Source organism: Magnolia sinica, chromosome 3 (genome assembly GCF_029962835.1).
Source record: "Magnolia sinica isolate HGM2019 chromosome 3, MsV1, whole genome shotgun sequence".
NCBI classification, from domain to species: domain Eukaryota; kingdom Viridiplantae; phylum Streptophyta; class Magnoliopsida; order Magnoliales; family Magnoliaceae; genus Magnolia; species Magnolia sinica.
Genome location: NC_080575.1, coordinates 9,968,997 through 10,041,085, shown reverse-complemented (window position 1 = coordinate 10,041,085; position 72,089 = coordinate 9,968,997). Strand labels below are relative to the sequence as shown.

At 39.2% G+C, this 72,089-nt stretch overlaps 2 protein-coding genes and 1 pseudogene across 3 annotated transcripts; 1 reads left to right on the top strand and 2 right to left on the bottom strand.

Annotated features, from left to right (window-relative positions):
- The first annotated feature begins 22,381 nt into the window (after positions 1–22,381).
- Positions 22,382–52,192, top strand: LOC131239478 (uncharacterized; annotated as a pseudogene).
- On the bottom strand, positions 29,345–35,653 carry LOC131239477 (uncharacterized). 2 transcript variants are annotated; one of them, XM_058237199.1, is made up of 2 exons: positions 34,750–35,653; positions 29,345–30,725 (listed from the first exon to the last, which is right to left on the bottom strand). In XM_058237199.1, exon 2 carries the CDS (start codon positions 30,709–30,711, stop codon positions 29,626–29,628), a length of 1,086 nt encoding a protein of 361 aa, XP_058093182.1. In that variant the 5' UTR covers positions 30,712–30,725; positions 34,750–35,653; the 3' UTR covers positions 29,345–29,625. The 2 variants fall into 2 exon arrangements, with proteins under 2 accessions (XP_058093182.1, XP_058093181.1); XM_058237198.1 differs by having other exon boundaries at positions 29,345–30,731; positions 34,750–35,651.
- Positions 45,614–58,448, bottom strand: LOC131239479 (probable small nuclear ribonucleoprotein G). The gene is made up of 4 exons (XM_058237200.1): positions 58,284–58,448; positions 58,160–58,182; positions 47,183–47,304; positions 45,614–45,897 (listed from the first exon to the last, which is right to left on the bottom strand). Exons 1-4 carry the CDS (start codon positions 58,316–58,318, stop codon positions 45,835–45,837), a joined length of 243 nt encoding a protein of 80 aa, XP_058093183.1. The 5' UTR covers positions 58,319–58,448; the 3' UTR covers positions 45,614–45,834.
- Between the last annotated feature and the right edge of the window lie 13,641 nt (positions 58,449–72,089).

Below are 72,089 nucleotides of genomic sequence, written 5' to 3'. Positions count from 1 at the left end.
GCTCCCACTAGATGAGAGGAGAATGTATAACATACACTAGAAGTGGGCCATGCTGCTGGAATACAAGCCTAGCAATAGCCCAAGGTAGGGATGTCCCATGGTGGTTAGTCCTACGGGCTTGGGTATTTGGCCCAAAACTGACCTAAATTGCAGGCCGCACCACGGTCAGTACAGGGGTCCATTGGGCTTGAAAATTTGCAGGGTGGTCTTTCCATGGATGGGCCACACTTTCACAAAATTTCATGATTTTTGGATAACTAAAAATATTTTAATTAATTTAAATAAGACAGTCTGTCAAGAAAATCGGACAGACCTAGACGTCCCAACGTGGTGGGCCAGTCTGGCCCTTTCCACGATGTGCACAAGGGTTCATTGACCCTGAAATTTGAACCCAAGGTCCCTCATCAAGCCTAAAATAAGGTAGGACCCAGAAATATGGCCCACCTTCTTAGAAAGTATTTTTAAAACTTCATTTTTCATGGGACTATGCTGCTGGACTGCACAGCAGAAATTTCTGGCAGTCCAGTATATTGGCCTACCCTTTTGGATGCCCAAATGGGGTCCATTGGCTTTAAAATTTTGCAGGTAAGTCCTAACATGGGTGTGACACTCTCTTGAAAAATTTTAGAATTTTTAGGATAGTAAAAATATTTTATTTAACTCTTGCAATTTGTGGACAGATAGGTATTCCTGAAGAAATCTACTACTAAAAAAATGTTGCTGGAAATGTGACTATCCCTATGTTTGGGACCACATAGGGTGGGCTTGGACCCACCCAAACCCTTGAAAAATTGAAAAAAAGGTGGCCCTACATCTGGAAAACAAGTGGGGTCCACTGGGGTGGCCCACTTATTCTAGAAACTCAGGTAAAAATGCTCATTTCCAACTTATGGTGTTGCTGAACTGTCTAGAAATTTCTGGACAGTTAGCCCACTTTGGCCCATCCCATGGGTCTCAATCATGGGGGAAATGGTATGGGCCCCATTCCACATCAAAGTGGGGTCCATACACTGCAAAATCCCCAACAAAATTTTGAGAGAAAAGGGCATGCAAACATATCTAAACATTAGCTCAAAAGTCATGTTCCAACTGGGTCTGAATTATGGACAGCAACATATGTTGTCCATATTTTGGCCCATATAAATAAATCCAAGGGTTTAATACCCTCATCCATCGAGTGGGGTCCACCTTGATGAGTTAACAAAATTTCAAATCCATTAGTGCATTAAAATATCCATGAAAAATCAGTCATACTCTGAAACATCAATCGGGGATGTTTCAGAGTATGACTTTGAGTTCGGTCTGCAATCTTCCATTGTACAGCTTTCGAGCTTGTCAATTCAACCCTCTTTGGTAGCTAGGGTGATCGAAGCTCAGTAGATGGACGAGTCACTTCAGGAGTACCAAGCAGAGGCCACATCTGTGGAGCAGTCAGATTGGCAGATTGGTTCTTATGGTGGGCTGCGCTTCAGAGGCCGATTGTGTGTCCCGGACCTGACAGAGTTGCGTCATGATCTGATGTCTGAGGCACACCGATCAAGACTTACTATTCACCCGGGCTCCACGAAGATGTATCGTGAAATGAGGAGGCAATACTTCTGACAAGGGATGAAGCGTCAGATTGCGAGTTTTGTGGCCGAGTGTGACACATGCCAGCGTGTCAAGGCCAATCATCAGAGACCCCCTGGTCCCTTTCAGTTGTTGAGCGTTCCAAAGTAGAAGTGGGAGTACGTATCAATAGACTTCATCGCAAGTTTGCCAAGGACTCAGCGCGGTCACGATACCATCTGGGTTATCGTTGATCGTCTGATCAAGTCGGCTCATTTCATTCCAGTGCGTGCTTCCTGGTCGATGGACCAGCTTGCAAAGGTGTTCATTGAGGAGATTGTGAGACTACATAACGTTCTAGTTTTGATCGTTTCAGACCGAGACTCCAAATTTACGTCTCAGTTTTGGAGGAGTTTCCAGCAGGCGCTGGGGGTCACTTTGCGTCTCAGCACCGCTTATCATCCGCAGACGGATGGGCAGACTAAAAGGGTCAACCAAATCCTTGAAGATATGCTCAGGGCTTGTGTGATCGACTTTGCGGGCAGTTAGGATAAGCATATGCACCTCGCCTAGTTCCCGTACAACAACAGTTATCAGGCGACTATCGGCATGGCTCCTTTTGAGGCACTGTATGATAGACCGTGCAGATCTCTTAGTTGTTGGACCGAGGTAGGAGAGCGTCGTCTCTTAGGTCTCGAGCTTGTGCAGTAGACGTCAGAGGCTGTTGATGTTATTAAGCAGAGGATGCGTACAGCTCAGAGCCGGTAAAAGAGTTTTGTTGATCGTCGGCGTCGACCCCTCGAGTTCGTAGTCAGGGACATGGTATATCTCAAGGTCTCGCCTATGAAGGGCATAGTTCGTTTTGGTGTGAAGGGCAAGCTCGCCCTGAGATTTATTGGACCTTTTGAGATTACCGAGCGCGTAGGCACTGTGGCCTATAGGCTTGCCTTATCTCCTAAGTTGTCCGTGATCCACGATGTGTTCCATGTTTCCATATTGCGGAAATGTGAGTCAGACATTATTCCTGTGATTGATTGGTAGCCACTTGAGGTCTGTGGGGATGCTTCCTACATTAAGCAGTCGATTCATATTCTTGATCGGAAGGGGCAGGTCGTCAGGACCAAAATCATTCCCTTGGTAAAGGTTCAATGGGGTCATTATTCGGAGGCCGAGGTATCTTGGGAACATGAGGCTGAGATTAGAGAGCGTTATCCCCATTTGCTTGTTGATTGATATATGCAGATTGTATTGCCTTCTCTTGTGATTGATAATGATTGATATATATATGATGTTTATGCATTATTGATTACTCCAATTTTATCAATTTTGAGGATAAAATTTTTTTGAAGGGGAGAATTGTAGACGTGACCCAAGTTCGCATATGTGTATGTGTGTGTGTGAGTATGCATTTCATTTCTTGTGGTCTCGCGGTCCTACCAGTCGAATTTCGGTGACCCACGACGCTCGGATTGTGTTTGCGGTCATCCTTGAGTTCGGTCACGTAAACCCGACTCGGATCGAGCCGAGACCTATGCCATCTTGTTCGCTTCGTCGTTGCGGTTCCAACGCTGCATCTTGTATGTCCATCCGATGTGTAGATCATAATATGTAGGCTTTTCATTTCTAGCCCTGATCATGATCGTGTGGCCCACCTAGTATGGAGGGCACATTTTTCAAGATGGCCACCCTAGTTCTATGATGGATTTGCCTATCCTAGGAAAGAAAACTCATGATGACTCTCTCTCTCTCTCTCTCTCTTTTCTAGCAATTTCTCTTCTCTCCCTCTCATTTCTCTCTACTCTCTTCTCTCTCTTCTCCTAGCAACACCTCCACATGTTCCCACCGTCTCCTTCTATCCAGCCCCATCTCCCTCTAATCCCTTTTCATCTAACCTTCAACAATCCATCTCACCCATTGAAATATGTCCATTTGAGCATAAAAAGTATATTGATGTAAGCTTGTAAAAGTTTAAATTCTTAGTGGATTTTGTGATGTGTATCCTTTGTTATTCCAAAATTACTTGTCATGCTCTTGGGTATACTCATATTGGAATGATTATACTGTTATGAAAATCCTCCTTATAGGATACCATGATCGAAACCTGCCTCAAAAGCCGAGAATGGGGTACCACGATGGCTGTTGCGGCCAGAACCGGCCATCGGGTTCCTTGTGAGTCCGGTTACCGAGTCTGGGGCGTGACAACGTCAACTGCACAGCTGCACTTTTGTGCACAGTACGTCAACACAACTGTGTAGACACGTGTCGTGCAAAGATGAGCAGAGAGCACCTCAAGCTCCGAGTTGTACGAACGACTCAAATGAGATCAAAATTACATGGGCCCCACAATGATGTATTTATTATATCCATACCATTTATCCATTTTCTGGAATGGAAGCTATTCGCCTTCTAAGGTCATTAGGAAAATTAAATGCAATGTTTTGGGTTGGGCTTCTTATGTAAAGGCAGTTGAATCAAATAATCTCTCCTCTATTTTTGAGTTATATAGTTGAGTTGTATTCTTTCGCACTTTTGGCATGCTTTTAATAAAATTCAGTTGGAAAAAAAAAGTGTGTAATGATTTTTTTTAAACATCTCCTAAAGTTTCTTTAAAAAATTCAACCAATTTCCCAATGTTTCTAAAAACAGTAATTCTTTTTTACGCAACACTTCCCCCCCCCCCTCCCTAAAAAAAAAAAAAAGTTTTGCACCTTAGCCAAAGCCTTTTCAACCTTTTGTTGCATATTATAACCAAACCATTCAATATACTTTCTATCATTCTTAATCTTATTAGGACTAAACCTAAATTGGTTCCTATAGCCTCATTATTAATTCCATCCTTCCTAGTCTTCCCGCACATCAATCTCAACATTCTCATCTTTACAATACTCAATCTCTGCTTATGTTGCCTTCTAACTATACTCTGCACATAAAATTTTTCCTTATTAAGATTCATAAGCATGCTACGATCACATAACACTATGAAGAGACATCTCCACTTCATCACTCAGCTCCAATTCTACAGTAAATATCCTCATCAATCTCCCCATATGAATAGTAGAACCAAGGTAATGAAACATATTGCTTTGAGGAATCTCCTCACTACAGAATTTAACTAACATCTCACTGATGAAATTATTTAAATGATTGAAAAATCTGATTCATCCAATCAGTGGACCTTTTCTCATTCAATACCGGCCTTAACCAATATTCTCTTTGACTCTCGACTTCTACATCATCAACCAGACAATTACAACCATCCGACCATTGGGTCTTCCTAGTTCCTACAGAAGCTGCTAGGTGATGGGGCCCACCTGATGAACATTCTAATTCATAGATCGCTATGCCACACGAGTGCAATGAACTGGAGGATAAAGTGGTGTATATGCTTGGGATATATGAATCCATAATAGTTCACTTGTACATATGCAGATAACCATGCAATAAAATAACAGCAGAAGAAAACACTTATGACCTAAATACACTGGTTTCACGATACATTACATACAAAGTTAATGAATACAAACGGTAAAAAGGATCATGATACAATGAAGGGCCCCTTGAGTGAGAGATCCAGGCAGACTGCACACGTGCAAAAGATCTATGTCATTCATCCGGTAGGGTATCCTGTACATGCATGGACTAAAAAAGTCCAACTATCCAGAGTCAACACACGTGTGGCTCACCTAATGAGTGTACTACCCTTATTTTTTAAAGATATCATGTTGACCGTGTGCATTACCTAATCAATGGCCCAGATCTCTAACATGTGTAGACAATATAAATATAGCATTCTCAACAATCGAAATTTCATCAGGCAGATTTCTGAAAAAAATCATGCATTTCAGAGGTCGTAACTTACTTTGAAGCTTCTTGTCCATGTATCTGTTTACAAAAAAATAAAAATAAAATAAAATAAAAAATTATTGATTATAAATATAATAGTTAACATTGTAATAAATGTTGGAGTGTGTGCGCTACAACTGTTTTAGACGAATAGTGTAAGCCCCGTATCCTAAACCGTACCATTCCATAGGCTTCCAGGGTCCTCCCGGTCGAATTCCGGCAACCTTCGACCCTTAACGGGTATTTGCGCGCGACCTTGATTCTCATGCCGTCAACCCGAGTCGGCTCAACCCAGGACTTGTACCTTAGTGACCGCATCGTCGCCGCGGTTCAGATGCCGCGACTTGTGCTCCGAGGCGATACCCTGGTTGGGAGATGTGGGCCAGCGTTCGGTGCGAGGAAAACGCCCGCGTGCAAATTCTGAGGGAATCTCTACAAGGTGTCACATCAATCAATCAATCCATCAATCCCATCATGTCAAGTACACACCACCTTTCACTTTTTCCCAAGCAAGCCCCAAAGTCAAAAAGTTCTTACACAACCCATACCCTCTCTTACAAATTTTGCCAAAAAAGTCAAAAAGAGCCTCTTACACCCATCACCACCACATCCATCACTCCATCACCCATCATTCTCTCTCTCTCTCTCTCTCTCTCTCTCTCTCTCTCTCTCTCCCCCTTACAAGTCTCTCTCATCTTCAAACTCTCCCATAAGCAAGAAAAATCCTTTACGTATGAGCCTCTCCCCATATCTCCCAAGCTATATGTGTGGGCTACCTTTCCATCCTTAGATCTCTCATCTCAACCATCCATTTCTCATCTTCCTCCATCAAAGAGAAGCACAAGGAGCTAAGGAAGCCAAGGGAGCAAGAAGATCAAGCGGTGGGTGCCTTGATAGGGTAGTTTTTTATGTTTTTAAGATGGGCCGAGTGAGGCCAACCGATCAATGGTTTGGATCTCACTTTGGATCCTAAGATGTGGCCAATGGCCCACTTGGATCATCATGATCATTCCATGATGGGGCCATTCTCTATGGACCCCATCATGATGTTTATTTTTCTTGCATTCTTAGGGTCATGTAGACCGTCTATTTTCGTGGAGAAGGGATCTCCACCGTGGGATTTCGATTTCATGGACCCACACGTAATGGGACCCACTTGATGTATGATTTAGTGCAAGGGAGGGCCCATAGTGCCAAGGTCCCTCCATCACGCGGGTCTCACTCTCTATCTCTCTTCATTTTATTTTATTTTTATTTATTTATTTTTTTTGTTATGATAACGAGGTTGTGTGGCCCACTTGAATGGACCCCACCACAAGGTATGTATCCCATCCAAATCACCTACAAGTGGGGCCCACTTTGCGTGTCTTATACCCACACCATCCATCAGTGGTGGCCCACATGAGCAGGCCCACCTTGCACAGCCAACAGTCCAGCGTCCACGGACGCTGGACGTTTTGTAGAAAAACACAAATATTGGTTTGGTTCCAAGCCAATGGAGGAGGCCCACTCATTTTGGCCCCACCTTGATGTATGTCTTCAATCCACGCCGTCCATTCCCCTCTCAATCTCATTTTAGGCGTTGAACCAAAAAATGGTATCAACCCGAGGTTCTCGCGGGCCATATCATAGCAAATGGTGGTCTTCACCATTAAAACCTTCCCTATTGCTTTTATACGCCGAAACATGCCCAATATTGGGCTTGTTTTGCTTGTCTGGAGCCATGGAGGGCTGTTGGAGGGAGTAGATTGTTTAGATGTGGACCCCACCTGCAAAAACCACAGCTAAACAGAAAAAAATAAATAAATAAAATACCAACACAGCAGCTGTTGCTGCTGTGTCAGACGGTAGCAAGCGCTGCCTGCGCACAGCGTCCAGCGGACGGACGGTCGGGCAGCCACCCACGGCTGTAGCCGTGGGCCCCACCTTGATGTTTATCTACCATCTAATCCGTTCATAGGGTGGGCCACTACCTGACGTGGGCCCACCCCAAAAATCAACCTGATCCAAGACTCAGGTGGCCCACACCGTAGGAAACAGTGGGATTGAACCTTTACCTTTGAAACCCTTTTTGGGCCCACAGAAGTTTTGGATCAGGGTGAAATTTGTGTTCACCCTTCATCTAGGCCTACGTGGCCTTATCAACGGGTTGGATGGAATATAAACATTATGGTGGGCCCCACATGGAGCCCACAGTGATGTAAGTGTTTTATTGCCACCGTCCGCCTGGACGGTGGAGGCCACTGTGACGTTTGTGTTATATCCCGCCTGTGGTGCGCGTGCGTGTGTGGTGTGTGCGTGTGTGTTTATATATTTATATATATATATATATAATATTATAATTTATATAATGTTATATGTACTATATATATATATTATATACTATATTATATATATTTTACTGGTGGTGGGAGGCCCACCTCAGTTACTTGTGGCCCATGATTGAGGCCCACTTTGATATATATGTAAGGCCCATGGGTCGAGGCCCATTGATGTATTAGGGGCCTATGGGTTATGGCCCATTAAAAATGATTTTGGGGCCTATGGGTTGAGGCCCATTTGATGTACATTTGGGGCCCCATTGGGGTGGCCCATTTGTTACACATAAGGCCCATAAGATTAGGCCCATTTGATGCATTCTAAGGCCCACGGGTCATGGTCCATTGCAATGCACATAAGGCCCATTGGTGCGGCCCAATGATGTGGCCCACTTGATGAATATAAGGCCCATATGATATGGCCCATTTGACGTATTTAAGGCCCAATAGGATGTACATAAGGTCTATTGCAATGTACGATCCCAACATGGGTTATGTAATGATGTTTACATCGGGCTGTACCTTGGGAGCAATGGCGGTTTGACGTCCCCATTGCAAGTATAGTGTTGGTTAAATGTCCGCATTATGACTTTCCCTAGGGCCCATTGTTAGGCTCGTACGTGTTATGTGTAGGCCATCTAGGCCCATCTTCGTTATGCACATCATCCATCCTATATAACATGTTTAGTTCTATGATTCATGATCATATGCATCACACGTATGCTTGATATGAGAAATGACTGATCATAGCATATGCCTTCGGGCAGATTGTTTAGGGGCTCCCGTACAGGGGGTGTTACCCTACATGAGCGCACGATACGCGCAGGATTGCTGCATGACTGAATAGTGTGATTCATGCATTCGCATTGTGTGATATGGTTACTGTACGCCCTAGCGACATCAGGGCCGTAGCCTCCACAGACGTATCGTGGTTGGCAGGATTGGATACCGGAAATACTGTTCTACATGGGGTGCGATAGATATCCCCGGGTGAAAGTCCCTAAACCCTTATGATACCAAGAGGTTGCTCCAACGTCTAAACCGAGTGGGTGCATGAGCGCCGAGTGCCGATTACCAGACGGTTGCGCTTTTCACTGTGTCGTGGTCGATTGGAAGGGGGTGCGGCCTTACCCGTCCGAGAGTAGGGGGCAATGCTAGGCTGAGTCTGACCAGCTCGAGGAATGGGTCCACTATTGATGAGCCGAGCCCGATATTGGCAGGCGGATAGTGAGGTCTTTTTCACTCACCTTATTGAGCGCAATGGGGCGACAATCTGGCTTGGAGTGTACTAGACCCCGGTGATATTCCAGATTTGAGCCGTATTAACATGTGGACTTAGATGAGGGTTTGTATACTTGAGTTGCATTTCGCATTGCATGGCCTTGGTAGGGCCGACATCATTCATGCTTTGCACCGTATGGCCTTGGTACGGCTATGATATTCTTGGCATTTATCAGCATGTTCCGCATTACTCTGATACTGCATAACTGCATTACCACCTTAAGCATACACTTTCACCACCCTCTAAGCTTTCTATAAGCTTATGCACGACCGTTGCGTGCAGGTGACGTTGGATCGCAGCAGCGCTGAGGCTTGAGCACGTAGCAGATCTTTTTGGAGCTTTTGGTCTATCATCATTGTATTTCCCTTTATGCTCAATGTACTTGTAAAGTTTTTGATCATAGTGAAAATATGATGGAGTTTTTGGTTGTTGTTTGTGGGTTATGCCTTTGGTTATGCTTATTACGAATCAAACTGATGTTGAAAATCCTCCTTCTAGCATCCCAGGATCGGAACCTGGCGAATGGGCGCTAGGAGCCGAGAATGGGGTTCTACGGAGGCTGTCGGCGCCGGATTCGGCGATCGAAAATTTTGTGAGCCCGATTTCCGAGTTTGGGGCGTGACAAATAGTGTTCCAGTCGGATTTAAATTTGTATGGAGCTACCTAGTGAGAGGAGTTTCAATGGTTCCAAACTTCTCGACCCTTTAAACTATATAACAAAACTGAGTCCCTAAGCTTACATACTACTGAATCTTTCCATCCTATCATGGTATTTCTCAAATGTAAGGTGGGAAAGATTTTTTCCGTCTCCTACCAATTTTTATATTATATTATATATAGTATATATTGATTTCTCTTATATAAAATTTTGATAGTAGTGTATATAATATATTTTATTATATAATAATTTAAAATCCTTTATTGTTAACATTATAAGGTAAGCCTTATTGATTTTAATTGTTATAAATATTAATTTGTTTTTAATTGATAATATTTCAAATTATATCAGATAACATATGTTATAATATATACTCACAATATGCAATAAAAATTTTCAACTCATTTTATGGCATGGACTTAGAAATGAAGCACATATATATTAGCTAATAATAAAACGTATGTACTTGATATGTAATTTAATTCATTAAAATATATGTAATTATATATAATATTATTTTTAAGAAATTAATGTTTGTTATATTTTAAAAAATGTAACAAAATAATATTATAATGTAAAAACATTTAATACATTATAACAATTTAATATATTATAAACTTCCTTTGTAAAATTACATTGTAATATGTTACATTTAATTGTTAATTATCTATATATTAATATGTATATTAATAAATGTATAGAATTATAAAATTATAAGATATATATATTAATGGGCCAGATATCTTTAATTCTTTAAAATTTTATACATTAGTTTTTTATATAAACGTTTATTAGGTTTATCATAGATTAGTTGAAAATATTAATTAAGAATATCTATACCATTTAATATCATTTTATAATAAAGATATTATGAAATATATATTATAATATTTCTTTATAATATATATGTATTATTTAAGAAAATAAATTATTAATTTTTTAATAAATTATCAAATTGAAAACATTATCAAGTCCAATTTATATAATGTGAATATAAATAGATATGTATATACCACTTCGAAGTGAATTTTTTTCATCATTGAATTACATACATAAATAGTTATAATGTAACAATCACCCCCTTTATTATAAATGTAAAAATATTTAAAATATTTATATTGTCTTTAATTTTCTATAATATATATTATATATTATCATAATATATATAACAGTGTAAAAAATTTTGGATATAAAAATTATATTATATATTACATTGATATATATTAAAAATGTTACATATGATGTTTAAAATATAACACATTCGTCATATTAGTATTAAAATTTTAATTATTACATATTGTATAAATAACATTTATAAAATCACATGTCTTATAATAAATATCACATGTTATATATTTATCACATTATATAAATTATATGTGTTAAAATTATTAATAAAATATAGTATGTTATTTTAAATTTATTATATATATTATTTAAATATGTATATCATAAAAGTTTTTTAAATATTGATATATAATTTAAAAATATTAATTAAATAATTTAAATTTTATATATAACATTAAAAATGGGTTCAGTATATAATATATAAACATTATATATTTTATAATATATAAAATAAATTGTAAAATAACATACTATATTTTAAGAATTAGTTTTTACTATATTAATACATTATAACATCTTATTTATATATAATTATATAAATAATATATAACAAAGTAATATATTATATAACATATGTGAGTATTATATAATATAAAATATGTTTTTAATGTTTATTATTAAAATTTGACAGGTTGTTTGACTGTGTAAGATAATTTAAATTATATTACATTGGAATGTTATAACTATATATAATAATTTAAATTGTTGTTAATTTGTATATTATTGTAAATTTAAGTATTTAATATATATGATATTATATATATAATAGTTTATTATAAACTATTTTATATGTTTATAACTTAATATAATGTATATATATTTTTATATATTATCAATATATATAAATTTATATTAATTTATAGATATCATAATTTATAATGATATCTATAAATTTATAAAAACACATATTATATAAGATGTCATCCAGTGGTCTTTGTTTTCATCGAAATAAAGCTTCGATGCCATCGAAAGAGACCTTGATGTAATCGAGAAAATCAGATAAAATGTTAATTTATTTCTTGATATATTTGATTATCTGTTCGATGCCATCGAGTGGTCGTCGATATTATTAAAGTAAGTTTTAATGCCATCAAAGGAGACCTCAATGTCATCGAGAAAATTAAATAGAATGTGAATTTCTTGATGGACATATCTGACTTTCCTTCGATAATTAAAAAAATGTGTTATTTAATTATATGAAAATGATTAAGTAATTGATTATATAATTAAATGTAATAGTACAATTACTATTACAGTAAATTATTTTATATAAATATATAACTGTTATAATAAATTATATTTTTAAGTTATTTATTAAAATTAATTATAATGATTTTAATAAAATTTGATATTCACATTATATAGATATTATAAATATATTTATCACATTTTGTTATAATATGTAATTTGAAATATAGCCTATAAATTGTATCTATATAATTGTATATATAGCCTACAAATTGTATATATATATGGGCATTAAAAAAATTTATATAAGGATACCCTAACACATAATTATTTCAATCCAAATTTAGCCATAATTTGATTTTCATAAGTCAAATTACTTTAATATTATTCATGATATATATTATTAATTGTTTTTAAATATTTATAATTATGGTTTATAAAGTTATATTTAAATATAATTTATTTTTATATTTAATACCTTATAATATTTTATATTACTTTTCTATTAATATAATGTATTAATAAATGTTATTTAACATCTTACATTGTAATATATCATCTAGATATATTTTATAACATGATTTTATATTCATTATTTAATTTGCAATATACGGTATATTATAAAAATTTAATGTTATTGTATACATTATATATAATTATATATAATCTGTTATATAAATCATATATAATTATTTACAGATATTTATATTTATACATATATTTTTATTATCAATTCATGTATATAAATTTTATATATACAATAATGTAAATATTATACTGTATATTTTATCACATTTTGTTATAATATGTAATTTAATTTTATAATATTAATTTATTTTGTATGATATACAATCTCAATAACCTTATATATTGATTAGTTACAGATTACTGAATACACATTTAATTATCACGTATGTTATAATTATAATTATACAAAATCTCTCCACACATCCTGCTAATCCATTAAGGCTTGTTTATAAAAATAAAAATATTATATATTTTAAAAATATAGCTTTATAACAACTGATTTACATATATAAAGTATAAATAACATTATAATAATTTACATATAAATTTAAGATTATAATTTATCATTAATATAGTTATAATGGACCTCAATGTATATTACATGTAAATACTTTATAACATTTTATAAAAACCTCTTGTTAACAATTAAAACATAGAGAAATATGTATTATTTAATAAATGTTAAGCTTTATTAAGTAATATCTTATGATATATATTTTAAGAAATATATTTATTATCTACTTAAAATATATGTAATTATATATAAATAATATATATATATATATATATATATATATATATATATATATATATATATATATATATGTATATTATATGTTTTAGAGAAAAATGTATAAAATTATATATATATCTATAATAATATATATATTATAAATATATTATAATATGATATATGCCCATAAAATCCTTTATGGATTAAGGAATCGATCATAAAAATGTCCGACTCAAATAACTCCTGTTGTTAATATATGATGGTAGGTTCATCCACAAAATTTTGGCATTATATACCTAACTATATTTCACATAATACTTAAGAGGTCAGGCAAGTAAAAATAAAAAGGTTCGTAACTTTGTTTTAAATAATTTTATATAGTATTATATTTTGGTATATAATATTGTATTATATATCACCACATGATATATATTATTATAGTGTAAATTAATAATGATTTAAATTAAGTTGCGGTTATAAATCATATATTATAATATAATTTATATATTAGTTTTATATAAAAATTGTATAATCATTATATTATATAAATATAATGTTTTATATCTTACATTATAAATAAAATTGGTAAACGACATGTTATATATTGATCCCATTATAACTATTACAAATATCATGTAAACATTATATAAATTTATAAATATTTTTAAATTGATAAATATAACATATGGTATAAACATAATTTAATTTATATAACATCCAAAGTTATAATTACTTTATAATATTATATATCATATATGTGAAAACTATGTATAGGTCAGCTATATTAATAATTTTTCGTTATAAATTTTCTAATATATATATTAATAACATTTAATATATAATTTTGTATTATATAAATTGTTATATATACAAATATATAATCGATGTAGTATAATCAATTCTTATAATATCAGATATATTTGTATTTTTAGTTATGAAATTGATATGTTTTTGCATTTAATGTAATACATATCCTTTATATAATGTATGTTAGATAGATATAGGTCATATAAAGATTATATAATATCATATAAATATTATAACTGTAATTATGATTGAAATATATACCTATTATATTCTATACATATAAAAATGAATTGAGGATTTATATCATTTACTTATAAAATTACTTACAATAATATTATAAGTTATAATGAGATATAAAACATTATAATATTTCAATAAACATTGTAATTACTATAAAATCTATATTTTATGTTGTATATTTATATTTTTAATATCTTAAAATTACCATTTTAATGATTATCATAAAATAATGTATAATATATATTACATAGATATTAATAATATATCTGTAATTATTAATAAAATATATATTAATTTATTATAATCATAAAAGGTATAGATAACATACTTTAAAGTTTTATTGTCTATTATCTTATAATTAGTTTATTAAAATATTAAAATATAATATTTGTTATATTTTAATATTGGACTTGATATACCATTATCTTAATCACATTATAATGTTATATAATTTTTATTATTTAAAAATGTTAATATATAATTTATAAATTGATAGTATGTAGTATCGCAGGCTATGGAGTCCATCATAAGGGACTTCTATCCAAACCAATCACATACCTAAATTTAAATAGATAGACTCAATGTGGTAAATCCTGATCTCAGGTTAGTCGTGCGCCCCGACCGAAATCGTAGTCATTGCGAAGGTACATGTAATAAACAGTTGTGCACCACCAACCCGACTGGATAGTAAATGAATGAATGAATTTGCAACTCCTGCACAATAAGTCCACATATAAGTATTGTACATTTCTGGAATCATATTATAATAATGTATAATATGATATTTTAAAACTAATATGCAAACTGAATTTTCAACTAATAGATAATGTGAACGTTATTGCAAACTAGGAGTTATAATTAATTTAAGTATATATTTTTATAACTAGCTATTACAACATAGTTTTCAACATGATAACTAAATACGACACTCTGATCTATATCTATCATTAACCTCAAAGGCGTGCCCTAACACAATGTAATGACAATTCAAAATATCTTGTTATCTTACTTAGGTGATTTGATTTGCTAAAGATAAGACACATTGATAACACCAGCTTCGTCCATCCGTTGCACATCAACGTGATCTCATACATTTCCCACCATGGCCTCATGTCCTCTATATACTTACGCATCTCTGCCACTTCATCATTTATGTAAGGGCCTAAAATCTCATGTGGCGCAAGAGGCTTCACATCTATGCCCACACACTTCATGAATCATATTCTTGAAGTGTGATTTTGCAGCTGCATGAGCTGGCACATGGCTATAAATAGACCACTTAGAAGTGAATTTTTTTCATCATCTCTCTCACATTCCTCTTGCTCCAAATATACTTTAGCCGCTTTTGCGTCCCTTTATTTCATATAATGCCTGATTTGCAGGTGCATCCGACAGTCTGACACAATGTGCAGTGTACGCTGGGCTCCCCTCACCTCTCATATGACCCCCATTACCTCTAATGGACTCACCCATCTACTACTGCTATCCTGCCCCATTGTCGTAACCAACCTCTCGTGTAAATTGCTTGAAAGTATGCTTAGACAACTCCCACTGTCTTATCTGATTGTCATCTCACTCCTTCAAGAACTTGTAAACTATCCCTTTGTACCCGAGGTCATTACCGACATCCTACTGAATTGTCCCAAGACCATAGTATGTCAATGGTTACGTAACAGCTGTTACGTGATGGTAACAGTTATATAACCATTACATGTTGAACAGCCATAACGGCTGTTACAGAAAAAATGTCCCATAATAGTCCTGAAACAGATTGTTTTTTTTTTCCATTAAAAAAGAGAGAAAAAAAGACAGTAATGGCTGTTACGGCTCGTATTGTAACGGTAATGGCGGTTATAGCCACCGCTACCATTATGGAACACCTTGTCCATGAGCCAGTATTGGACACTCCGTCCTCCCTAAACTCCTTACGTGTAGCCCACTTGATGCAGGACAACTAACCACTTGCTCTAAAATCTCAAACTGATAGAGCGTGGCGAATCAATCCCTTTATTTCAAAGCTCAGGCCCCACTTCCCATGGGTTATGACGCAGGGGAGGACGTGAGGTCGAGCACTGTCTTCCTCAAGAGGATAACTATTCTGAATCCATGGAACTTCTCTGGACTCCTCACAGAGACTTCTCGAATCCACGAGGAAAGAAAGCAGAAAATAGAAATAAATTCTAATAAATTCAAAATTGATTAATGAATGAATAAAAATGAGTTCACAACCCTTTAAATAGGGGTACCAAGCAATGAGAAAGAAATTAGAATTAAACTACAACTAAAACTCCTAGAATTCGCGACTTACTATAAATAGTAAACTTACTATTTATAGATGGTCGTGATGTCTACTAGTGCGCAAGGTTTTCGGCCAAAAATAGTAAGTGTCCTATTTGGCTTCACCAAACCGTTCTCCTAATTATTCTAAGTTCTTTTCACATTGGGCGCAACTCCTAAAGCCCGACGGATGAAGAGTTATAATCAAACTAAAACTTACTATTTATAGTAAAAACGAAATTAAAATAGGGAAACGATCGTCGATCCAGGGGTTTTTCGCAAATCTGGCTTTCGTAACCCAGTATAGCGGGGTTGGTTGGCTAAAGTAGCTCGTTCTACCCCAAATCATATATTTTACGTCAGATAACTCATTCCGGATTGTGAGATACGCCCGATCTAAGGTCCGACGGTCCGGATCACTTCTGTCGTCGACCGGGCCTTTTATGATCCATCTTGGCCATGAAACTGTCCACGACCCACTCTACATCAGTCCCCTCCACTTCAAAAGAACTCGTCCTTGAGTTCTCATCTGCGCTGGTTCATGATACTCGGTCAGGTCCGCGACGTTGAAAGTCCGTGAGATCGCCATGTCATCTGGAAGATCAACAATATAAGCATTGTCATTGATCTTTCGGATGATTGGTACCGGTCCAATCTTTTTATTCTTCAACTTATTGTACGTTCCGGTTGGAAATCGTTCTTTGGGCAGATGGACCATTACTTGGTTACCCACCTCGAACACTTTTTGTTGCCGATGCTTGTTCGCTTGTTCCTTGTACTTTTCGTTTGAGGCATGTAGCTTGGCTTGTACCTCCGCATGAATGCCCATGATCTTGTCATCCATATGTTCTGCTGCAATGCACATGCCTGGGAGCTTGGGCAGAGGGACCAAGTCTAGTGTGTGGCGAGGTAGTCGTCCGTAAATAACCTGGAACGGGGATTTCCCTGTTGAGCGATTCACCATGTTGTTGAATGCAAACTTCGCTTGAGACAAATTCAAATCCCACTGCTTCGGTTTTTCTCCTGAAATACATCGAAGGAGGTTTCCCAACGTAGGATTCACAACCTTAGTTTGACCATCAGTCTGTGGGTGGTAGGCGCTGCTGAACTGAAGTCATGTATCGAATCGAGTCCACAAAGTCTGCAAAAAGTGGCTTATGAACTTCGTGTCACGGTCAGAAGTAATAGTCTTGGGAACCTCGTGTAGCCGCACAACTTCTCTGAAGAATAGATTCGCCACGTGCATTGTATCGAGAGTCTTCTTGCATGGAATAAAGTGCGTCATCTTAGAGAAACGATCTACTACCACGAATACCGAATCCATGTCGTGTTGTGTTCGTGGGAGACCAAGCACGAAGTCCATAGATAAATCCTCCCAAGGGCCGTCAGGCATGGGTAACGGAGTGTAGAGGCCCGTATTATAAGATTGCCTCTTGGAGATCTAACAAATACAACAACGTTGGACTGCCTTTCCCACATCACGTACCAATTGCAGCCAGTAATACCATTCTTCCACAAGAGCTCGCGTCTTGTCTCGCCCAAGGTGTCTACTAAAGCCACCTCCATGTAGCTCTTAGATTATTTGTTCCCTTAACGAATTGTTCGAGATGCACAGTCGATTTCCCTTGAAAAGAAATCCGTCTTGCATATGTAAGTCACCGGGGTGACCTTCTTGACATCTAACCCATGCGTCCTTGAAATCGTCGTCATTGGCATATATGTCTTTGAGGCGCTCGAACCTGACAACCTCATTGTTGATAGTGACTAACAAAGTTGCACGACAACTCAATGCATCAGCTACTTTGTTCTGTTGCCCTGACTTGTGTTTGAATGCGAACGTGAATTCTTGCAAAAACGAGATCCATCTAGCATGCACACAGTTAATGTTAGCTTGACTATTAATGAATTTGAGAGCTTGATGGTCCGTGTAAAGTATGAATTCCCTTTAAATCAAATAATGTCGCCAGTGTCGTAGTGCCTGGACCACCGCGTATAACTCGATCTCATATGTAGACCACTTCTTACGTGCATCGCTAAGTTTCTCACTATAGAAGGCTATCGGTCTACCTTCTTGAACAAAACTCCTCAAATTCTAACATATGAGGCATCACATTTGACTTCAAACAGTTTGTCGAAGTTGGGAAGTACAAGAACCAGGGTCGTAGATAATCTGCGCTTGATTTCAGCAAAGTTCCTGTCGGCTTTGTCAGTCCACTGAAACTGCCCTTTCTTCATGCAATTTGTGATTGGTGACATAGTGGTACTGATATTTTTCATGAACCGACGATAGAATGTCGCCAGTCCATGAAAACTTCGCACTTCGTGAATATTTGTGGGAATCGGTCATTCTCTGATTGCCTTTACCTTTTTCTCATCCACCCGAATGCCCGTGGATGTTACGATAAAACCCAGAAACAACAGGCTATCAGTCATGAAGTTGCACTTTTTTAAATTGAGATACAGTTTATTTTTAGTGAGCACTTGAAGGACCTTCTTGAGGTGTTCCATATAAGTGGTTTCGTCTTGACTGTATATCAGAATATCATCGAAATAAACCATATCGAACCGCCCAATGAAAGATTTCAGAACTTAGTTCATCAATCTCATAAATGTGCTAGGCACATTTGAAAGACCAAAGGGCAAGACCATCTATTCGTATAATCATTCCTTGGTCTTAAAGGCCGTTTTCCACTCATCACCCTGCCGTATTCGAATCTGACGATAGCCGCTCCTTAGGTCCAATTTAAAGAATATTTTTGCACCCTCTAGCATGTCCAGCATATCGTCCAACCATGGTATAGAAAACCTGTATTTTATGGTGATTTTGTTGATGGATCGGCTATCGACATACATGCACCAACTCCCATCTTTCTTTAGAGTTAATAGAGCTAGTACAACACATGGACTCATGCTTTCTCGAATAAGACCCTTACGGATCAACTCTACTTGTCCCTGCAGAATCTCACACTCATTCGGACTCATTCGATAATGAGGATGATTAGGTAAAATGGACTCAGGGACAAAGTCGATATGGTGTTGGATATCCCACATGGGGGGTAACTCATCAGAAAGGTCATCGGGCCAGATTTCTTTGAATTCATGTAGCAGGGGCCTTAGTCCTTCAAAGATGATGGCAGGCTCGAGTTCTTCCCCTTTTACAATTAATGTATAAGTCTGTCCTGTTTCTTTGGATTCTTCCACGAATTCCCGTATGGTTAAGAGAAAACGGCCCTCCACTTTAGAAGTTTCAGGTGGTCCCTCTGGATCCATAGGGGCCAATATGGTCTTCCGGCTATCCTTGACGAAGATATATATGTTATCTCGCCCTTTATGAGTGGCGTCACGGTCAGATTGTCAGGGCCGACCGCGTAGTATGTGACATGCTTCCATGTCAACCACATCGCATACTACTTCATCCTTATAATGTTTGTTAAGTGAAAATGATATGGTGCACCGTTCAGTTACCTTTGTTTCGCTAACCTTCTTAATCCAACCGATTGTATATGGAGAGGGATGACGCTCCGTTTTCAATTATAATTTTTCCACCATGACTTTGGAGACGATGTTCTCGCTGCTCCTACTGTCAATGATCACGTCACAAACCTTTCAATTTACCGTACACCTAGTGCGGAAGATGTTATGCCGTTGTGGATGCACTTCCTTTCTTGGTGCATATAATAGTCGTCTCACGACGAGCGACTCGCCGTGATCTTGCTAAACCTAATCTAAATCATCTGCCTCATCCTCAGTGGTATGATCCTGTTCTTCAATATCTGGATCTTCATAAGCGTTATCAGCATTACCATCATTGATGGCGAGGTTTGTCACTTTTTACTGGGGATAAGTATTTGATAGGTGGCCACAACGATAACAATTGTCAGGCCTTGGCCGAGCATAGGGGTTTGGGATTCTACTTGGACCAACAGCAGTCGATACGCCCCTTTGGGGTCTAGCTTGCCCACTTCCCTGATCTCGGTTCTCAGATGTAGGAGGTTGAGTGCATGCTCCTACGGGCTCTTTCCCCTTGGGCTGTGCAGTTCCCTAGGGCAGACCTGCCACAGGGATTCTTGCAGTAGGATAGGTCCGTATGTTAGGACGTTCAAGTTGCGCTTCTGCCCGAGTAGCCAATTTGATCGCATCATTCATTGTCTAGACAGACTGTATCTGGACCCGATCCTGGATAGCCATACACAATCCACAGTTGAATCGGGCGACTTGCTGCAATTCAGTCTCGATCAAATCGTTATGTGCTAGCAGGCAGTAAAATTCTTCTGCGTATTCTCTCACTGATCGACTACCCTGTCGACAATTTTGGTATTGTTGGAATAATACCTGATCGTAATTGCTAGGGAGGAATCGGGTATGTAGTAGCTGCTTCATCCGCTGCCAAGTGTGGATTGGTGCTTTCATCTGCCTGGTTCGCGCGAGTTGCAGTTGTTCCCACCAAGCTGAAGCTCCTTCTTTCAACTTTTAAGCCACAAGCTTGATCTTCTTTGCTTCAGGGATGTTACTCGAAAAATCGCTCAACTTCAGAAAGGCAATCGAGAAAATCCTCAATGTGTAGTTGGTCATTAAAGCTAGGAATATCAACCCGCATCTTGAATTCTCGATCCGTTCGATCTACTCGATTGCCGCCATGTCTAGGGTGTTGGAAGATTATGTCGTCGATTTCCTCCTCACTGGAGCCCCCTTCCTCAGGAATGACCCTTGGATGTACTGCCGGTACTATCCTGCGATCAGGGCGATTACGAGTTTTAACAATTGGCGGTGGAGGATTACCACCAGGAACACGGAGTTGCCTTAGGGTCTGTTTGGATGCCTATAAGTTGGGTAAGTGGGAAGTGACTTACAGGGAAGTCACTTACAGGTGGTGTTTGGGGGAGAAAAATCACCTGTAAGTAACTTACAACCTGTAAGTCACTTATAGGCAAATCTACCAAAAAACTGCAGGGGGATGGGGGTGGGAAGTCACTTCCCTGTAAGTCACTTACAGGCTCAACGTCAGATTTTTAAAAAGAGGGGAAGAGGGAGAAACGCACCAACCCACCAAATCTCTCTGTCTCTGCAATCTCTCGCTGCAGTTACTGCCTTCCGTCTCTTCTCCTCCTAAAACGGTAGGGTTTCATCTACCCTTTTTTTCTCCTTTGAAAACGGGAGTGGTTTGACGTTACTCTATAAGGCACCTGCGTATTTTTTCACGTGTCATGGGCCTCTAATCCCAACAGACCATGTGATGCGGCATCCCATGAAACTGTCAGGGACTGTGGCCTGTGGTTGGTGATCCTGTAGATCGTTTATCTGGTTGGTCTCACTGTGGCATGTGGTTGATGATCCTGTGATGTAGTCGCAGTGTTGGTGAATCTCTTAGATTGCACAGTTAGAATGCAAGTAATTTAACAATCTACATCAGTGTTGGTGAATATCTTAGATCCTGAGCATCAAACTCCTCATTAGAGAATGAGAAAAACTTTGATGATAGAGTGGGATTGATGATGTGCTGGCCCTTGGAAATTACATCAGATTGCACAGTTGGAATGCAAGTAATTTAATTATTAGATTTTCTATTAATGTTTTTAAGTTTATTCTCAATGCTTCAATTTAGTTATTACTCCATATTATAGATTTTTTGAATTCATGGGCCCACTTTTATAGCCCACTTGATGATTGGTTTAGCTTAATAATTATCTCAAATATTCATCTTGATGGGCTTAACAAAATAACATATTTGATCCCATGTTTTTTTATATGATTATAACAATTTAGAACGATTCCCCAATCTAAGCTATGCTCAATATGAATATATAGCTTTCTACCTGTAAGTAACTTACAGGTTATCCAAACAGAAAAAGTAACTTACCTGTAAGTGATTTACAACTTACATCCAAACAGGTTACCTGTAAGTAACTTTCACCTGTAAGTCACTTACAGGTAAGTCACTTACAACTTAAAAGAACTTATAGGCATCCAAACAGGCCCTTAGGTTTTCTGCCAAGAGATCCGCTATGCAATCGATGGAAGCTTGTAGCCCTTGTATGGCTTGCTGATTCTCTCATTGCGCTACTTCGAAAGCTGCCGCCATTAAAGGTAAATTCCTTGGAGCACCGCCCATGGGATTGTTGCCCGACCCGTCGTTAGAAGCCATCGATCCGAGGAGAAACCTCGCTCTGATACCAAACTGACGCAGGGGAGGACGTGAGGTCGAGCACCGTCTTCCTCAAGAGGATAACTATTCCAAATCTACGGAACTTCTCTGGACTCCTCACAAAGACTTCTCGAATCCACGAGAAAAGAAAGCAGAAAATAGAAATAAATTCTAATAAATTTGAAATTGATTAATGAATGAATAAAAACGAGTTCACAACCCTTTAAATAGGGGTACCAAGCAATGGGAAAGAAATCAGAATCAAACTACAACCAAAACTCCTAGAATTCGCGACTTACTATAAATAGTAAACTTACTATTTATAGACGGTCGTGATGTCTACTAGTGCGCAAGGTTTTCGGCCAAAAATAGTAAGTGTCCTATTTGGCTTCACCAAACCGTTCTCCTAATTATTCTAAGCTCTTTTCACGTTGGGCGCAACTCCTAAAGCCCAACGGATGAAGAGTTATAATCAAACTAAAACTTACTATTTATAGTAAAAATGAAAGTAAAATAGGGAAACGACCGTCGATCCAGCGGTTTTTCGCAAATCCGGCTTGCGTAACCTGGCATAGCAGGGTTGGTTGGCTAAAGTAGCTCGTTCTACCCCAAAATCATACATTTTACGTCAGATAACTCATTCCGGATTGCGAGATATGCCCGATCTAAGGTCCGACGGTTCAGATCACCTCTGTCGTCGACCGGGCCTTTTCTGATTCATCTTGGCCATGAAACTGTCCGCGACCCGCTCTACATCAGGTTAGGTCCCGGCCGAACCCCCCCTCCCTTCGTGGGCACATGGGTCTCGCCTCACGCCGCCCACCCAAATTGTGCCCCTGCATCCCACAGGCCACCCCACTCGAGCCCGGTGTGAAAATGCCCCTACATTACCACTCCTCTCTCACCTTCACTCCAGTACACAATGCTTCCTTCAACATGAAGAAGCTTCTTGTAGTGCCTAAAATTCTTTTAATTCAATTCACATTTTGAAAAGATCCATTTTTTTTTTCTTCAAAGAACAGTTATCAAGTAATTGTACATAAAATCCCATAATTCAAGTGAAAAGTGTTTTAAGGACATGAAAACCATTGCCGAGCTTAAGCCATTTTATAAAAATTCACCTCGATCACTCAAAAAGAGTCCCCTTAAATAATTGTAAAGAACTATAAAACAGTTTCCTGAAATTTGGGATCCTATTGTCATGCAAGTGTAGAATCATTACAGTGGAGATTCAAGTATTAGAGTGTTTGAAGTGTCTTGAAAGAACCAAACAGTTCTTCATGCAGGGTTTTTTTTATATATTATTTTTTTAATGTTCAAATTGCCGATGGCTGATGTGTGGATTAGCAACCAATTGATAATTTCACTCTCTGATAGACCTTTCTTCTCACTCAACATGCTACTGATCGTCTCCTTCAACAATATTTGCTGGACACCAATACTTAGTAGTTTCTATTCACACTGTGAAAATAAGGACGCTGTACTTAGAATGATCTGTCAGCTTATCGTCATGGGCATATTTCTTATTACTTCGAATCCTTCAACAAATCTCGACTGGGAGGAGGTTCTCTCAGCTGGACGGGCCCTGTGAATAGAGTCGCCTTTACTTTGAGATGAGGAAACACATTGTGCATGCGTATATTGTTAGCATTTTGTCCCAATCAAGTTTGTGCACTTCTACAGGTGGTCAATCCTCGAAAGACCTATGGGCTTGCAGCTGATATTTGGAGCCTTGGTTGCAGTGTCTTAGAGATGTTAACCCGTACTCATCCCTACTCTCAATTTGAATGGGTGAGTAATGTATCTTCAATAAGTTATGATATTTTCGTGTGATATGAGTCTAGCCAATTTCTTTTGCTCCTTGCACTAATTTACTTGTTCATGGATATCACAGCATACTTTAGGATGTAATAGTAAAACAGTCCTTTCTTTTTCTGTGAGATTCTATTTGGTTTTTATTTGAATTGCGTCTTACCTGGATCAAAAGCAACACTTTTCTGGCTTCTGCAAACTTCTAGCTTCTGATTGAGTAGTACAAATTATAAAACATTGAGGAAACTGTTGATTTAAAGCTACAATTACCTAGAGTAATCAGTTTCATTTTGGTAACCTTAAGATTTAAAATTAACAGTTCTATGGCATTAATTGCAGTAAAATTGCTGGTCTATTCACAAAACTGATGCCACCTTATGCATGCCTCAGATGTTGCATACATGTGACACGTTTACTGGTGTGGATGTTAACTAAGCATTCGCCGGGGTGGATACTAAGTGTGTTGAAGAACCTGTTATAGCCTCTTATATCTTGATTGAAACATTTTTACTATGGACCAGCACCTCTCCAAAATTTTGTTAACCAGGTTCCACTAGGGAGTGCTGAAAAAGTAATATGCAACTTGTCATTCTCAGAGTTTTTGATTGGTTAATGTTGTCTATGCATCCAAGGACTGAGATGCCGACATTAGAAGGCTCTTACATACTCTCTTGTCAACTTCTTCTTCTTCTTTTTAAGTGATGTGCAAACGTATTTTTGTAAGCTGTATGCAAAGTGGGAAATTGAGCCCTTGAAACTGATCTTTCTTCTGAAGAGAGAAATGTCAACACGCATATCCTAGTCCCTGCTGAAGCATTCACAGGACAACTGGAAGCAGATGGTATATTAGCTTTGCACTGGTTTCCTTCAGAATCCATTCTTCTTATGATCGAAAGAAGTCTCCAATCAAAACTCAGCAATCAGCATTGCACCAAAAAATTTGGACTTTCTATTCCTTATCTGCAACTTGGTTCAGAACTTAAACACTGATTGGTTCAGACTGAAGCTTAATTGGAAATCTGGGCGTCCGGATCAGTGGAGTTGTAAGAGATGGAAATGGTGAACTGAAAACCATCATGCTTGGGGCCTTCCAGTGTTAGGGTTGATACTCTTTAAAGAATTTATTTTAAATAGCTTCGCCATGTAGTGTGTAGCTCATGCTATGTAGTATAGCTTAATAAAAGTTAGTTAATCTTTTCAATGATTTTAGTCAATCTTTTCAACAATTTTAATAAAATAATATAAGCAATAGTATTAAATCAGTTAAGTTGCCTCTTTCTTTACCTTTATGCTTAATCTTTGCTTATTTTTTCTATTATTTTAGGTTGTGTTTGGTTGCATCAAATATCATTAAATTTCATTATTAATCAGATACAAAATATCATAAAATTTCGCGATATTTGGGCAACTAAGCACAACTTTAATTAAAAATCTAAAAGAAGCAATCCCCGCCCACCTCAAGTGTGCCCCTGCAACCCACAGGCCACCCCACTCGAGCCCGGTGTGAAAATGCCCCTGCATTAATTACCCCCGGTGAGGAGTCTTGAACACGAGACCTCCCCTATGATACCACTTTGATGTAGGACAACTAATCACTTGCTCTAAAAACTCGAACTGATAGAGTATTGCGAATCAATCCCTTTATCTCATAGCCCAGGCCCCACATTCTATGCGTTAGGACCTTGGCCGAACCCCCCTCATGGCCCTCACATCACATGGGTTCCGCCTCACACAAGCTACCTACTTTACACAGGCCGCCCACCCCGAGTGTGCCCTTGCATCCCACATGCCACCCCACTCAAGCCCGGTGTGAAAATGCCCCTTCATTACCTTTTTGTTGGGCTAATTGAAACTCTATCTTCTCCCTAGCTCCAAACCAGGTTTACGATCCAGGTCCTAAAATTGTGCTTTTCCCCTTTTTGGTTCAAGTACATGTTACAGTTGGCGCATTCTACTGTTCATCCGGTATGCAATCTTGACCTTACCCTGCGGTCAATAACGGCCCTTCCACACCGTGTCCTGCTTTATGTGGTATGCAATTTGTGCTTCCCATGGACCACCTTGGCCAGTCAATGTTCAGATTTTAGATGTCTGATTGTCTCCAGTTATTGGTATTTCAATCATGGATCAGAATTGCCTGACCTCACCAAATTCGGTTTTATGATTGGCACTGCTAGTTGGACCATTGTTTTTGGAGTGATGAGCACACTCCATCGAGTACATTTTGTTCTTACATGGTTTGATTGGCATGTGTGAAACCACAAATTTGTTCGAGTGGCCAATCTTTGTCAAAAGCCATTAGGTGTCAACTCAACCCTTGTTGCTGTTTGTGTTGCCGCATTGCTTTCTGCATATTGAGTTGGTGCCAGGATTGTCATCCACAATTCTGTGCAATCCATATGCCACAGTGGCCATTTGTATTTTAGCCCTCTTTCCTCCCCATGGATGCTATTACATTGTTGCACCGTGGACTATAACTTTCAACAGAAGAAATCATGAAGGCTCGACCTTGGTATAGGCTCTACGACTTGCAGGCTGTCAGGCTTACTCGCCTGCTTTTGTGGTTGGCTGACGGGCTGAAACTGATTAATTTGAATGCTTACGACAGATGAGAGCTGTTAAGAGTGCCTATTGTTAACTCTTGAATGCGTGATGTGATTTGTTAGTTGGCCGTTGTTTCTTTAAAGCACTCAAATCTCTTGGATATTAACTTTCAGCTGTTGCCTCACATTTGATAATTTAGTTAAATCTCCTTCTCACTAAAACAACCACACAAATGGTGCTCTGCACCCCTCTCTAGAATGCTGATTGGAAGGACTTAAATGGTTCTGTGATGTGACAGATGCAAGCATTATATAGGTTTGGTCATGGAGAACCGCCACCTGTTCCTAATTCTCTGTCAAGAGAAGCAAGGGATTTCATCCAAAAATGCTTACAAGTTGAACCAGAAGATCGACCCTCTGTATCTGAGTTATTAGACCATCCGTTCGGGAGGAGGCCACTGCCAACTTCAATGGGCCCAGTTTCTCCGCATAACAACAAACGGGCTTAAGCAACATGTTCATCAACTTCCGATGATCCAAGGTAAATGAGGCTGGATATTAAATTTTATTTGGCTGCATTTGATCCTTTGCTGTCTCTTTTGTTCGTTGAGGATTTATGTGTTTTGCTTTGTATGGGTCATGGGTCTGAATATTGTTCCATACCAAGTTGACTAATTAGTTTCAGTGGGCGATGAAATGAGTCAGTAGTCACTGGGCAAGTCAGAGCCAAAACCCAGCCTGAGTCAGAACCACTCCGAACAAGTAGAAATTAGTTGGGGCTGAGTCATACTGGTTTTTTAATTTTTGTCTCCAGGCGAGTTGCACTCTGAAACTGCTTAAACACATGGCTCTAGATGCTATTGCTTTGGAGCGTTTTTTGAGAGTGCATATGGCGTTGTTTCTAGAGGTTTTTTGAGAGTGCCTATGGCGTTGTTTCTAGAGGTGCATAGTACTTGGTTTTCAGTTGGTAGAACAAGGTGATGGTTCACAGTTATCAAGACTGTTGGTCTATTGCTACCTAACATGGATGGACAAGACTGTTGGTCTAATGCTACCTAACATGGATGGACTGGACCATTCACTGAAAATTTCCCAGGTAAGGTGTCCTTGCCAACAATCTCGGGCTATGGACTGTTGCTATATTTCTCTTCTCAACCATTTTGCAGAACACAAATTAAAAGGTTAGGATCGGACTATTTTGGTGATTTTTGGGGCACAGAAATGGTGGGACTCAACAGCCAATATTTGGATGGGTGAACCCTTGGCCCCCTTGCTGAAAACTGCAAACCCAAGTATAATGTGCATATTATTGGATCAAGAATGCTATATTTTTCCTCTAGATTTTGTTGGGTGGAAAATTTTTCCCCAAACATAATAGAACTGAATCAGAATCTCGTGATCATCTTTGGCAGTTCTATTACTGCATTTGCTTGCGGTCTTCAATACAGCACCTTTGATCACTGTCGAAAGATTGGAACTTCATGGGTGCAGTTTCAATTTCGGTTGGCTGGTATGGGTATAATGACAGGCAAGCCCCTATAAGCCAAATCAAGGATTCCTGCAGCTCATGTGAGGCATGCAAGATGCAGATTGGAAGCTTTTTATCTGATGCACATCCTGCTGTTGTTGTAATGTTCTCTCTTTTTTTTTTGGGAGATTCTTCCCGTGGTTCTTTTTTTGTCCTTTTCTTTTGGCAAATGCCTATTTATCTTCCCAAAGGGTGATTTTTTATGGGAAAATTCTGGAAATTAGCCCCATCTGGTGAAATCTTGGAAACAGTTTATATACTAAGCAGTGAAACAAACATAGCATGTTTCTGGTGGATGTCTTGCGATTGTGTTTTGAAGATGGTGAAATGATGAATTCAATTGTGAACCAAAAATATCAGACATTATATCAATGTATTTGTCTCTTGGGTGGCCCACACTGTACTCTGCCCATAACAAGGCATCTATGTGATGTCTGATCTTTTGGTATGTGGTAATGAGCATGTTAGGCAGCAATCTCCACCATTCCCTCCTGGATGTGTCCTGTCATGAATGGGTCATATCGCATGATAATCTGTAGTCCCAATGCTGACCTAACCGTCCAATCTATCGATTTTAACAACATTAGAATGTGCACGCTCCTTTTTTTTTGCCCCAACCATTCCTCTGCTGGTTGGCAATCTGTAGATCCACTAGCATGAACGTGATCAGATTTTTTTTTTCCTAACAACAAGCATGTTCAGGAATCAAGATTTTTATTAGTGGTGTCAGACTTTTATATCTTTCTCATCCAACCTTAGGCTTGTGAAATAATAAATGGCAGACGGAATTATTTGAACACTAAACACAGATTTTACCAGGTGATGAATGCTACACGAGGAAAACATCATATGCTAATTACAATAAACAGGAGAAAACCATACAGCGACTATAGATTAGAAACAGAAACAACAGACTGACATCAGTCATTAACATCACCAATTCCAGACTTGATAAAATGGTGGGCAAATCCAAGTTTATACTGGGAATAAGACAGCATCATTTCACATTTCTGCCAAATGACAAACCAACTTATGCCTGGCTGCCCCGCCTTATCTTTTCCATTTTCTTCGGCTCACATCTATTACTGATCTCTGCCGGCTCCTACGCCGCTGCCGCCTTTCAGACCTCCCCAAGCCCAATACTCTCCCTTGACTAGCTGGAGAAACACCCTCTCCTTCAAATGTAGCAGCAACACCATCCCTAGTGCTAGGAATGGGTGGGCTGCTGCCAGTGCCCCCTTCCTCCAATGTGCGGTGACCCCTCTCAAGCTGCCTAAGGCGTGACCTGAAACTTGCATTCCCGGTGGACCCAAATGCTTGCAAGAGGAAGAGGACATTGAGCCAATTGCTCTCCTCCACACCCATCTCATAATTCCCATCTTCATCAACTTGTCCCTCATCCGTATGGAAGCCTAGACGTCCCCCCTCTATCACATAATCCCCTAACACCATTGCCTCTAGCATCGATGATCTTATAGTGCTGATCACGTCATGGCACTCTCTCTCACGCTCAAGCCTACTCCATTTCTGTTCGAGTACAGGGTCCACCTCACGTGGCCGTGCAGATGGGTGTTCCGCCCTCCCATGCTTTCTGAGCTCTTTGTATGTACCAGCGAATGAGCAGTCATCCTGCATGCAGCTCCTCCTCTTGGCATTGAGATATTCACGTGCAGCTTCAACCACCGTCCATCCCTTTACCTGCCCTCTGCACAAGGGGCACGCAAGCTCCGTAACCACATGTTTTTCATTTGGCCAGCCAGCACCTAAACCGACACTTGAGTTCTCTGCTGATTCATGCCATAGATCGTCTTGAACCTGACTATGGGGGGGTGACATAACTTTTGTGTATGCCTTCTTGAACTGATTAAGGCAATTGGAATAGCGATAACTGGTGCCGCACATGTATGGTCGGCAGCCCTTGTCATGAGATGAACAAAGCAGCAGTACAGCATTGTGAGGGAATTCCATGCACACTGAACAGGTAGCGTCTTCCCAGTCTTTCTCCAAAGCTTTGGATGAGTTCTTCTGGATCGCTTCCTTCTCAAGACCCTTCCAACTGTATGATGGTAATGGGTATGGGGTTGGCCTGGATTGACGGGAAGAAAGCCTACGTCGGGCCCTTGTACCTCTTGCCATTTTCAAAATAAAGCCTGAAACTATTCATACACATTTACAAGAATAAAACAACTTGAAAAAAAAAAAAGGAAATTAAAATTAGTGAATTATACACAAAGATATGAATGCTATTGAATTGCAAAAGCAGCAACGAGGAGAAGAAATAGGTTTAGAATGAAGAAGCCTTTGGAATCTTCCTTTTTTTTTTTTTTTTTTCTGAGAAATCACATAATTTTATTAAAGGGGAGGAAGAGGATTTTTTTGAACAATGATGATTTCATTAATAAAAGGCCGAAGCCAAAAATACAACTACACAGGAATTTACAAAGACTGCCATGAAACTGGGAAATGGCAATAGAGATTTTTAGCCAAAGCCCATTCCACAACCTGACCTTTAGCACTACTGAACACATCTATGGTTTCCCTTTATGATTCCTAAAACATAGCTCATTCCTCTCTGTCCATAGACCCCGTAGCCCTGCCAACATATCCAGTCTCCATATTTTTGCCCCCCTTTTCCCATTACCTCCACCGTGCCATGATAGCAAAAAAGCATCTATTGAACCTAGAAACACCCACATTACTCCAAACAATTGAAAAAAAAAATCATTCCAAACTGCTCTTGCAAAAGAGCAATGAATGAAAAGATGATCCACAAAGTATGCATTTTCAAAGTAGAGCAAGCAGATATTCGGAAGGCATAGATTCCTTTTGCAAAGACTGTCAATAGTTAGCACCTTATTTCTCCCCACTAGCCAAGCAAACGCCGCCACCTTCAATGGAGCGCCGTATCCCCGTACAAACTTCGTCGGACATAACCCGGCAACTTCACTCCCACCACTTATCCAGCAATAGAAGGATTTCACTGAGAAAGTACCTGATTTGTCTTTCAACCATCTAAGCGAATCGGCACTTGCATGATGCGTTGACATCGTGTGAAGCACCTGGCATGAGACAAACAAACTCTTCCACCTCTTCATCATCCGAGATTCCTTCTGGGGGGTTTAATATCTCCCACTCATTTATCCTCCCAAAATTTGTTATTTTTCCATCCCCCAAACTTAACCCAATTCCTTTCCATACCTGATGTTTTAGTGATGCCACCAACTTTCACAAATAATAGGCACAATATAGCCAAGAAGATTTAGCCCACCACCCCATACTTTCTACCCAGCAACTCTCTCCACCTAACTCCCAATTCTACCCTGAATATCCACACTCATTTGCTTAATAGCGCCAGATTCATCTTCTCTAAGTTCCTAATTCCTGCTCTTCCTTGATCGGCTGGTTTACATACCTCCTACCATTTCAGGAGGTGAAATTTATGCTTCTCCAAAAGATTGGAGAGAAATTGTGTTGTAGTCCTCCCATCTGCATTGCCAATACAATCATGAAGCTATCATGCCACCTCTAGCAACAGCACTGTTTCGGCTTGCAACACTACAAGGACAAATGGAACAATAGCACCAGGGCATCATAGTGACCAACAGCATGGTACATTGCTGGCCCTGGATCCTTCCATCCCACATATCCAATTTTTTGCTTTATATAACATGACTGAGCTCCCACAGACGAGACAGATTTTAGACACAGTATGTTCTGAAGTATTTCAAGCCTTGAGTAGCTAGCCCTGGATCCTTGCATCCCACATATTCAATTTCTTGCTTTCGATAACATGACTGAGCTACCACAGACGAGAAAGATTTTTGGCAGAGTATGTTCTCAAGTATTTCAAGCCTTGACCAAGTGGCATGTCATGGCATCTGAGAAAATCTAAATTGACAGAACGAGAATACTAACCATAATGGTTGCGAACCAGTTGATACCCAGATGTCTAAAAGAAGCTTGCCATCATATTAAGACAGCTTCATGTTTTGTTTGTCCATGAGACGAACACATGCAACAAGGTTATCAGGAACAAACACAAGCTTGCACAGGTTTTGGGTACGTGTGCTCGTCAAATTCTTACATCGCTTGGTGTCTTTTTGGTGTAAGCTAAGTGTATTCCCATCATACCCTTAGGGACATTTTCTGGGTGCATATAGTTTTCATTAGGGAATACATTCATGGTGCAAGTTGACCATATTTCACTGATATTGCTATGGTTACTTCAAATACAATTTGATAGATGTAGAGGGTGTCAGGGTGGTAGATAATGTCAAAGGATGCATTACAGCTTGGGATAAACAAAATAAAAAGAAGCATGATCCACACCCTTACATTTGTCACATCTCTTAACATCCTACCTTTAGTCATTACCTTCATACACTTATCGAAGATGCCAAATGCTCGACAAGCTGTCTCACACTCCAGGCTCCTCTCTCAATGCCTTGCTCTAATGCTCAACCATTGAATTGAGCATAGTTGTAAATTATTGAGGCACACCAAGCTTCACATACAAATCGATGGATGGCGTCGAAGTATTAAAAACAGAACACTGACTAATCAGGTGAACCAGAGTTTTAAAACAGCAGATAGCTTTGAAAACTTGGCCAAATTATGTTCAGCCATCCATTTGTTATGAAAAATGTGCCCAGCCTGATACGCCAATTGGCCTGATTTTTTATTTTTTATTTAAATTTTCAAGGTTGACCGGATTGTGGGGGCTATATGATGGATGATTTGGACCTCGCATTTGTTCCACACTGCATATAAGTGGCGTGTAGATGTGCTGCATAAATGCATGTGGACTTTACAAGCCCCATATTATCATTGGGATGTCTCTATCACATTGCTTTCCCAGAGATGAAGGTTTGGGGAAAGGAGAAAAACTTTCAGTGGCAGTGTGATATTTGATAACCTCGCATCAAGAAAATGCACATGGCACACAGGCAACCTAAATTAAATTGCAATTGCATCATGAAGCTATCCATGTTCTGATGCATTAGGCGTATAATTCTTCATTGAATAATTTTCCTGATCCATCATAACGTGAATAGCGTCTTGATGCACCAAAATATAAAACAGTGCCCATGGTTTGATAATCCAAACAGTTCATCTTATAGGCCCTACAGATGGGAATTCTGCAAAAAAAAAAAGAAGTTAAAGATCAAATGTTACTAATGCTTAGATAAGTGGCCTATAAATAGATGATTAAGAGAAAAAACAATGGTCCAGAGAAGGCCGGACATTGGATGTCTGGGATTTTCAAAGCTGAAAGAGTTTTGATACATTCCCTATCTGCAGTGAGCGAGATAAGATCAATTGTCTATATTAACAAACCATGGGACCCACTTGTATAGAATGGACATCAGCAATCACTAGTTGCTTGGAGAAAATAAAAAGGGGCAGTTTGGCCCTAAAGAGGAGATGCATAAAAGAGTAAAAAAATTCATAATGGGTACGTACTTAATTAGGAGAAGTATAAATTTATTAGTTTAATTAGGAGAAAAATATAAGGGTGCATCAGAAAATTTGCCCTATCTCATCTATATGTCCACGTCACAAAAGTTTCTAACCCCTCAAGAAAGTGTGTCATGCAGATTGGAAGATGTCAATGTTTTCCCAGAGAAAATCAGGAGCTCCACATTTGATGTTACAAATTCTAATGGATATGTTTTATCAGAAGGCAAATAGGTAAATGCAGTTCCCACATTATAGTTTGGTAATCAGCAGAGACTGCCATGCAGATTCAGATTTTGAGGCCATATTTATCTATCTGGATAAGGTAATTTAGCAGATACCACAATTTATATATGGAAAATTGATTTCATTAAGAAGAGAAACAAAGAAATACAAGGAGCTGAGACATGGCCCTGACCCCAATTTCAGTGCAAGAAATCATAGCATTTGTTGATCATTTTTAATCACACATCTAATACATGGAACTACACGTTTTGACTGCTGCATTACAAATTTTCAAAAGACAGTCAAAAAACCTGAGAACTCGACTTTATGTTTGTCCAGGTCAGCTAAACTAAAAAACTCAACCCGGTAAAATGCATACACACAAGCATTTCAAACCCATAATAGAATTTCTAGATAATTAGAATGTCAATGAAGTTGAAAAAAAAAGAAGAAGAAGTCCTTTTGCATGCACATCAATCTAAATACAGATACCTGATAGCAAAGAACCCCTCTTCTAGGAAATCCTGGATTTGGCTTGGTACCTAAGCAAGCTGAAAATAGGCAACAGCAATGCAGTGTCAGTCAAACAAAATAACCTGATTAACAGCAGAGAAAAAGGGCAAAAGGAGATGGAATATAATAAGACCTGTTTTCCTTCTTTTTTGTTTTTTGTTTTTTGTTTTTGTTTTTTTTTTTTTTTTTTTTGGTTTTGAGGAATACAAATAAAATGCAGCAAGCATAATGAAATGTGTGGTCAATAGGATGAATGGAAGTCCTCTCCAGTGACTTCCATTGATATATTATATGACATTATTTAAGCCAAACCATGTTCCTAGTTAGTTGCTTCTCCATGGTATGTTACATGACAAGATGTTGCATATGATCAAATTCTTGCTTTTGTAGAACAATTGAATATCTTTGGATGCCCTGTTTCTTAGAAAAAGGTCATCAGGTGAAAGATGACTCGGATGAATGCTTCAAAGAATAACTTACTTCACTGTATATTAGCCCCCAAAACTGTTTATTTTCTGTCTAACCCATTTTCTGAGACTATTTGTAACTTGTAAGTAAAGATCAGTAAAAAAGCCCAAGTCAAAGAAATCCTCGTGTAAGGGTTAGACAATTTTAACTGCCCAAGGAGTGGTGTTAAGGCATCTTCTGCAGTGTTATTGCATAGTTCCCTCATAACCTCATTGATGATGATTGCAGCAAACTCTTTTAACAGCATTCTATAACTCCTCGGAACCACAGGAGCATTTCTATGAGGTTTTATGGATCAGTGTGTGTGTGTGTGTGGCTGACTTATAACCAGAAAATATGGACCAATTTGAGGAGCAGCACTCCAAAAGATTACCCTTAATCAACCGATCCCTCATATATAGGTTGTCTATGATAAAATTGACGATCTATAAAAATAACGCTAAGATCGTAAGATTGAAGAAAATGTCAAATGAATAGAGGAAAAGTACTGTGGTACTATTTTATAAGAATAAGGAGACATGTAGAGCCGCACTAAATATCGTGGGATTAAACTTCTGAGCCTTACTATAAAACTTTGGGAGATAGTGAGTAAGCAAAGAGTAAGGCATGAGACAAATATATTAGAAAATCAATTTGGTTTCATGCCTGGGACGTCTACCACTAAAGTTTTTTTCCTACTTATCTTCCTATAGGAAGAGGAAGAAGGATCTCCACATTGTCTTTATTTATTATTATTATTTATTTATTTATTTTTATTTTTTTGAGAGGTAACAATTTTTTTATATAAACACTCGCCAAAGGCAAGAAAGAATACAACCAAAAAAACGAAGAAACAAGCAAATGGAAAAGCTGCCTCATGTGCTTAAACAACTGAAACCCAATCAAAGACATATCCATTGATAATGCCCACCACCCTTTCAACCAAGGAGAGCTCATTTCTGAAACACCGCCCATTCCGCTCTCTTCAGATAGCCCAAAGGATGGCCATAAGGAGAACCCTCCACTTCGCTTTAGCATCTTTCCTTCCACTCCTCCCATGCCTTGCCCATTAAAGGGATTCCATTGAATCCAACATAACCGAAGGCATATTGGATGACCTGAGGAAGTACCTCCATACCTTCCGCGCAAAAGAACAATGAATAAAAAGATGATTAATCGATTCTACACTCTCCATACACATAAGGCAAATTTTCGGAAGAACGAGAGACCTTCGCTCTAGGTTGTGAATTGTCAGCACTCTTTTCCTAGCCACTAACCACACGAACACGGCCACCCGAGGTAGAGCCCCGTAAAACCAGTGGAGGAAAGAGTGAGTGGGCGGGGGTAGTCCTTTAGAGAGAATCGATAAGAAGCACATGAAGAATCTACTAGAGCTATGAGCGGACCAGATCATAAAGTCTTCTTCTTGATTCGAAGGGGAAGCACTGTTAAGGAGATCCAATAGTTGCAGTAATTTCACAATTTCTACATCCGTCATATTCCTTTAGAAATTAGGACTCTACACAACTGACTTGCCACAAAAGTAGCAGCACCTCTGAATAGGGGCGAAATGGTCCATGGCTAACATCGCAATTATAGGGAACATAACTTGGAACGACTTATCCCCACACCACACAGCCACCCAAAATCGAATGTGCTTCCCATCACCAAGATTGAAAGCAACACCCTGCTGAAAGAGATACTTAGTAGCCGCTATCGCCTTCCAAACCATGGGTACCCAATAGGGAGGAGGATTTAATCGTCCAACCCTCCTGTTGCCTTCCATACTTGCTAACAATAACATCTAACCAAGCCCTTTTGAAGAGCCCAATTTCCAAAGCCACTTACCAAGAAGCGCAGTATTGAAAAGACACAATTCGTTAAGCCCCACTCCCCCTTCCAAAATAAGCTTGCAAACATCCCCCCATTTTAGGAAGATGGAACTTGTGACCTCATTAGCCCCTCTCCAAAGGAAGTCTCTTCTCATTTTTTCAATTTCACCGAGCACTAACTTAGGGCATTTGAAAATGGACGTAAAAAAAAACCGGCATGTTGGAGAAAGCAATTTTTAAGAGGGTTAACCAACCGCCAAAAGATAGGGTCTGACACTTCCAATTAATGAGCTTCCGCTCAATTCTCTCAATACCCCTCACCCATAGATGCTTGGCTGACTTTCCTATGCAAAGAGGAAGACCCAAGTAGCATGATAGAAAAGAGCTTGATTTACAACTAAAAACGAAAGCCAACTGCTGTAATTCATCATCTGAGACATGAATCCCAAGCATCTCACTTTTAGCCTCATTAATCTTGAGCCCCGATATAGCTTTAAAGCAAACCAAAATCTTGCGTAAATAATCCACTGACGTCGTATCTGCATCGCAAAAAAGTAGTGTGTCATCTGCATACTGAAGATGACTAGCTTGAATGTCATTCTCAATGACTTTGAAACTTGAAATAAGACCATTAACCTCCCCTCTGTGAAGCACTGTACTTGAGGCCTCCCCTACAACGACAAAGAGGTGGGGCAAGTGGGGATCTCCTTGCCTTAGACCCCTCGAGGCCTTAAAGAAACCTTAAGGCACCCCATTGACCAGAACAAAAAAGTGGGTGGACTACACGCACACCTTCATCCGACCTTTCCACTTGTGACCACACCCCAACTAATCTAACATATAATCCAAGAAATTCCAATCGACGTGATCATATGCCTTTTCCAAGTCTAGTTTGCAAACCAACCCGCTAATCTTTTGTCTGTGGCGGGAATCAATGCACTTGTCCACATTGTCTTTATGATTAGAGAAAGCATAGATAAGGTCCATGGAGATTTAATCTAATGGATGTTGGGAAAGAAAGGAGTTTTGAGAGGATATGTTAAAATGATTAAGGATATATATATATGAGGGAGTGATACAAATGTGAGGACCACTTCTGGAGAGACAATTGAGTTCCCAATTATTGTATGCTTGCACCATGGGTCGACATTGAGCCCATATCTTTTTGCATTGGTTATGGACAAGTTAACAAGGCGTTTGCAAGAAGGGATCCCCTGGTGTATGTTGTTTGCAGATGACATAGTTTTGATTGACAAGATGATTGGGGGGGGGGAAGGAAATTAACCGTGGGCCCAAGCCTTACAGATTCTAGTTGGCATGGATCGATGCCAAGGGTTTTCAATTCTTGGTCTCTAAGTGGCAATCTTCTTTCAAAGTTGAGGATCGTGTGGGTTTCAGGTTATTTAAGAAGTTGAAAATGCTGAAAGTTAAGCTTATGTCCTAGAAGCAGAAAGTACTTGGCTTGAGGGAGCTTGAGATGGATTCTTTGTTGAATGATATTTAAGCGCTTGACATAACAGTCCATTCTCTTCAGCGAGGGGACCACATTTAGATTTTGGGAGGATGTTTGGGGTGGGGACTCTTCGCTCAGATCGTCTTTCCCTACCCTTGCTTGTCGCTGCCCTGTGGTAGATATCTCTGTTGCAAGCTATTTCGCACCCCAGGATCTTGGGGGAGTGGGTTCTTCCCTTTCGTCTGGATTTAAGTAATTTGGAATTCGACAACTGGCTTCTCCTTCCTTACTTGCATGGGATTTCGCTCTCTTTGGGTGTGAAAGATTCGCTCATCTGGCGCTTCAACAAGTTAGGCACTTTTTTAGTGCAATCATTCTACCTGATGTTGTCTCAATCGAAGTTCGAAGATTCAAAAGGCCATATTGCCTTTGTGTGGTCCTACAAAGTTCTTTCGAAGATAGTAGTTGTCTTTGCATGGCTAGCTAAGAGAAATAGGATTCTGACTATTGATAATTTGTGCTAGAGATACTCCGTGTTGCCTGACGCTTGTCTGTTGTGTCTAGGCGCCAACGAATCTATGGAGAATCCATTCATCCATTGCTCTTTCTCCAAAGTGGTCTAGTCCAACATTTTCTAATCTTGGGTGATACCAAGTTCAGTTGGGAGCTTGTTCTGATCCTAACATTATGGTGGAGGGGGATCAATTGGTACTCCTGAATGGAGGATTGCTATGCTCACTATCTTTTAGTCTATTTGGACTCAAAGGAATAATTGTTGCTTTCACAATCTGAGTGGTTATGCGGTCGGGGTCGATAATCAAGTGGGCTCCCTAAGTTTGTGGTTTAGGAAGTTTGTTTTGTTTGGGTTGTGCTTTTTTTTTTTTTTTCCTTTTTTTTTTTTGTTTCTTTTTGTTTTGTTTTTTCTTTTTCTTTGTCGTGTACCTTAATAACATGCATCATCTTTCAAAAAAATAGACACAAACACACAATCTAGATTTATACAGGGGTTCTTTCACATCTAACGGATTTAAAATTAGTCGAACTAAAATAAAGCATACAGGGTGCAATTTTACTAACAATAGGAGCGAAAATGAGTAATTAGTTAAGATTGTTGATGAATAAGTTTCCAAAAAAGAACCACTTTCAATACCTTGGATCAATAATTCATGAGAGTGGAGAGATTGAGAAGGATATGAGCCTATGGCCCATAGAATTCAAGCAAAGTGGGAGATATTTGAGATGTGCCTCTAGAGTTTTATGTGATCATCGTGTATCACTCAAACTGAAAGGGAAATTTTATAGTATAGCTATAAGACCAGCTATGCTTTGTGGGACAAAACATTGAGCAGTTAAGGAACAACATGTTCATAGGATGGGTGTAGCTAAAAGGAGGATGTTGAGATGGATGAGAAGCAAGGTGAGCAAGGATAGAATTAGAAATGAACACATTCAAGAGAACTTAGGAGTAGCACCAATAGGTAATAAGATGAGGGAAAGTACACTTAGATGGTCTAGTCATGTGCAATAGAGACATACCGCTTTGATTAGGAGTATGTACAGGTTGAAGGCTCTAAAACGAAAGGGGAAGGCTTGTTGACCTATGGTCTAACTGAAGGTATGGCCCTTGATAGAGTGAAATGGCAGAATAGGATTCATGTAGCCAACCCCAATTAATTAGGATAAGGCTTAGATGATGATGATGATACTTGCATAATGATTTGTTTAATAGATTTAGTAGCAAACCAACTTTTACACAACAAAATAAAACTAACTATAAAATTGTTATACATGCAAACAATTAGATATTTTCTACCACCTCGCATGTCAAATCTTGAACATTCCAATGAAAACGCTAGTCATTCCAATTAGACCAGTCCAATTCAATAAAACGATTGGAAGGAAAACCAAAAGTAAAACCTAAGGCTTGAGCACAAGTAAGTTCACAAAAAATTAAGCAAACGCAAGTTACACACCAAATTATCTATGATCAAACTAATAATCACTAATGGAAACAACCAGTCAACCAATAATCACTAATCAAAAGCTAAAGCTACCAATAACTAAGAAATTTGGAAAGCCATTAGTAAGAGGTATTTGGGAAATTAAAAAGATCTCATTAGTTTATTAAAAATAAATAAAGAAACTTGGAGATAGGTATTTTTCATATGAGTGTGATAATATCTAAAATGTACACAAAGGGGTATCTCAGGGCCTGTTTGTTTTGCCAATTACCTCGGTAATGTAAAGTGTCACCATTACAATTTTACTAACGCTAAACCAAACATTGGAACCATTAGTCAAATGTAGATGTATTTAGGAGATAGGTAAAGGAATTCATAATCATTGCACTTATTCATAGCACTACCGTTAAAAACTCAAATCCAAACAGTGACATCAATGTATTTTGGTGATTATTTGACATTAAAGTATTGTTAAAATGCCATCATTATGATTTTTACCACCAATAAACCAAACATGGGAATCAACGGTCAAATGTAGATGCTGTCAGCAGACAGGTAAAGCAATTTGTAACCATTGCACATTTCCTTTACATTGTTGCAGTAATTGGTGAAACAGACAAGCTCTCAGTTTTTTCCTGGGTAGCATTTGTGCCATTCATCACCATTAGATGAACCCGCTTTGATTGTGAGATTGGAATGAAAACAGATACTTAGGATATTTTGGTTATATTTGGGAGATTTGTGTCTTGGCGAATCCGTAATAGGATCTTTCGTGTCATTAAATCATTAGTAGATTTTAGTTTGGGAATTAAGATTTAATCCTTTAGTAGTAGTTATTTCCCTTTGGATTTGAGATTTAGATTTCAATCTTTAGGATATGATTTAGATCTAAATTAGTAAAGTATGGATTTGAAAGATCTCTTTAGAGATTTGTAAGAACAAGTATGAGGGAGTTGATGAATAAGATTGGAATTAGTGTCAATTTATGGAGAACATTTTCTTGCAGAGGAAGAAAATCCTATAATAATAATAATTAAAAAAAAAAAAAAATCAACTCCTTTGAATTGTGTGGTGTGTGCAAAAATCCATTCTTCTCCTTCTATTTTCCTTCTCACCCATCCTGCAGCAAATTGGTATTAGAGCAAGTTCAGATTTAGGATGACATCCATGACAGGCAAATGGTAATGAGAGGAATGTCTTGGAGGGAATAACAAGGAATTATGATTGTATGGAGGGAATGCTCCATGAGATTGTGCATCAATTAGATGATTTCACGTTGACACAACATCAAAGAGTGCCTCCTCTTGGGCAAGAAGGTGATATCATTTTGGAATCAGATGTTAGCGGTTCTGATGATGTTGCATCCAAGCAACCTTGTTATCGAAGAGATGACTGATTAGAATGTTGTCAAATGGCATAAGCCATCCTGGGCGATCCATGGGGTTCTTTTGCGCATATGCAGTCAGGCAGCCCCTTGAACACCTTTTTTTTTTTATGTAAAATAAAAAATAAAATATAATAACAGAAAATTTCAGAGAAGATATGTAAAATTACTACAAGTGTTTGGAATTGTTTTTTTGACCTATTTCATTAATATTTTCATATATTGTTATGCTTATTATAATATATCTATTAGGCTATAACAAGTAAACTAACAAAGATATTATGAGAGAAAAAGAGTAATAGATTGAGTAAGAGCTAAGAGTCTTATGACTTGAGAGAGGAAAATTGGAGAGAAATGGAAGGAAAAACAAAGTCCCAATGGTCACAAATCTGACTGCTGGGACAGTATGCCATCACAATCAAAATAAAGAAGAAAAGGAATACACAAAATAAAATATATACAACATAGACTATGATCAAGATAATGATTAATGCCTGTCCATGGTGGAATTTGCTAGGGAGTCTGCCAAATCATTCACAAATCTGTCAACTCTAGAGAGCATCACTGTTTCCCCGCTACCCACATCTGCCATTTCCCGAATAATACTCTCTAGCCTCCAAGGGCCAAATTTGCATCTTGCCCATGTCACAGCATTCTAGTAGTCTCCTTCTATAATCACTAGAAGCAAAAATTGGTCACCACCTTCAGAGTTTGACAAATTGCTGAGTCAGAAAAACCAATAGGGCCCAGAAAATTCCATGAGAAGAACCCCTCTGCAGTCATGGGCAACTCCACCCACACCAACCCCTTTAATTTTGGAAAAAAAAAAAAAAACTATTCTTCTCCTCTCTCTCTTGCAAGTCCAGAGATGTCACCTCACCTAGGTGGGGCACAGGTGGCCCAAACACCTTACATGTGCACCCAACTTGCCTCTGACTTCACCATGGGCAATATGCTAAAGGTAGAATTCTTAGAATGATGAAACAATTAGGCGATTTAAAGCCAGAATGACTAAAAATGCTGAACTCTCACAGGCTTTCAACAGCCATAAATAGGTCAAGAGAGCACATTGGAGTAGATAATATTTGTGAATCATGTGGTCTATTTCGAAAACCATATGCCCTTAATTTTCCTAGTTTGTAGTACCAACATGAACATCCATGTTTTATATTTCAACTGAGTATGCAGTTGTGGCGTTTGATATACCATCTGCCAAAACTGTGGTAATCAGTCACCCGCCAAATCCCCTATTTCTCTCTTACTATTTCCTCCAGCTGCTTGTAAGCAATATGTGAAAACTGACATGCATATAATCACATCAAAATCTATGAAATTAAAAAAGGGATGTGGCTAGTTCAACTTCCATTTCCTCCCAATCCCAAGCCTCATAATAAACAGACCAATGAATAACATAAACAAACAGCATATGCTACTGAAAGGCAAAAACCAAAATCAACTCATTACAAATGTTTTGGCTTCAAATGCGCTCACCAACCTATTTCCCTCACTAGCAATCTCTATCTAATCTTTTAGACCATTGCAAAGGCCAGTGCTTAAGAGTAGGATCACATACAAAAACGGCTTGTGCGCAATATCTGGGCGATTCATCAGGAGGGCCTCAATTAGTACATGTCATGGCCCCAAAAATTGGCTTGTCCAATCATCAGCTGGGCCGCACAGGCATGTTCATGTCCACAAAAGCCATGTATTGCACATCTGATCCTTCAGTCAACTTTTCTGACACCCATTTTCACATACAGTTGTGGGGCCCACTTCATGACTGGATAAATCTAGTACATGACCATGATAAATACACGTTGGGGCCCACCTGAATCGCCCGGTCCTTGCACCCACCACGTGATACGTTGGCACTCCCAGAGACTGAAATTCAAGTAACCTCCCAAAAATTCAAATTTTCAACACAATTCGCCACAAATCAATGTCAAATTATCAACATTTATGAATTTCAATCTCGAAAGCCATTAATGGACGGCGTGGATATATAACGCATACATCAATGTGGGCCCCACGTTCAGGGAAACACCCGGGTAACACCTAATCCACTCCCAAGTTAACGAAGCGCAAATCTCGTGAGTCGATCATGGCCATCCATCGTGCGTCGCTGGGTGGGGCTGACTGAACATTGGGATGATCCAAAAGGACCCATTTTATTTAAATTTGAGGAATCACGTGACGTAAACGTGTCAAAGTGTCCAACCATCCAACTGTTTCTTTATGATGGACCCACCACGTGTAGGCCATAAAATATAGATCAATTGAATGATCCTAACCATCCAACGCGGATTTCACAACTGGACATTTTATATTAAAGAAAAGAATGTCATAAGCTCTATTAAACCTTCCCGATGTGCAGATCTACTTCCAAGGGCTCTAAATAATTACTAGGATAATAAATAAATAAATAATAAAAATAAATCCAATGGCTTGTTTTCTGCGGTCCCCTATTTCAGCAGGGAAATGGGGTCATTAGCCTGCTGGTAGACAATGAGCCGAAAGCTAATCCAGGCCTTTAAATTTTGAAAAAGATGAAAAGATTCTTGGTAAAAAAGTTGTGCTTCCAATCTATACGAGCATGTGTATTTGTGTCCTCAAATTAGTAGATCTGGACCTTTCATCGTACAAACCTACCATGCAGAAGCCCATGTCCAATAATTGGCTCAATGCCACAATCCCAACCGTCCAGTTGGCAGCTTAGAAATAGATGGCTATAAATAAATAAAAAAGAAACAAAAACGTGTGCGTTAAAATAGGTAACATCACGCTTGCTAGATTCGCCTAGAACGTGATTTCTGGGCTGCCTGATAGAGCATTCCAGATCTGGATTTCTGACTCTGAGATACAGCACGTGTCGCCGACTGTGGCACACATGCTGAGTGGTCGAGAACGATCCTCGTTCTACGATCTATGATCTAGGGGCCACCATGAGGAACTTAGGTTAAACGGATGCTCGTGGCCAAACCATCTGCGGATGAATTTAGAAGAATGAAAAGATCATTTTCAATGGCTAGCATTCGACTTCAAAAATCAAGGGTTAGGAACATCAATGAAGCTTGATTAGTAGTAAAAATAATGGGAATGGCTCAATTCTTCGTAAATCCTCAGCACGTGGCCAACCGAAATATAACCAGCATCACCACTTCGAGCGTGTAGCGATGGGGATTTGAGCAAGAACTTGAATTTGAGTCTCCCATGGCCCACCGAGATCCAGCCACTGATTTTAGAGCGCGGCTTCAGATATCAATCCCTGGGAACCAAAACTGGTACAACCTGCCCCAACTCAGTCCGTTTCAGTTGGTTTCAGTTCCCTTTCAGACTGATATCAGTCTAGGGACTTGTTGTGGACAAAAACCGCCGAGTCGTACCAATATCTGAATGCTGAAATGCTTGATTTTAACATTGCTTTAACAAGAAGAAGCATGGTTCTTTCTCCCAATAACTATTCTTAGAATAGTGAGTAATGATCACATACAACATTGTATTAACAAACAATCTTGATTTCCTGCAGCGGTGTCAGGTGGGCCGCATCACAAACCAGGATGGTCCATTCCTTAAATGGTCTACACCATTAAAATCAACGTACAGCCAACAGTCTGGCTCAAACTTGTGAGTGCGGTCCACCAATTCTGGCACCAGGTGATATTCATGGCCCAGTCCACCCATTTCACGGTTTGGACGTTCCACTTGAAAAACACAAGCAATAAATAAAATGTTAAGGAACTAAAGTGGACATCAGATGCACACATCATCCAACCATAACTGGCAAAAGTCCTATTTATCTTTTCTTTTTCTTTTTCTTTTTCCATCTACATTACAGCAGCATATGAGCCAATGTGAACTGCCTCTGAATGTATAGCATGCGGTAAGATAAACAAAAACAAACCACAATTTGATCCATTAACAATACCAGCTATGTCTTCAACACAATCACAGATGATACACTAACTCAGCAGTCCATCCGGAGAGCAGTTACTGCGTTTTGCTAACTGGTTCAAGAGCTTCAATCATGACTACGCTGTTTCCCCTGATAACCTGGAGCAGCACACAGATGATCTTACTCATCCTACCAACAGTGAAGGAATAATTTTTTTAAAAAATAAAAAAAATTGGCTTGGTTCGGTCACACCAAAATTTTGGTTGCGTTCACAAGTTTGAAAGGGCTCCAAACTTGATGGGCCTTGTGCAGATTCCAAGCAGGTTGGATTCAAAATGGCTGAGCCCACCCACATGTGATTTGGAGAAAGAAAAGTAGGCAACAATGTTTTAAATAATGGTAGTGTGTTGCGCAGCATTCAGCCCTCTAGCATGTAGGGTAAATAGCGTAGCGTGTAGAAACTTCTATTTTTTAGTTTAAAAATATGAAAATTATGATAATTTGTAAGAAAAAAGGCAACAAATATATAAATGCCTAACGGATGATTCATTTTTTCAAGTATAAGCATGTTCAAACAAGTTATTAATTATTATTTATCAAAAGCTAATCCATACATATAAAGTTATAAAAAAATCAATAATCAAATAATTATTGCATCAACAACTTTCTAAGCAAACCATTTATATTAATAATGTATAATCCAACCATAAGTCACAACTCACAAGTATGAAAGGAAATAAAAATCCTAGAGGTTAAGAGGGGTTTTCGAGAACCCTATTTTGAAACCCTTTTTCTTTTTAGTTTTAAGTTGTGAGTTTCACACCAACTTTAACAAAGGATCACCACCATTTTAAGTGAAAGTTAACATAGAAAAGTTTGGTTTTAATTTTACATTTTAAGTTTTTTTATGGTGCGAGTTTTACACCATTTTAAAAAAATAAAAAATACATTGTAGAGTATGCTACAAACGCTACGCGCCATGTAATTGTTGTGCACACTGCAACCCTTGTAGGTTATGCTACATGGGATTTACGCTATTTAGCTACACTACATAGCACTACAGGTACGCTAGGCTATGTAGCTACATGGGATTTATGCTATTTAGCTACACCACATAGCACTACGGGTACACTAGGCTATGTAGCTACATGGGATTTACGCTATTTAGCTACACTACATAGCACTACGGGTATGCTAGGCTATGTAGCATACGCTACGAGCGCTATTTGAAACATTGGTTGGGAAACCAGAGTCCACATGATGTGCTCAGGGGTTTCTCACTCTGCCCCAAATGCAATGCTTTCCAATTCTTTTGGGAAAAGTGGAACCAGTTCCGGTTTGGGCGGACCTCCATAATGAACCCCTGATCCATTTTTTACATACTGGAAACATTGAAAATAAAGCCAATACAAATACCGTAAAAGGAGAAAGAGAGAAACTTACCACCATTCCTATGTCATTTTTCTCATTGCCATTGAGTTCAATGGTGTTGTCGATCACCAGATTCATAAACTGGTCAAATCCACGAAGGGTGCCAACCACAACCCTGTTCGCATTCAGCTTAACTACAACACAGAGTTCCATTTAGTTTGAGATTGAAAGAAATGTTAATGATGATTAGCATCTAATAATTAACAAGAAAAGTTATTTCCAGATCCCTTCTCTTCTTGTCCGTGATAGTAACTCGCATACCATTTTCTCTTTTAGGATCCTCATGCTTCTCTATCAAAGCTGAAGCATCAGTTTTCTAGTGTATAAAAGTAGCAGTTGAGCATCAATTTGCTTCTAAGGCACTGTTAAATTTACTTTGGCTGAATATAGCACGAATGATCCAGAGCCAAATGCTAAACGTTCAAAATCAATGGTGAAAGGTTCAGCCTGTGATTCAAAAACACTGAAGTCACTTGTATCTTGAACTGGCACTATCAGCAGATTTTTATCAAGGGCTCCCAGATTCCAACTCAATTCAAAAGCTGTATGAAATATCAGTAAGCAACAATTGTGAAAACGGTTCAAAATGATGTCCTCCAACATCCACCTCCTTCACCCAGAAGATTATTTCACAGGTTTGTTAATATAGACAATTGATCTTATCTCACTCACTGTAGATAGGGAATGTATCAAAACTCTTTCAGCTTTGAAAATCCCAGACATCCAATGTTCGGCCTTCTCTGGACCATTGTTTTTTCTCTCTTAATCATCTATTTATAGGCCACTTATCTAAGCATTAGTAACATTTGATCTTTAACTTCTTCTTTTTTTGCAGGATTCCCATCTGTAGGGCCTATAAGATGAACTGTTTGGATTATCAAACCATGGGCACTTTTCATATTTTGGTGCATCAAGACACTATTCACGTTATGATGGATCAGGAAAATTATTCAATGAAGAATTATAGGCCTTATGCATCAGAACATGGATAGCTTCATGATGCAATTGCAATTTAATTTAGGTTGCCTGTGTGCCATGTGCATTTTCTTGATGCAAGGTTATCAAATACCACACTGCCACTGAAAGTTTTTCTCCTTTCCCCAAACCTTCATCTCTGGGAAAGCAATGTGAGAGAGACATCCCAATGATAATATGGAGCTTGTAAAGTCCACATGCATATATGCAGCCCATCTACACGCCACTCATATGCAGTGTGGAACAATTGCGAGGTCCAAATCATCCATCATATAGCCCCCACCATCCGGTCAACCTTGAAAATTTAAATAAAAAATAAAAAATAAGGCCAATCGGCTTATCAGGCTGGCCACATTTTTCATAACTAATGGATGGCTGAACATAATTTGGCCAAGTTTTCAAAGCTATCCGCTGTTTTAAAACTCTGGTTCACCTGATTAGTCAGTGGTCTGTTTTTAATACTTCGACGCCATCCATCGATTTGCATGTGAAGCTTGGTGTGCCTCAATAATTTACAACTATGCTCAATTCAATGGTTGAGCATTAGAGCAAGGCATTGAGAGAGGAGCCTGGAGTGTGAGACAGCTTGTCGAGCATTTGGCATCTTGGATAAGTGTATGAAGGTAATGACTAAAGGTAGGATGTTAAGAGATGTGACAAATGTAAGGGTGTGAATCATGCTTTTTTTATTTTGTTTATCCCAAGCTGTAATGCATCCTTTGACATTATCTACCACCCTGACACCCTCTTCATCTATCAAATTGTGTTTGAAGTAACCATAGCAATATCAGTGAAATATGGTCAACTTGCACCATGAATGTATTCCCTAATGAAAACTATATGCACCCAGAAAATGTCCCTAAGGGTATGATGGGAATACACTTAGCTTACACCAAAAAGACACCAAGCGATGTAAGAATTTGACGAGCACACATACCCAAAACCTGTGCAAGCTTGTGTTTGTTCCTGATAACCTTGTTGCATGTGTTCGTCTCATGGACAAACAAAACATGAAGCTGTCTTAATATGATGGCAAGCTTCTTTTAGACATCTGGGTATCAACTGGTTCGCAACCATTATGGTTAGTATTCTCGTTCTGTCAATTTAGATTTTCTCAGATGCCATGACATGCCACTTGGTCAAGGCTTGAAATACTCGAGAACATACTCTGCCAAAAATCTTTCTCGTCTGTGGTAGCTCAGTCATGTTATCGAAAGCAAGAAATTGAATATGTGGGATGCAAGGATCCAGGGCTAGCTACTCAAGGCTTGAAATACTTCAGAACATACTGTGTCTAAAATCTGTCTCGTCTGTGGGAGCTCAGTCATGTTATATAAAGCAAAAAATTGGATATGTGGGATGGAAGGATCCAGGGCCAGCAATGTACCATGTTGTCGGTCACTATGATGCCCTGGTGCTATTGTTCCATTTGTCCTTGCAGCGTTGCAAGCTGAAACAGTGCTGCTGCTAGAGGTCGCATGATAGCTTCATGATTGTATTTGCAATGCAGATGGGAGGACTACAACGCAATTACTCTCCAATCTTTTGGAGAAGCATAAATTTCACCTCCTGAAATGATAGGAGGTATGTAAACCAGCCGATCAAGGAAGAGCAGGAATTAGGAACTTAGAGAAGATGAATCTGGCGCTATTAAGGAAATGAGTGTGGATATTCAGGGTAGAATTGGGAGTTGAGGTGGAGAGAGTTGCTGGGTAGAAAGTATGGGGTGGTGGGCTAAATCTTCTTGGCTATATTGTGCCTATTATTTGTGAAAGTCGGTGGCATCACTAAAACATCAGGTATGGAAAGGAATTGGGTTGAATTTGGGGGATGGAAAAATATCAAATTTTGGGAGGATAAATGGGTGGGAGATATTAAACCCCCCAGAAGGAATCTCGGATGATGAAGAGGTGGAAGAGTTTGTTCGTCTCATGCCAGGTGCTTCACACGATGTCAACGCATCATGCAAGTGCCGATTCGCTTAGATGGTTGAAAGACAAATCAGGTACTTTCTCAGTGAAATCCTTCTATTGCTGGATAAGTGGTGGGAGTGAAGTTGCCGGGTTATGTCCGACGAAGTTATGTCCGACGAAGTTTGTACGGGGATACGGTGCATCATTGAAGGTGGCGGCGTTTGCTTGGCTAGTGGGGAGAAATAAGGTGCTAACTATTGACAGTCTTTGCAAAAGGAATCTATGCCTTCCGAATATCTGCTTGCTCTACTTCGAAAATGCATACTTTGTGGATCATCTTTTCATTCATTGCTCTTTTGCAAGAGCAGTTTGGAATGATTTTTTTTTCAATTGTTTGGAGTAATGTGGTTTTTTCTAGGTTCAATAGATGCCCTTTTGCTATCATGGCACGGTGGAGGTAATGGGAAAAGGGGGGCAAAAATCTGGAGACTGGCTATGTTGGCAGGGCTACGGGGTCTATGGAGAGAGAGGAATGAGCTATGTTTTAGGAATCATAAAGGGAAAACCATAGATGTGTTCAGTAGCGCTAAAGGTCAGGTTGTGGAATGGGCTTTGGCTAAAAATCTCTATTGCCATTTCCCAGTTTCATGGCAGTCTTTGTAAATTCCTGTGTAGTTGTATTTTTGGCTTCAGCCTTTTATTAATGAAATCATCGTTGTTCAAAAAAATCCTCTTCCTCCCCTTTAATAAAATTATGTGATTTCTCAGAAAAAAAAAAAAAAAAAAAAGGAAGATTCCAAAGGCTTCTTCATTCTAAACCTATTTCTTCTCCTCGTTGCTGCTTTTGCAATTCAATAGCATTCATATCTTTGTGTATAATTCACTTATTTTAATTTCCTTTTTTTTTTTTTCAAGTTGTTTTATTCTTGTAAATGTGTATGAATAGTTTCAGGCTTTATTTTGAAAATGGCAAGAGGTACAAGGGCCCGACATAGGCTTTCGTCCCGTCAATCCAGGCCAACCCCATACCCTTTACCATCATACAGTTGGAAGGGTCTTGAGAAGGAAGCGATCCAGAAGAACTCATCCAAAGCTTTGGAGAAAGACTGGGAAGACGCTACCTGTTCAGTGTGCATGGAATTCCCTCACAATGCTGTACTGCTCCTTTGTTCATCTCATGACAAGGGCTGCTGACCATACATGTGCGGCACCAGTTATCGCTATTCCAATTGCCTTAATCAGTTCAAGAAGGCATACACAAAAGTTATGTCACCCCCCCATAGTCAGGTTCAAGACGATCTATGGCATGAATCAGCAGAGAACTCAAGTGTCGGTTTAGGTGCTGGCTGGCCAAATGAAAAACACGTGGTTACGGAGCTTGCGTGCCCCTTGTGCAGAGGGCAGGTTAAGGGATGGACGGTGGTTGAAGCTGCACGTGAGTATCTCAACGCCAAGAGGAGGAGCTGCATGCAGGATGACTGCTCATTCGTTGGTGCATACAAAGAGCTCAGAAAGCATGTGAGGGTGGAACACCCATCTACACGGCCACGTGAGTTGGACCCTGTACTCGAACAGAAATGGAGTAGGCTTGAGCACGAGAGAGAGTGCAATGACGTGATCAGCACTATAAGATCGTCGATGCCAGGGGCAACGGTGTTAGGGGATTATGTGATAGAGAGGGGACGTCATGGCTTCCATACGGATGAGGGACAAGTTGATGAAGATGGGAATTATGAGATGGGTGTGGAGGAGAGCAATTGGCTCAATGTCCTCTTCCTCATGCAAGCATTTGGGTCCACCGGGAATGCAAGTTTCAGGTCACGCCTTAGGCAGCTTGAGAGGGGTCACCGCACATTGGAGGAAGGGGGCACTGGCAGCAGCCCACCCATTCCTAGCACTAGGGATGGTGTTGCTGCTACATTTGAAGGAGAGGGTGTTTCTCCAGCTAGTCGAGGGAGAGTATTGGGCTTGGGGAGGTCCGAAAGGCGGCGGCGGCGTAGGAGCCGGTGGAGATCAGTTATAGATGTGAGCTGAAGAAAATGGAAAAGAGAAGCCAGGGCAGCCAGGCATAAGTTGGTTTGTCATTTGGCAGAAATGTGAAATGATGCTGTCTTATTCCCAGTATAAACTCGGATTTGCCATCTGGAATTGGTGATGTTAATGCCTGATGTCAGTCTGTTGTTTCTATTTCTAATCTATAGTCGCTGTATGGTTTTCTCCTGTTTATTGTAATTAGCATATGATGTTTTCCTCGTGTAGCATTCATCACCTGGTAAAATCTGTGTTTAGTGTTCAAATAATTCCGTCTGCCATTTATTATTTCACAAGCCTAAGGTTGGATGAGAAAGATATAAAAGTATGACACCACTAATAAAAATCTTGATTCCTGAACATTCTTGTTGTTAGGAAAAAAAAAAAAAATCTGATCACGTTCATGCTAGTGGATCTACAGATTGCCAACCAGCAGAGGAATGGTTGGGGCAAAAAAAAAAGGGAGCGTGCACATTCTAATGTTGTTAAAATCGATAGATTGGACGGTTAGGTCAGCATTGGGAATATAGATTATCATGTGATATGACCCATTCATGACAGGACACATCCAGGAGGGAATGGTGGATATTGCTGCCTAACATGCTCATTACCACATACCAAAAGATCAGACATCACATAGATGCCTTGTTATGGGCAGAGTACAGTGTGGGCCACCCAAGAGACAAATACATTGATATAATGTCTGATATTTTAGGTACACAATTGAATTCATTATTTCACCATCTTCAAAACACAATCGCAAGACATCCACCAGAAACATGCTATGTTTGTTTCACTGCTTAGTATATAAACTGTTTCCAAGATTTCACCAGATCAAGTAGATTCATAGCCATTAAAAAGAATTATAGTTCATTCCCCGATGTGTGACATTCCTCCCCCCCTTTTATAAATCTCCATATCCAGCTACCTGGGATAACTATATCAAATTCACCATTCCGCACGCTCAAAGAGATTCGCAAGTGATCCACAAACCCAATGGCAGACAAAAATATGCAATGGAGAGATTATCTTTCTTATATCCCAAAATGCCTACGAGTGCCTTCATTCTACCATCTGTCAACTAACTACCACCACCAAGATGCGAGACTGCCTCGGATAGATTTCCCACCTTGAATAGGTAATGGGACCAATATCTTTCGCCATAACAATCTACTATGAGTTCCACCAATTGTTATGAAAGATAAGGTACTATGAGTTCCACAAATTGTTGTGAAAGATCCTTGTTTTACAATCTACTAACGCCATGTAGCTCATTAACATAGCTTAAGTCACGCGTAGCACAATGTTATATGCTCATTTTGTGTACACTACACACTACGTAGCTTACACTACCAGTCATTTTTTACTAAAACATTAAAATCGATTAATGTTTTCAATGATTTGCTACATTTTTTATTTTTGAATAAAAGTTACTCTTTTTAATTATTTTAGTAAGATAATCTAAGCAATAGTATTAAATTGGTTAGGTTGCTCTTTCTTTACCTTCAGAGTTAATCTTTGCCTATTATTCCTATTATTTTAGGCTGTGTTTGGTTGCACCAAATGTCATTCAATTTCACTGTTAATCAGATATATTTGGTGCAAAATATTATAAAATTTCATGATATTTGGCACAAATTTAATTAAAAATCTAGGGGCGTGCTTGGTTTTCCAATTTTTGGTGCAATTCACAGTAAATGAGTCATCGTTATCTTTTCAAGGTGTTTGGTTAAGAGAAATTACGGTGCAAAAAACAAGAGTCAAATACACGTAAAGTAAACGGTAAAGAAAATTGTAATCATTATGATTTTACATACCAAAAGACCCTTTTTTTTACAGTGAGGCCCCTGTAAAACAGTGTTATAATGTAATCATTGTAGTCGAATGTCAGTGATGTCACAACACAATTACAAGGGTAAGTAATCATTACCCATTTCCAACCAATTACACCATTGTAATTGGAAAACTAAACAGGCCCTAGAAGAAGCTTATGCTACATGCTATGTAGCTTAAGCCTCATGCTTTAGTGGGATGAATGCTACACTACATGCTATTTGCTATTTAAAACACTGATTGGAATCTTGCGGGCTCACTTTCAATGTAAATGAGATTAGAGTTCAGGTGAGGAAGATTCTTAAAAAAGCTAAAGCGGACGTTATTATAGCTCAAGAATCTAAGCTACAAATTATGAACAGAGGCATTAAGGACTCTATCTAGGGGGTCAAAAACAAGGAGTGGCTTGTGGTGGATGCTATATGTACCGCAGGGGGTATAATGGTGGATGGGAACAATGATATTTAGAAGTTGGAGGATAGTTTCCCTGTTCTTTTTCAATGTTTGTTGTCTTGCGGGACATTGTCTCAGGATGGCAGTAGATTTTTACTGTTGTTTATGGCCCTTCTGTGTATAGTCTGTGTGAGCAGTTTTGGGCAGAATTGGATTTATTTGCAGCAAAATTGGAATTTCCCATAGCGCATTGCTGGGGATTTTAATGTAGTTAGATTCTCCTATGAAAAATCGAATGGTGAGCATATATCTAGCGGTTTTTTTTTTTTCCCATTAAAACAAAGGCTTCATGGAATGGGTGGAATGGCAAGAGCTGGTGGATCTTCCAGTAGGGGAAGCTAAATATAATTTGGTCGAATGGGCAGGCAGATCCCATTTTGTCACATTTAGACAGGTTCCTAGTGTTTATAGAGTGGCTTGAAAAATTCCGTTTGCAAGTTAGATGGCTCTTACAGAACCTATTGCAGATCATAAACCTATTGTTTCGGAGGTGTTGGAAGAAGAATAGGGCCTGAAGCTGAATTAGCTTGACTAGAAATAGATGGGTTTAGTCAATTAAGAATTGGTGGAGTGTTTGTGGTCAATGGATACACTGGATTTTGGTTATCTCGTAAACTCAGACTTTTGAAAGATAAGATTAAACACTGGAAGAAAGAATTTATTGACGCTACAAAGGGGGAATTTGATATTTTATTCTGAAAGAGATACACGAGTTTGATGTTAAAGAGGAGGCCGGTCAGTTGTCCTCTACAGAGCGAAAGGAGAGCAAGTTGAGCCTCCAATTATGCTAATTGTATCAAAGAAGAAGAAATCAAATGGAAGCAACGATCTAGAGCCCTATGGCTTAAGGAAGGTGACGGAAATAGGTGCTTCTTCCACAAAATAGCTAGTGCTAAGGCTTGTAGTAATAGAATCGGCTGTTGGGTTGTTAATGGCACATGGATGTCAGATAAGGGCCAGATATGTGATTCAATCATCTAGTGTTATAAGGATCTCTTATCTCGAGATCAGTGGTTGAGACTGTGGTTGAATAATTTGGACTTCCCTCATTTGCCGGCTAAGATTGAAAGTTCCCATCTATGAGGACGAGGTCAAAGCAGCTTTAGACTCTGTGTGGGGAGAAGGGCCCAGGCCCTGATAGCTTTCTAATGATGTTCTTCCAAAAATTTTGGCGGGTTATTAAAAGGGAAGTGATGGAATTCGCTTTTGAATTTTATGATTTTGGGTGCCTATCGAATGAGCCAAGAGCTTCTTTCATAGCCTGCATCTAGAAAGTTGAAGGGGCAGAGAGGATAAGAGATTATGACCCATTTACTTGATTGAGGATCCGCATAAAATCATTGTTAAGGTCTTGCTTGTCAAATTTCAGAAAGTTTTATTGCAGAGTATTTCAGAGAATCAAGGGGTTTTGTGGCGGGGAAACAGATTCTGGATAGCTCTTTAATTGTTCATGGATATATTGATTTCAGGGATAGGGAAAGAAAATGTAGGTTGGTGTGCAAGCTCGACATTAAAAAAGGCATCTGATTATGCTAACTAGGAGTTCCTTGATTATATGCTTGGTAAGTTAAGGTATGGTAAGAAATGGAGGGGCTGGATGTGGGCTTATGTGCAATTGGCTTCGTTTTTCATTTTGGTTAATGGTTGCCGAGGGATTTCTTCAAGGCTTCAAGGGTATCAGGCAAGGCGACCTTTTATAATTATCTCCTTGTTTGTAGTAGTTGGAGAGGCATTGAGCAGGATGCTTCATAAAGGGGAGGAATTGGGTTTAATAAAAGGCTTCCAAGTTTCAAATGGGGGAACGTCGATCAATCATCTCCAATATGCATAAGATACTCTTTTGTTTTGCAATGAGGAATTGCTAGAGTTAACTATCTTGTTGAGCAGGTTGCAAAATATGGTTCCCTCATCTCATGAAGAGGACTCTCTGGTCTGGAAGGCTCATGGCTCAGGTTGCTTCTCCATTCAATCTTTGTATAGGCTGAATGCCAGTTCACCTCATTCTCACTCCTTTTTGTGTCATATGTGGGCTTATGGTGCCCTCCCAGGGTGGCGGCCTTCGTTTAACTTGTGGGAAGAAAGAGAGTGTTAACCATTGACAATCTTCAAAGAAGAAACCATGTCTTCCCAAAATTTGTTTCATATGCGCACGTAACGTGATCACCTATTCATCCATTGCTTTTGCCCAAAGGGTTTGGGACCACTTTTTGGATGCTTTTCCAACTTCCTATGTGATGTTGAAGTCTGTTGTGGATTTATTATGGGCTTTCCATGTGGATTTGTCCATTTAGGGAGATCGTAATAGACGTCGTTTCCGGAATGGAAGCTATTCGCCTTCTAAGGTCATTAGGAAAATTAAATGCAATGTTTTGGGTTGGGCTTCTTATGTAAAGGCAATTGAATCAAATAATCTCTCCTCCATTTTTGAGTTATATAGTTGAGTTGTATTCTTTCGCACTTTTGGCATGCTTCTAATAAAATTCAGTTGAAAAAAAAGTGTAATGATTTTTTTTTAAACATCTCCTAAAATTCCTTTGAAAAATTCAACCAATTTCCCAATGTTTCCCAAAAACAGTAATTCTTTTACGCAAAACTTCCCCCTCCCCCCCTAAAAAAAAAAAGAGTTCTGCACCTCACTCAAAGCCTTTTCAACCTTTTGTTGCACATTATGACCAAACCATTCAATATACTTTCTATCATTTTTAATCTTACTGGGACTAAACCTAAATTGGTTCTCATATTCTCATTATTAATTCCATCTTTCCTAGTTTTCCCACACATCAATCTCAACATTCTCATCTCTACAATACTCAATCTCTGCTTATGTTGCCTTCTAACTACACTCTGCACATAAAATTTTCCCTTATTAAGATTCATAGGCATGCTACGATCACACAACACTATGAAGAGACATCTCCACTTCATCACCCAGCTCCAATTCTACAGTAAATATCCTCATCAATCTCTCCATCCGAATAGTAGAACCAAGGTAATGAAACATATTGCTTTAAAGAATCTCCTCACTACAGAATTTAACTAACATCTCACTGATGAAACTATTCAGATGATTGAAAAATCCTACTCATCCAATCAGTGGACCTTTTCTCATTCAATACCGGCCTTAACCAATATTCTCTTCGACTGTCCATTTATACATCACTAACCAGACAATTACAACCATCCGACCATTGGGTCTTCCTAGTTCCTACAGAAGCTGCTAGGTGATGGGGCCCACCTGATGAACATTCCAATTCATAGATCGTTGTGCCACACGAGTGCAATGAACTAGAGGATAAAGTGGTGTATATGCTTGGGATAGATGAATCCATAATAGTTCACTTGTACATATGCAGATAACCATGCAATAAAATAACAGCAGAAGAAAACACTCATGACCTAGATACAACTGGTTTCACGATACATTACATACAGAGTTAATGAATACAAACGATAAAAAGATCGTGATACAATGAAGGGCCCCTTGAGTGAGAGATCCAGGCAGACTGCACACGTGTCAAAGATCTATGCCATTCATCTGTTAGGGTACCCTGAACATGCATGGACCAAAAAATTCCAACTATCCAAAGTCAACACACGTATGGCTCACCTGATGAGTGTACTACCCTTATTTTTGAAAGATTTCATGTTGACCGTGCGCATTACCTAATCAATGGCCCGGATCTCTAAAATGTGTAGACAATATAAATACAGCATTTTCATCAATCGAAATTCCATCAGGCAGATTTCTGAAAAAAATCATGCATTTCGGAGGTCGTAAACTTACTTTGAAGCTTCTTGTCCATGTATCTGTTTACAGAAAAACAAAAATAAAATAAAATAAAAAATCAGCAAAAGTAAAAGAGAACAACCCTAAATCAGAGCGGAGAGAAAAGGTAGGAGAGTCTTACTTCTTGAGATCCGGAGGCTGGCCTGACCTGCTCATGGCGATGGAAGGAATGGAAAGGAGGGAAGGGTAAGATGGAAAAAGGCAAAAAAATCGGAGAGAGCAGCGAGAAGGGTTTTGCACCTGGACTCCTTCCCTCCGAAACTGTACACATTAAATCTAAGGGCCTGTTTGATTTTCATCGTTTCACCTGAAAACGGTAAATACCCTGGAAATGGGTGATTATTACCGTTCCACCTGTTTGAATATTCATGGGAATTTTATTTCTTGAAAACCGGTTCAAAAGTAGTAGCGGCCATTTCAAGACCCCATCTTGATGTATATGATATATCTGTTCAGTCCATCCATTTTATCACAACATTTTGAAGTATGAGAAGAGAAATGAGCTAAATCCAACACTCAACTAGCCCAGACCAAAAGAAACCATGGTCATAGGAAGTTTTTAACGGTAAGTATTTAATTCACATTTTTCTATGGCGTGGTCTACTTGAGCTTTGGATATGTCTCATTTTGTTCCCTTACATAAATTCATCTAACATAATGGATGAACGGTGTAGATATATGATATGCATCATGGTGGGACCCACAAATATTTGTCATTTTTACGCCGAAAAAGTCAGCCTTCATAGGGGAGCTCTTCCCTGGGAATTGGAAAATCAAACCCGCCCTAAATGCCACCAGCCAATGGTTGGTTGTCGGTACTCTCTGGCCCCACCATGATGTACCGTCCATATATTTTTCAGATCATTTTATGACATGAGGCCAAAATAAGGTATATTCCATTCTCAAGTGGACCACATTACAGGAAACAGTTTTGAATGGGCGTCAACCATTAAAAACCTTTTCGGGCCATAAAAGTTTTGGATCAAGCTGATCTTCGTTTTTACCTTCATCCGGCCTGTGTGGCCTAATCAACAGATTGAATGTCAAATAAACAGTACAGTGAGCCTTAGGAGGATTTTAATGGTGGATATCTAATCACTATTGTTTTACTATTGTGTGGTCCACCTGAGATTTATATCCCTCTAATTTTTGGGATCAATGCCTAAAAGTATCCGTAAAAATGTACTAACGGAATGGATGAAATATATACATCATGGTGGGGCCCACAGAGCACCGACCGGCAGGTGGGTAGCCAACCCGTTTCCGCTTGCGTGGTGACCTTGTCACCACCGATCTCCGTGGAGGCAGGCCCACCGTGTGTTGCGTGTTTTAGCCACTCCGTCCATCCGTTTTTTCCAGCTCATTTTATGCTAGAGTCAAAAATTAAAGCATATCCAAATCTCAAGTGGACCACACTGCAGGAAACGAAATCGGATTGCCTACTGAGTTACTCATTAGGCTCTTATCGTACTGAGTAAACTCAGTTGGTCCCACCGAGAATGCATGTGGTTTATCCACGCCGTCCATTCGTTTTTCCAGATCATTTTATGGGTTCAACCCAAATTGGATGCATATAAAAAGCTCAAGTGGGCCATACCATTGGAAAAAGTGGAAATATTGATTTCAACCGTTGAAACTTTTCTAACGCCCCCAGTGATGTTTATTTGTCATCCAACCTGTTCATGTGATCAGAAATACATGGATGAAGGGGAAAAACAAATATCAGCTTGATCTAAAACCTCTGTTGTCCCCAAGAATTTTTCAACAGTAGATGTTCAATTCACACAGTTTCCGGTGGTGTGGTCCATGTGAGGTTTGGATATTCTCTAATTTTGGATAAAACCTTAAAATTATGTGTTAAAAGAGATGGACGGAGTGGATACAATGCATGAATGACACTGGAGCCCACGGAGTTTACTCAGTACGCTTACCGTACTGAGTTACTGAGTACGCAATCCGCTTCCGCAGGAAACGGTGGGTATAATGATGTCCACCGTTGAAACCTTCCTATGGCCCACAGTGATGTTTATTTGTCATCCAACCCCTTCATAAGGTCACACGGACCTGGACGAAAGGAAAACAAAAATATCATCCCAACAATTTTTCAACGGTTGTCATTCAATCCCCACGGTTTCCTACGGTGTAGTCCACGTGAACTTTGGATATACTTCAATTTTGGGCTAATGCCCTAAAATGAGCTGGAAAACGGATGGACGGCATGAATATGACACATACATCACGGCGGGCCCCACGGAGTCCTGCCACCACGGAGGTCCGGCAGCAATGTCTGTATACTCGTGTTCGATAGAATCATGCGTTAGTTGAGCACTATTTTAAATATGGTGGTGACTCCTCATCATCGCACGTGGCACTGAAGAATAACTATCTAGACCATCCAGTTTGTGGGTCCCATTACTAGTTCATCATTTACAAATAATTACATTGATCAGTGAACCTCTTAAACGTCCAACTAATGTCTCTCAAATGAATGGTTAAAAGTAAAAAAGTGAATGGTCCAAATTCACATGGAAAAATCATATCAATTCATTCTCTCCGACAGTAAATTCAGCAATTTGGACGGTCCAGATTTTTCTGAAAAACTATACCAGGTGTACTGTTCAAGAGTCACCACCATTTATAAAATAGTGCTGAACTGGGAGTCGTGGCATACTCAAGGATGGCCCCGCATCTTTGGACGGTACACACGGGCTTCCCAATTCTGACAAGTGGAACCATGGTTCGGTAATTCAACCCATTGGTGGGGTCTACTGTCGATGGATCATGCCCAAGTTTCTACCCACAGCATTTCAAAGTAGTAGATTCGGTAAGATCCCTTTGGACGCGGATTGCCTACTAACACTGCCACTAGCCATTGACTAGTGTTTGGTGGTCTGTGGGCCCCACCATGATGTATGTGTTTCATCCAAGCCGTCCATCCATTTTTTGGGATCGTTTTACGATGTGAACCCAAAAATGAGGTAAATAAAAAACCCTAGTGGACCACGTAAAGACTTACTTGAATTTTGCAACACTATTTTTCCATTAAAAATCTCTAGCAGACCATTAAAAACTTCAGTGTTGATCATCACTAAAGACGTGAATTTTGCAACACTATTTTTCCAAAGCCCATTTGATTTTCCTAATTACTCTGTAAATTGGTCATCATTGTTTGGTTGAATGTGAAATTGCATCCTCGAAAAACCACCATGTGAATCCATGTAAATTCCATGTGTTTCTATAGGCTCAAAAATGTGGGGGCCACCATGATAAATATGTCATATCCGTTCCGTTCATCTGTTCCACAAGCTTATTTTAAGGTAAGGATTCAAAATGAGGCAAATCCAATGCTGAACAAACTTCAACAGTTGAAAGCTAAAATCTACTGAGGGCCTACGATGATGCTTATTTGTCATCCAAACTGTTTATAAGGTCATGTAGCGAAAACATAAAAATCAGCTTGATCCAAAACTTCCATGGCTCCCATGAAGTTATCAACATATGCATTCAATTCCCATCATTTGTTGTGGTATGGTTCAAGCTTTGGATGTGCTTCATTTCTAGGTCCATGCCATAAAATGAGCCAACACAATGGATGAAGGGTGTGATTATAACTTATATATCACAATGGGCCTCACATATATTACCATGGCCTCATAGCTTTTGCACCCAAAATGTTTTGTGACCTCCATGTTTCAGGAAAAAATTGGATTGACCAACATTAGCTTTTGAATAAGAGTTGTAATTATAAGTGCAAGTAATGGGGCTAGTTTACAATGTATTTGCATTGTAATTTAAAAACCAAATAAGTTATAGAAGGGAACCTCCTATAATGAACTAGATGTTAGAATTCTAAAGGTAAGCCTTATTGATTAACGGTCTGGATTATCCTAAGATTTGTATAGTGTGATTAGGAGTACCAGTGATCCACACTCAATTGTGATTCATATGTGGTAGACCGAGTGAAAATACCTCATTTCAATGTTGAGGTCTTGTTATCGATTTCCTAATGGGGTAGCTAACAATGGACTGTGTGCATTACAACTGTGTTTGACGAATGGTGTTCCAATCGGACTCAAATTTGTGTGGAGCTACCCAGTGATTTCAAACTCCTCAACCCTTTAAACTATATAACAAAACTGAGTCCCTAAGCCTATATATACAACTGAAGCTTTTCATCTCATCATAGTATTTCTCAAATGTAAGGTGGGAAAGATTCTGTCCATCTCCCACCAATACCACTATGACCTCTCAATCAGGTACGCCTTTTATACTGTTTATTTGATCTCCATATTCGATACATAGCATGGTTCTTTGCAATTCCACATAAATTATACACTAAAATCATATTACATTGATACATCCTGAGATGGATATAGGCACGGGTGGTGTGATTCCAAATAACTCTGGCCATTTCCTATGGCATTTGCAGCTTAGTTCTGTAACTATACTGTCGTTGCCTTTTATTACCAACTCTAAATATTCATTTTGCAAATAGAGATTAAAATCGTGGCGAGCCTCTGCTCATTGTGTGACCAAATGAACATAGAGTTGGAGAATCCACCAGCTGATGATATGGACTTCCAAACCGATGCATGGAAGGTTCAACGACAAGAGAATGGTGTTGTTGACATTTTTTATCTATATAATAGCAACTGAAAATTACTAGGAGTGGGAACAACATCCTCCCTCTATTCTAAATAATCCTTCAATTGGCACTGTTCGGTTCATGTAGCTTTTAAGCATCCTCCTTGATTGAACATCTTATAAAAAAGAGGTCTCAAGTCCAACTAGATGGACCACAATTAATGGTCCACCCAAGAAATAACTTTCATTTGATCATGTATGTGCAACATCCAACCCTCCCAATAGGTTGGGCGGACCATGAGGATCATTTTTTTTTTTCAAAAACCAGCCCTATTCATTCATCAGGTGGATCATATCATAGAAAACAATTTCTAACTCTTAATAAATAATAAAATACAAATGTGGTCCACTCAATGAGTATATGTACCTGCATTTTATGCACGTTGATCCTCATGGTGGGCACAACCTATTAGAAGGGTTGGATGTCACATGCACATGGTAGAAAAAAAGTTATTTAAGAGGTGGATTATAAATTGTAGTTCAAAGACCTACTCATAAAGAAAATAATAATAATAATAATAATAAGATAGGAATTAATGGTATATTTATATTGCATTCCAAATTGACACATATGGTACATGTAAAACAATTGAAGATTAATAATGGTACATGTGGCATACATAAGGTGCTTAAACTTGGAAGGTGGCACATGTGATACATTTCGAACTCTGACACGTGCATAGAATATTATGTTCCTAGGTGCATCGTACTTGAGATGAGTTTTCCTCGCTTTCTGATGTAGAGTGGGCCGCAAACACTTTCATGTCCAAGATGAATCAGAGAAGGCCCGATCAGAGACAGAAATCATCAAGACCGTCAAAACCATAAAACAGGCATATCTTGCAAATCGGAATGAGTTACTCGACATACCATATATGATTTTGGGGTAGGACGAGCTACTTTAGCCAACCAACCCGGCTATGCCAGGTTGCCCACATCGAATTTGCGAGATTCCATCCTATTGATAGTGAAATTCCATGTTTAGTTCCGTTTTTACTATAAATAATAAGTTTTAGTTAGATTATAACTCTTCATTCGTTGGGCATTAGGAGTTGTGTCCAACATGAAAAGTGCTTAGATTAATTAGGAGAATAACGTGGTTAAGCCACATACGAAACTTACTATAAAAGTAAATTTACTATTTATAGTAAGTTGCGAATTTCTAGGAGTTTTAGTTTTAGTTTGTTTATGATTTCTTTCTTATTGGTTGGTATCCCTATTTAAAGGGTTGTGAACTCGTTTTTATTAATTAATTAATCAATTTCGAATTTATTAGAATTTATTTCTATTTTCTGCTTTCTTTCCTCGTGGATTCGAGAAGTCTCTGTGAGGAGTCCAGAGAAGTTTCGTGGATTTGGAATAGTTATCCTCTTGAGGAAGACAGTGCTCGACCTCACGTCCTCCCCTGCGTCAATTGGTATCAGAGCGAGGTTTTTCCTCGGATAGATGGCTTCTAACGATGGGTCGGGCAACAATCCTATGGGCGGTGTTCCAGGGAATGTACCTTTAACAGTGGCAGCTTTTCGAAGCAATATGGCGAGAGAATCGGCAAGCCATGCAAGGGCTGCAGGCTTCCATCGATCGCATGGCGGATCGTTTGGCGGAGGCCCTAGGGCAGCTCCGTGTTCATGGTTGTGATCCACCATCAACAATTGCTAGAATTCGTAATCATACTGATTGTAGGGCGACACTATCAGTGTAACATCCTTGATTTTCACTGTTTTGGATTTCCAAAAATCCATCAATTTTTATTTTTATTTTTATTTTATTTAATTAACCTAAATATTACTTAATGACCATTAGCACTCAATGTCAGTTTATACAGGGTGTACCAGTGAAGAACCGCACAAGTCCGGTTAATCATGTAACGTCCTGTCCAACCAGAACAGTGTACTGAGGCGTCCTCGTAGGATTTGCCGCAGGACCGTTCGTTTAAACTACTCATGGTTTGGTGTCATAACTAAATTAAGTTAGGATTAGCCTATTAGAGTAGACCAGTCGGGTTGTGATTGGGCCAAGTGCGGGCCGTCAAGGCAAATGGCCATTTACACTTGGCAGCAGCCCGTGCGGGCTATACCGCGACATAAGAAGGTCAGAAAATTATAAAAATTGAGGGGAGCATAGATCTCACTGGGCTTGGGGACCATCGCAGACCACGGACCCAGTGGACACCCAGAAGTGTAATCTGACACTTGCCAGATGCGCCCCACCAATGCCAAAATTGGAATCTGGCACGTGTAAATAAAACTGAAATGTAAGACATTTCAGCCATCAGATTTCTTCATAATTTATGATAAGGGTCTAATGTATTTTTCTACACCCGCCCACAAAATCTGGGTCCCAATCGTGGCACGATGACTGTTGATCGCGAATCAGACCCGTGCGACCAAACCCCATATATGATCATTCCCAAATTTTGCATGGCCTTTCATCGGGCTATGGAGCACCTATCCTATAAGTTTCATGGCTAGAGGACCACCAGAACTGCTTTAGTTATCCAAACAAGCTCTAGACCGCTCGTTGGTGGACCACTAGTTCCAGAACTATAGAATAATGTCCGTCTCATTGGGCTTGACATCCATCGCGGGAATCGGACCTGGGTACGGTCCAGAATCGGTTAACTTGAGCTGAAGGATGAGTGCATGAGAAGTGCAAATACCCTAAAGGAAGGAGTTGGAACTTAAGTGAATTGAGTCGTCCACTCTTATGCAAAGTTGAGGATTTTAGACCGTCGGTTTGCGACCAAACTTTACCCATGGATTAAGGATATTTTTCTGCTCATATTCATATAGCCGCGGCCCTGATCGACTATCGGTGACCGTTGAACAGACTTCTTATCATATCTGTCGATCGGCGCATCCAAATGGCGGGCCGATCATATCCATATGTAGATCATCATTAGGGTTAGCTATCCTACGGTGTATATTGACTTGTACACCCTATAGTGGGCCCTAGAGCTTAGAAAGACCCTCTCATAGGTCTAGTATAGTAAAAACCCAACACTTGGGGCCATTGTCACCAAATCTGGCATTATAAAAGGCCTTATTTGGGGCACCCACTCTCTCATACGAATTTGCCCTAAGGAACAAAGGAAGAGAGGAGAGAAAAAGGAGAAGGAAGAGAGTGAAGGTGAGAGTGAAGGTGGACCGTAGGCAAGGTGGGATCCAAGGGAGGTCAATCTTGCACCATCCTACCTCTTCTTTAAGGAAGACCCCTCCACTACAACCACAAAAATCGTCCGTTGATCATGTAGGTAAAACCCCTCACCCATTTTTCTTGAAATCCATGTATTGAGAAGAGATTGACATGGATTTTAACATACAAATGCTTGCTTTAGGGATTCCGGCCGTTCAACCCCAAAAATCCATCTTCCTAGGTCGTCTTTCAAGCCTCCAACGATTCATAGGTGCAGACTATTACTCTTAGGTGACCTAGCACCAATTTTAATACGAGATTAATGATTTAGATTGCTTGGATGTTATTTTTGAAAGCCTAGGAAATCCTAGGAATTGTATGTTGGTTGAAATGGTATGGATTTATATGTTTGACTCTCTCTCTCTCATGATATCGTTTATGTTTCTCACATGATTTGATGTATGGATGATCATATGCTCATGCCGTGTTGATTTTTATACGTTGTTGCTTCATATTTCGTATGATTTCATTACTCTTGTGCATATGATTTCTCAACATGGAGGAAGTGTTAACTTCCTCAATAACCCACACCACACACATATACTTTATTTATAATATTAATGATTTGCTTGTAGGGAAATTTGAATTGTATGTTGAGCAACATGAGAACATGGTATTGAATATGTTTGATGTTACATTGGTGTTGGCATGCTATGAGTCACTATTCCTACCCTTGGGTTGGTCAGGAACACGAGGAGAGCGAAGGTGGTTCCATTGGTAGGACCACCTTGAGGCTAAACCCATGGGTTTGGACGAGTATGTATGGGCGGCAGTAGTCAGGCTACATGGGTCGCTTGTACCCGATGTCGTTCCGCCACATACTTTCCTGGGCTCGTACGGTTTAGTCCACTGGTTGACCCACCTAGTTTGTTAACCTTGTTTGTTCACATATGTATGGAAACTGGAACACTCTACCACCGTTGTAGCCCATTGATACCAGATGGAATATTGATCCACAGTCTCGTGAGCCGGGCATGGTGGAATGGGACATTATGTCCGAGTTGTCGGCCTACACTGGGGTGACGCGCCTCCCCATAGTGACCTCGAGCGACCCCACATTCAGCACCCCCATGTGCTTGAAGTCGGGGATGGGGGAAACCCGACGGGGTCAAGGATCGCGGGGGTGTATCACACATTGGGGGGTCTTGGCCTCGCAACTAGTTCAGGACATTTGATACGTGGGGTGTATCAGATTCCCAAATCTGCTGGATGAATGGACTTAACTAAGAACCCGGTTAACATCATCATTGCATGGCATTAGCTAGGTTGGCCACTCGGCAGTCGAGGTCGCACTGAGGGAGTGTTGGCATTGGCGATCGTTAGATGTTGTCACACGAGGGAGCATTGTGGTGAAGGCATACATCATATCATCCTGCATGCATGCATATTAACATGACTAGATAGATGTTTATGATTGATTACTTTTCATTAAATTCTTATTATAATTGATGCTTGTTACAACTTAAGACTAATAGCACCCACTGAGTTGATCACTCACACCCACTCTGGGACGGTGTTTTAAAACACCAACTAGACCCGTTCATAGATGCAGGTGATACAGATTTCGTGGAGCCTGGTGATGCGAGTCTCGAGGAGGAGGACGAGTTCCCTTCCAGTTGATGAGCGGGATCCCATCGGATCAGTAGATGGGTCGTTGGATCGCCGAGTAGCGTTTCAGCTTTATTCCTTGGGACATGCCATTCTTTTTGTGATTTTGTTGGGTGTCACCTTATGCGCCTGTTTGTATTCTTTTGAGCATGTATATATATATAGGTATAATTGATTTTCAGTAGACTTGTGTGGTTGTGCTTCATGTTCCAGGAAATTTCAGAATGCGCATTTAGACTGGATTAATCGCATATTAATGAAAACTGATTATAAGTGACCCCGGGAACTCGGGAGTCGAGCGTATGCACGACCCCCGATTTTCAGGGTGTTACAATCAGTGAACTATAGGATCACTCCTAATAAAGTGGGATCTAACAACATGATTTCACAGCATTCTAGACGAGGCAATGATCAGATGGATCGGATGGATCAAGAATTCAAGATGAAAGTCGATCTTCCTAGTTTTAATGGTCAACTCTACTTCAAAGACTTCCTCGATTGGTTGCTTAAAGTCGAACGTTTCTTCGACTACATGAACATAATGGAAGAAAAGAAAGTTAAAATCGTGGCCTACAAGTTGACGGGTAGAGCTTCAGATTGGTGGGAACAACTTCAACTCGAACGAACGAGACGGATGAAGGCGCCAATCCGCATGTGGTCGCGGATGAAGAAGTTATTGTGCATACAATTCTTCCCTACCAATTACGATCAGGTATTATTCTAACAAAATCAAAATTATTGGCAAGATAACCAATCATTAAAGGGTTATGCAGAGAAATCCTATTATTTGTCGGCGAGAGGTGACCGGGTCAAAACGGAGTTGCAATAGACCACAGAATTCATCAGTGGCGAACATGTGACCCTTATGGGAACGGTGAACCAACTCAAGACTTCTAAAGTGGAGGGACAATCTCTCATGACTGAACAGGCCTTTGTTAAACAATCTGAGGAAACGGGAGATATATATGCATTAGTTGAAGAGAAAAAATATGTGGAACCTGTGAATATCGTAGAGGATTTGGAACCAGTATCGCAGGAGTTCAAGGGGGTTGTGCTCGATGAACTCCCTAATAAATTACCTCCCATACAAGATATGCAAAATCACGTTGATCCCGTCGTAGGGGCAAGTTTGCCTAATTGCACACATTATCAGAAGGAATGTGAAATCTTGGAGATAGAAGTGAAGGAACTGATTCATACTAGCTAAGTCAAGGAGAGCATGAGTACATGTATTGTGTCAACTCAAGAGCTTAATGTCATGTATAAGGAAATGACTAATAAACATCGGCATCAAAAGTTATCTCAAAATCATGAACCAAGTCCCTTGAGTAACTCGAGGACGAGTTTTTTCCAAGCAAAGGGGTCTGATGTAAGAAGTGTCATAGATACATTCCTAGCATGGTTGGACCAAAGGAAGGTGGACTATAAATTGATCGTAACTTTTGATTCGGGTATCTTTACTGCGCACCAGACCTAGTATCATGAACCGAAGCAATGCGAGAACTCGAGGATGAGTTCTTTTGAAGTCGAGGGGACTGATGTAGAGCGGGCAGCAAACACTTTCATGTCTAAGATGAATCAGAGAAGGCCCGATCAAAGACAGAAATCATCAAGACTGTCAAAACCATAAAACAGGCATATCTCGCAAACCGGAATGAGTTACTCGACATACCATATATGATTTTGGGGTAGGACGAGCTACTTTAGCCAACCAACCCGGCTATGCCGGGTTGCCCACGTCGAATTTGCGAGATTCCATCCTATTGACGGTGAAATTCCATGTTTAGTTCCGTTTTTACTATAAATAGTAAGTTTTAGTTTGATTATAACTCTTCATTCGTTGGGCGTTAGGAGTTGTGTCCAACATGAAAAGTGCTTAGAATAATTAGGAGAATAACGTGGTTAAGCCACATACGAAACTTACTATAAAAAGTAAATTTACTATTTATAGTAAGTTGCGAATTTCTAGGAGTTTTAGTTTTAGTTTGCTTATGATTTCTTTCTTATTGGTTGGTATCCCTATTTAAAGGGTTGTGAACTCATTTTTATTAATTAATTAATCAATTTCGAATTTATTAGAATTTATTTCTATTTTCTGCTTTCTTTCCTCGTGGATTCGAAAAGTCTCTGTGAGGAGTCCAGAGAAGTTTCGTGGATTCGGAATAGTTATCCTCTTGAGGAAGACAGTGCTCGACCTCACGTCCTCCCCTGCGTCACTTTCACTCAACATTTTGGCAAACTGATATCTTTATTAACCACAATGGCACTTGTGACTAAGACCTGAGACATTCACCAGGCAAGATCGAATAGAATATTAAAAAAAATAATAAAAATAAACATGACTATGAGAGGAGGGAGCTGTTGGAGAGAGATGGGTGGGTGCCTGGTGAAGAGGTGTGCCAAAAGGGGTTTTAAAAACAGTAAGGATTTTCATCCAGGAGGATTCACTTTCCTTTGTAGCAAAGAAAGCAAAAGCAGCTTGAACTGAAAAAACAGAATCTGAGCTGCTTTGGGCACATCCAAATGTAAGAATAAGCTACTTCCATGGAACAAAATTTCATAGACTTGTTTCCACGCATCTAGCTAATCCTTTAGGGCCTGTTTGGATAGCTATAACTTTTTTAAAATGTAACAAAGCTACAAGTGACTCCTTAGTGATGTGTATGGGCCATCAGGGATTAAATACATTAAGAAATACTTTTATTGTTGGACTCCAACCAATCCAGAAATTTGGGTGGGCTGGAATTTGGTGATGAGCGCAATAATTGTTACCTATAAATGTTTATTTTGGGGCAATATGGCCCACTAGATTTGAAGAGGATTTAAGTTAGTTATCTTACCATTTTAATTTTATTTTTGGACTTAATTAGTGCATGATTAAAGGCCCATTCCAATTGGAGTCTTAATGGGCTAGTCTTCTAGTTAATTGATGGGCCTTATAACCTTGGTTGGGCTGGAACTTTTGATAGGCCCGTTGAGCTCTTGAGTCCTATATTTATCATGCCATTGTGACGGGTCTTATGGGCCAAATACTCTAGTAGTTGGGCCCTTGCTTGCCTCCTATAATAAATCTATACTTGGGCCGAGATATGAGGACCAACTTACTTGTGTTAAATATAAGGATTTCTCATATATTGGGATAATAGGCTGTCCATTAGGCCGATCACAATGAGTGAACCCATGACCTTATATATTTGTTGCCTTTTTTCTTACTAATTATCATAATTTTCATATTTTTAAACTAAAAAATAAAAGTTTCTACACGCTATGCTATTTACCCTACATGCTAGAGGGCTGAATGCTAGGCAACACACTACCATTATTTAAAACATTGTTGCCTACTTTTCCTTCTCCAAATCACATGTGGGTAGGCTCAGCCATTTTGAATCCAACCTGCTTGGAATTTGCACGAGGCCCATCAAGTTTGGAGCCCTTTCAAACTTGTGCACGCAACCAAAATTTTGGTGTGACCGAACCAAACCAATTTTTTTTTAAAAAAAAAAAATTATTCCCTTCACTGTTGGTAGGATAAGTAAGATCATCTGTGTGCTGCTCCAGGTTATCAGGGGAAACAGCGTAGTCATGATTGAAGCTCTTGAACCAGTTAGCAAAACGCAGTAACTGCTCTCCGGATGGACTGCTGAGTTAGTGTATCATCTGTGATTGTGTTGAAGGCATAGCTGGTATTGTTAATGGATCAAATTGTGGTTTGTTTTTGTTTATCTTACTGCATGCTATACGTTCAGAGGCAGTTCACATTGGCTCATATGCTGCTGTAATGTAGATGGATAAAAAAGAAAAAAAAAAAAAAGATAAGATAAATAGGACTTTTGCCAGTTATGGTTGGATGATGTGTGCATCTGATGTCCACTTTAGTTCCTTAACATTTTATTTATTGCTTGTGTTTTTCAAGTGGAACGTCCAAACCGTGAAATGGGTGGACTGGGCCATGAATATCACCTGGTGCCAGAATTGGTGGACCGCACTCACAAGTTTGAGACAGACCGTTGGCTGTACGTTGATTTTAATGGTGTAGACCACTTAAGGAATGGACCATCCTGGTTTGTGATGCGGCCCACCTGACACCGCTGCAGGAAATCATGATTGTTTGTTAATACAATGTTGTATGTGATCATTACTCACTATTCTAAGAATAGTTGTTGGGAGAAAGAACCATGCTTCTTCTTGTTAAAGCAATGTTAAAATCAAGCATTTCAGCATTCAGATATTGGTACGACTCGGCGGTTTTTGTCCACAAGAAGTCCCTAGACTGATATCAGTCTGAAAGGGAACTGAAACCAGCTGAAACGGACTGAGTTGGGGCAGGTTGTACCAGTTTTGGTTCCCAGGGATTGATATCTGAAGCCGCGCTCTAAATCAGTGGCTGGATCTCGGTGGGCCATGGGAGACTCAAATTCAAGTTCTTGCTCAAATCCCCATCGCTACACGCTCCAAGTGGTGATATTGGTTATATTTCGGT

What these genes read in the sequence shown, in the direction of transcription:
- LOC131239477 (XM_058237199.1), bottom strand. Translation starts at nt 30,711, where the DNA reads ATGGCAAGAGGTACAAGGGCCCGACGTAGGCTTTCTTCCCGTCAATCC.
- LOC131239479 (XM_058237200.1), bottom strand. Translation starts at nt 58,318, where the DNA reads ATGAGCAGGTCAGGCCAGCCTCCGGATCTCAAGAA. An exon ending in CAGCCTCCGGATCTCAAGAA is followed by an intron (nt 58,183 to 58,283) that starts GTAAGACTCTCC and finishes TTCTGTAAACAG; the next exon opens with ATACATGGACAAGAAGCTTC. An exon ending in CATGGACAAGAAGCTTCAAA is followed by an intron (nt 47,305 to 58,159) that starts GTAAGTTTACGA and finishes TCTGTGTTGTAG; the next exon opens with TTAAGCTGAATGCGAACAGG.